Below are 72,089 nucleotides of genomic sequence, written 5' to 3'. Positions count from 1 at the left end.
TGTTCTGTTGGCGTGGCGGTGTCGGCGGAGCTGCCCCCATGGCTCCCGTCCCCTCCCGGAGGATCGACGGAACAGGTAAGTCGATCATCCGTCAGGGGAAGGGGGTGGGGGGGTTTTGTGTGTTGTGTGGGTGCATGGGGGTGTGCGTGGGTGTATGTAGAGGGGTTGTGTGAGTGCGTGTATGCTTGCGGGGGTGGTGTGTGTTTTGGGAATGAGTGCATGTATGTCTGTAGGTATGTCGGCATGGTTGTATGCGTGTATGTTTGAATGTGGGTGTGCGTGTCTGACTGTGTGTGTGGATGTTGGCATGTGTGTCGGTGTGTGTGCGTGTATGTATGTTGGTGGTGCCTGCGTGCGTGTCGGGTGTGTATGTGTAAGGTAATGACGGGGGTCGGGGTGGGGAGGGGGGTCCCGCCACCCTTGGGGGGTGGCAGGGGTGGTGGGGGGAGTAGGGGAGGGAGTCAGGGTGGGGGTGGGGGTGGGAGGTGGGGGAGACCCCTATCAGTGCCAGGGAAGGAATTCCCTGGCACTGATAGTGCTTACCGCCATGGATTTCATGGCGGTTCCTACCTCTGGAAATACACGGCGGTAAGCCGGGTCAGAATACCGGCGGCGGTATTGTCACGGCCGCCGGCCTGGAGACCCAGGTCTCCAGCCCAGCGGTCGTCTCCGCCCTGGCGGGCGGAACGGAGAAGCAGCAGATGACCATGGCGGTAACCGCCATGGTCGAAATTCCAAAAAAAAGACCGCCAGCCTGTTGGCGGTCTTACCGCCGCTTTACCACCGTCCGCCAGGGTTGTAATGACCCCCATAGTATTGACTTATTCTGCACAAGGGGAGACAGACTTGCAGGAACGCCCCAAAAAGAGAGGACAATATATTTGTACCCACCCGCTGACTGACATTCACACCCGGGTGGTTTTCCAGTAAAAACAATCATTGCACGGGACCAAGGAGCATGAGTATGATGGCAAAAGAAAAGAACGCTAAATGAGATCTGTTCTGCAACAAACACTCATGAATAATTAAGACTGAAAGTTCACACACTGGCTCAGCACAGTCGCAAAACCAGTGATATCACCTAACAATACAACTAAGTTTTTAAAAAGAAAATGGATTACCAGTAGGCAGTGCTTTAAATGGAAAAATAGAAGTGCAGGTACTCTGTAATAGAGTACCTGCTTGTTTCTGAGAAGTGCCGGTACTCTCCAATTAAAAGTATTACGTTTTTCCTGAGATATGCCGGTACTCTCCCTCTCAAAATAAAGAAGTGCCGGTACTCAGTACCGGAGAGTACCGGCCCATTTAAAGCACTGCCAGTAGGAAGAGAAGACAAGGTCTCAGTCTTTGAGAGGAAAACAAGGATTTGGGTGCATTTCTATTTCCAGCTGTTCTACGGAGAAGAGGGGTTGGGTTGATACTTTAACAATTAAAAGACTAGGAATTCGAATTTGGTAGTACAGAATACAGACCACGTGACGAAAGGACTGGGCTAAAGAAGGCAGACAAGGAGGTAATTTGGGGTATCACTCCAATGACTGTGCTGTGAGCTTCCATCGCCCCATGGTGATGCTGTGCGTTTCCACCACTCCACTTGAATGGTGAAGCTTTGTGCCGCAGCCATTCCGCTTCACTGATACTATATGCTGCTGGCGCTGGGACTCCAAGACTGGTGCTGATTTTTTATGGCACCTAAAACAGTGCCCTGCTTCCTCCATGACTCAGGGCTAGTGGTGTGTCCTTCCGCCACCATCCCTGCTCCGTATTAGAGTCGTGCTGTGACCTCTGCCTCAGTGGAGTGTGACATGCTGCTCAGTCAGTACCTCATAGCCAGTGCCGTCTGCTGCGCTAATTGTGCTTCTGCAGTAGTGCTGTATAATCTCACCCTGGGCTAATATTCTAATGCTGCTCCTCCTGTGCCGTGTGCTGTTTTTGCCGTGCCTCCGTGGTAATGGATGCTCTGTCTCTTTTATAGCGCTGTACTCTCTGTGAATCCATACCGATGCTGCTCAACCTCTACCTTGATGCAAGTGCTGCATGCTGCTCTCTCGGTTCTTCATGATACAGCCGACGTACCTTGGGCTTAGAAGTAGTGCAGTGTGTTGTACTTTTTACCTTGAGATGGAACGTATTGAGGCGCACTGATCACTCTGCCGAGCCCCCCACCCCCGTGGCTGATGGGCAGCAGCACGTGCTGCTGGCCGTCTGGTTCGATGACTGTGCTGCACGCTTCTGTCGCTAAACTGCTGACAGCAAATCAATTTCTCTGACACTGAAATGTGCTTTATCACGGCAGTGGGAGGACCTAAACTTAACAACTCTTATCAGAATGAGGGTTGTATTTACACATCCTTACGAATTTTGCTTAAGTAATGGGGCAATGAATGTGCTACGTGGGCCAGCTGAGTCTAAGGATCTGTATTCTGCTGTGTAGACGGGCTTGTAGGAAAGCCTTCCACAATTTCAGTTGTTACAGCTCTCCCGGAAGCACACAGGTCCTAATTTGTGGCAGGTAAGTGAATGGAGGCATGAAAAACAACCACTGGCGAAGCCAATAGGCTCCGCCTATGCAAGAGCTATTGACTTGGCAATGTGTTTTTATCTATGTCATATACCAGTGTGGCTGCTGTTCAACATGGCTAAAAGTTAGTGGCGTGGAGTGTTATACAGTGAAGTGGGGGAGTAGTGTTGTAGAGTGGATTTGTTGGAGTATAGTGAAGTAGAGGGAGTAGGGTGTCATTGAGTTGAGTAAAGAGGAGTAGAGATCAGTGGTGGAGAGTGTTGTAGAGTGGAGTAGGGTGGAGTGGGTTGGAGACGATTGAGGTAGTCTGGTGGAGTTAATTGGAGTAGGATGGATTGGACTGGACTGGGCTGAAGTAGGGTCGACTGAGTGTAGATTGGAGTGGGTGGACTGGATAGGGTGGATTAGAAAGGGGTGGATTGAAATAGCATAGGGTGAATTGGAATGAGGTAGATTGGATTGGAGTGGGTGGATTGAATTAGAGTGATAGGACTGAGGGCAGGACTGGATTAAGATAGGTGGACTGGATTAGAGTGGGTGGATTGGAATGGCATGGGTTGGATTCATTTGATTGGATTGGAGTGGATTGGACTAGAGTGGGGTGGGATGGATTAGAGAGGGTGGACTGGATTGGACTGGGGTGGGCTGGATGGATTGGACTGGGGTGGACTGAACTGGGGTGGATTGGGTTGTGGTAGAGTGGAGTGGACTCAAGTAGACTGGAGAGGAGCGGGTGGATTGGAGTGAAATCAGGTAGATTGGAGTGGGGTGGGGTGGATTGGAGCAGGGTAGACTGGATAGGGTGGATTGGATTAGAGTGGGGTGGATTGAAATAGGGTAAGGTGGAATGGATTTGGGTGGTGTGGACTGGGTTGGATTGGAGTGTGGTGGACTGAAGTGGGGTGGGGTGAATTGGGGTGGCTTGGATTGGGTTATAGTGGGGTGGATTGGAGTACGGTGGATTGGGGTGTGTAGATTGGAGTAAATTGGATTGTAGTGGGGTTGACTGATTTGAGTGTGGACAATTGGATTGAGTGGAGTGGATTGGATTGGATTGAGGTGGATTGGAGTGGGTGGATTGAATTTGTGTGAGATGGATTGGAGTGGGCTGGATCTTTTGAAGTGGAGTGGATTTTTTAAATGGGATGGATTGGAGTGGGGTGAATGGGATTGGTGTGGGGTGGACTAGAGGGCAGTGGGGTGGATTGGACTGGACTGGGATGGACTAAAGTGGTTTGGAGGGGTGGATTGGACTGGAGGGGGGTGGATTAAGGTGGACTGGATTAGACTGGAGTGGGCTAGATTAAGGTGAATTGTATTGGAGTGGGATGGACTGGAGTGGGGTGATTGGACTTAAGTGGGGTAAGTGGATTGGGTTGGACTGGATTGGAGTGGGTCGGATTTATGTGGGGTGGATTGGATTGGAGTTGGGTGGAGTGGATTGTGGTGGATTGGATTGGAGTGTGGTGGATTGGGATGGAGTGGGATGTGGTGGATTAGTGTGAGGTGGACTGGATTGGAGTGAGGTAGATTGGATTGGGCTGTATTGCATTGGTGTGAGGTGATTGGAGTGGGGTGGATTGTGGTGGATTGGGGTTGGGTGAAATGGGATGAAGTGGGGTGGATTGGATTAGATTGGGGTGAGGTGGATTGAACTGGAGTGGGCTAGCTTGGAGTGAGGCAGATTGGAGCGGGGCAGATTGTTTTGGAGTGAGTGGGCAGATTGGGGTGCAGAAGATTGTTTGGGATTGGAGTGGTGTGGATTTTTTTGGATTGGAGTTGGGAGGATTGTTTAGGATTGGAGAGGGGCAGACGTTTTGGGACTGGAGTGGGGGAGATTGTTTTGTAATGAAGTGGGCAGATTGTTTTGGACTGGAGTGGGATACATTGTTTTGGATTGGAGTGGTTCAGATTGGAGTGGGGCAGATTGTTTTGGACTGGGTGGGGTGGATAGTGGTGGATTGGATTGGGGTGGAGTGGTATGGATTGGGGTCAGGTGGATTGAATTGGATAGGGATAGATTGGACTACAGTGGATTGGAGTGGGGCAGACTGCGGTGGAGCAGAGTGTTTTGGATAGTTGTGGGGCTCATTGTAATAGAGCAGATAATAGTGGGGCGGATTGGAGTTGGACATACTGGAGTTGGGCATATTGGAGTGGGGCAGATTGGAGTGAAGCAGATTGCAGTGGGGCAGATTGGAGTGAAGCAGAGTGTTTTGGATTGGAATTTGGGAGATTGGAGTGTGGCACATTGTTTTGGATTGGAGTGGAGGAGACTGGAGCATGGCAGATAGGAGTGCACGGATTGGAGAGGGGCAGATTGTTTTGGATTGGAGTGGGGCAGATTGGAATAGGAAAGATTGGAGTCGGACAGATTGTTTTGGATTGGAGTGGAGCATTTTGTTTTTGACTGGAGTGGGACAAATTGGAGTGAGGCAGATTATTTTCTATTGGAGTGGGGCAGATTGTTTTTGATTTGAGTGTGGCAGATTTGTTTGGATTGGCCAGGGTACATTGTTTTAGATTAGAATGGGGCAGATTGGAGTAGGCAGATTGCTTTAGATTTGAGTGGGGCAGATTGTTTTTTTATTGGCGGGGACAGTTTGGAGTAGGGCAGATTGTTTTATATTTGACTGGGGCTGATTGTTTTGTATTGGTGTGGGGAAGATTGTTTTTATTGGTGTGGGGCAGATTGTGATTGGAGTGGGGTTGATTGGAGTGGGACAGATGGGGCAGACTGAATTGGGCTGGGTTGGGAGGACAGAACTATGGTGGATTGAAGTGGATTTGGGTGAGTGGTTTGCTTTGGTTTGGTTTGGAGTGGGGTGGACTGTATTGGACTGGGTTGGTCTGGCGTCAACTGGATTGAGTGGGGTGGATTGTTGTGGGGTGAGGTGGGGTGGGGTGGACTGGTTTGGATTGGAGTCAGGCTGATTGGAATGTACTGCACTATTATGTGTTAAAGAATACTTTCAGAAATTACACATCAGAAAAAAATAATGTTGCTTTGCGATATTTAGAACAATATAATTGTCATCTTTTGAGAACAGCACAGCAAAACATGAGTGCAAAGTGAGAAAAGAAGACTTGGCAAAATAAAAGAAAAGAGAACTATAGAAAATAAAACTTTGCAGTTTTGTTCGTCCTGCTGGTCATGTTTTTACCAGCCACGCGCCTTCTGTTTGCAGGGCCCTAGAAGTTAAAAAGAAGTACCTCGATCACATCGGGAGCAGCGGATGGGCACTGGTTAGGTTGAATCAATCAGTGCTTGGTCCCTGCTCCACAGACAGGAAAGGAAAAGATGCTTGGCCTGCAGTGATGAATTACAAAGCTGTAAAGAAGAGTGCCAGGCAAGCCAACATATGATAAAGAACAGGTGGGTTTTAAGCCCTTTTTAGAAAACAACAAAGTCTTGCCTGCGAGATGCAAGAGCTAGTGTATGCTCTCGCAGGCTCGACCATAAAAACAACTAAGTTACACAATATTCTCAGGTGCCAAAGTAGGGATTTGAACATATGTCACCTGGTTCCACATAATTTGGAACAACGTAGCATTGGGGCTTGAGTGTAATGCCTTTAAGATCTGTAAATGTTTATCAATTTTTAAGCCTGAGGGTATGGACTGAGAGGATTTGACTAATGCTAAAGGTCGGAATTAGGGGGTGCTCAAGCAGGGCTGTGTTTCCTATGCTAAACTTGGATGAGATAGTGTCCATACTGGGAAGAGTATCTGTACGGACTAATCATTTATTTACTTTTCTAATGCACTGTGTGTAGCAATCCTGTTACTTTAGAAATCCGAACAGGATAGCAACACTAGTCAATCTCTGGTTGAGAATGCATCCCAATCAGATAGGGAAGAACCTACAGCTAACGTCTGTGATTGCATCCCCATGAAGTTGCACGGCTACTTATAAGGTGAGTCTAAACAGTTCAGTTTTCAGCAATTTTTTTAAGCAAGGCTGATTTAAGTCTTGATCTTGGGGGAGGGCTGAGGTCGTACCACAGCCCTGGGCCCCTAGGATCTGCCTCTCTGCTTCATCCACTTGTAAATCCTTTTCTGGATCATGTTTGCAACTAGTGGTCAGAGGTTTCTCACTGGAGTGTAATGCGGGGGTAAGTTTTGTAACTGAATTGGCAGGGGCTTAGCTTTGTCAGTGAGATTCATGAGGGGGGTGTATCACAAATCTTCCAACTAAAAGACAGTGAAAAGCGCGACGGGTGCAACTGCACCCGTCGCACGGCCGCAACACAGACCCGGCTCCATTTGGAGCCGGCTCCCATGTTGCGGCCCACATCCCCACTGGGCACCGCGGGAGTGCGGCCGCATTGGCGGGCGCACAGCGGTTACAACTTGGCGGGCGGCGCTTGCCGCCCGCCAATGTTGGAATGAGGCCCTGTATGTCGAAGGGTGAAGGGATGAAGAGAAAAACCAACAAAGGCACATGAAACTCAACTCAGGGCCCCCCGACCCAATTCGGCTGAGAATGCATTTACTTGAGGTGTGTCAAAACCCAAACACCCCCTCTAAAGTTACGCCCCTGTGAATTGAGTCTTTTTGCAGTAGGCTTTGTAGAAAGTGCAGAGGACCTAAACAGTAGTTATGTCTGCTACTGAAAGCCAGTCGAGATCTTTCAGAGCAGGTTTGATGTTGTTCTGCATATACATTAAGGCTCATGCTGGCTACTTTTGTAGTCTTTGCAGTCTGACAATGAGTGCTTCGCAGAGGCCTAAGTAAATGGGTCTAGAGTAATCCAGACAGATCATAACAAGGGATTTGGTCCACCGATACCCAGTTTGGAGTAAAGGGAGTATTTTGCGGAGCAGGAAATAATGAAGACTGAATCCTTTAACCACTGTGTTGACATGTGGAATAAACAACATCTCTGATTCAAAGAGTATTCCCAAGTTTCAAGCTTGAGGGGTGGTGAGGAAGGGAGAATTCTTAGACCTGGCAGTGACTATGTTTGACCCTTCTATTAGGTGTACAGCTGTCATTATACATAAGAGTTTGTCCCAGTTTTGAATCATACTGTTAGGTTTGGTTAGTGCTCTAGCGGTTTTGTAAGGAGTGATGCACACCATGTTCAGAGGCTAGTAAGGAACACGAGCATTCAAAGATGATACATTGGTCTATGGTAAAGGGGAAGCAAATCATAAAAAATGTATATGCTGCATAAGCTGGAGAATTATGCCCAGGGTGACGTGGAATGCTTGGGGCACACGGTGTGTGGTACATATATTAAACAAAAGAAAATTATTGTTGAAGCTCGCCCAGACCACAAAATAGTGAACAGTTGGTTCCATTCCTCTGCCTTGCCTAGTACTACTCAGAGCGTGTGGGGAATCTTGCTGAAAATGTTATTTGAAAAAGGTGTAGTGTGTGTGGAGTGGTGGCTGTGACCAGGGCTTTAAGCAAATAAATGAAGAGATTATTGAAAGCTGCATGTTTACACCCTTTGATCATAGCAGCAGGTTTTAGTGATATTCAATGCCAGTGGCTATGGTATTGGAGGTTGGCTGTCGCAGGTGTTCCGGAGGTGAGGTATTTTATTGGGTTCCTGTGGCAGTGAATTGTTAGTGGGCAATTTCATGTGAGGTTACTGTTGTTTACATATTGGTGCCCCAAGGCCACAATACAGATATATCCCTACTGAATAGCTCTTTTTAGGAAATTGTCACTCTCATGGCAGTGTGGTTGAGCATTTAAGAGACGCTCACAAAGATTCATACAGATGCAAACAATAGCACTAAATAACATGAACTGCCAGTTAGTGCTTTGCTATGACAAATAAAAGTACTTTTTAGAGAAGTATATACAATAGAACAATTCAAACTTAGATAAATTAAAAACAAAAGGCAGTACCACCTTCCAGGCAACAGACAAGACCCCAAACATAACAGGTGGAAACCAATCTCTACTATGGTTGTTACTCGACCAGATAGTACAGATATATCCATGGAGCGAAAGGACAGGTGTTGATATCTCTTCCCTGGAGACGAGAGGAGTTTAAAATATATTCATCAATAAAGTTTATTGAAGAAGGAACAGAGGTCTAAGTTAATAAGTTTATTTGATCATTAAAAAAAATCATAAAAGTACACAATTATAAAAACCTAATAACAATAAACATATAAACCAATTCATCCTGCGTGTGACAAACTGCTAAAACGGGATAACAATACATGGATACCAGTACTCTCATATAGAAGTCACATAACACTTTAAAAGTAGCTTGTGGGGATTGACACTGACTTTTCCCTCAGATTCAAAAGAGCACCGATTTCCTACAGCCTACCTCAGGTTTGAAAAAGGAGGTAACGCTGATATAGACCTCTGGGGAATTACGTAATATTAAAAACCTAAATCAGGTCGAAATTTACTTCCCGTGAGCACTGGAATTTAAGTAGTAAATTGAGAGTAAAATTTAAAGAAAATCATAAAGTGAATCAGACTCTGTGAGGACGCTTCATCGCAGGGACAAACAAGGATGGAACTGGGGTCGTGTTGATCCAGAGGAAAACATCAATGTGATCTTATGGTACCTGTCGTAAATCTAGTCAAAAGCTTTCTATCCCATGTATTGCACACCCAACCATAGTAAGGCTCCAAGCTACTTTTGATCTGGATCAAAACGTATTCACGTTAACCCCTTCGTTTAGAGATGGGATTTCTTTATCTGTTTATGATGTTTTCCTTTGTTATGAGAATTTATGGAACTACTGAAGCACTGGAAAAGTAGCCCAAACGTTTCTGTTTATAAAAACATCTATCGCAACATGCGCTAACCCAGTGTGTTTTAGCTTATGAGGCAGCGAGGAAAAAAGGACGTTGTTTCACCCCCCATCCACAACATAAGTCAACATACACTAAAAGGTAGTGCATACCACAAGGTTTGCCGTTTCTCCCACCAGTCCCGGAACAACATTTGGCTATTGCACATGAGTAGGCCCCTGCTGCCTGTATTGCCATGGTATACGTTTCTTTTTAACCTTCATTTTTCCTCTAGCGTTTGGCTTACGTTATCATGCTCATGAGGCGCAGAATACGGTGGAGGTCACATCCTATTTTGGATCCACAGTGCAACAGGTTTTATCCAGAGGTGAGGAATCCCTGACTAGCCTTGGGGTTTTGGCTCTTGATAAAAGTTTAAGTATCCGTGTCGTTTAACCCCTTCGCTGCCAGGCCTTTTCCCCCTCAGGTGCCAAGCCTTTTTTTGGCTATTTGGGGCAGTTTGCGCTTAGGCCCTCATAACTTTTTGTCCACATAAGCTACCCATGCCAAATTTGTGTACTTTTTTTTCCAACATCCTAGGGATTCTAGAGGTACCCAGACTTTGTGGGTTCCACAGAAGGAGGCCAAGAAATTAGCCAAAATACAGTGAAAATTTCGTTTTTTTAAAAAAAATTGGAAAAAGGGGCTGCAGATGAAGGCTTGTGGTTTTTTCCCTGAAAATGGCATCAACAAAGGGTTTGCGGTGCTAAAATCACCAGCTTCCCAGCTTTCAGGAACAGGCAGACTTGAATCAGAAAACCCAATTTTTTAACACAGTGTTGGCATTTTACTGGGACATACCCCATTTTTACGATTTTTTGTGCTTTCAGCCTCCTTCCAGTCAGTGACAGAAATGGGCGTGAAACCAATGCTGGATCCCAGAAACCGAAACATTTCTGAAAAGTAGACAACATTCTGAATTCAGCAAGGGGTAATTTGTGTAGATCATACAAGGGTTTCCTACAGAAAATAACAACTGGAAAAAAGAAAATTGAAATTGAGGTGAAAAAATCTGTAATTTTTCTCTACGTTTTACTCTGTAACTTTTTCCTTCAATGTCAGATTGTTTAAAGGAATATACCGTTACGTCTGCTGGACTCTTCTGGTTGCGGGGATATATAGGGCTTGTAGGTTCATCAAGAACTCTAGGTACCCAGAGCCAATAAATGACCAGCACCCTGCAGTGGGTTTTCATTCTATACCGGGTATACAGCAATTCATTTGCTGAAATATAAAGAGTAAAAAATCGCCATCAAGAAAACCTTTGTATTTCCAAAATGGGCACAAGATAAGGTGTTGAGGAGCAGTGGTTATTTGCACATCTCTGAAGTCCGGGGTGCCCATACTAGCATGTGAATTACAGGGCATTTCTCAAATAGACGTCTTTTTTACACACTCTCTTATATTTGAAAGGAAAAAATGTAGAGAAAGGGGCAATAACACTTGTTTTGCTATTCTATGTTCCCCCAAGTCTCCTGATAAAAATGATACCTCACTTGTGTGGGTAGGCCTAGCACCCGCGACAAGAAATGCCCCAAAACACAACGTGGACACCTTCAATTTTTTGACAGAAAACAGAGGTGTTTTTTGCAAAGTGCCTACCTGTAGATTTTGGCCTCTAGCTCAGCCGGCACATAGGGAAACCTACCAAACCTGTGCATTTTTGAAAACTAGAGACCTAGGGGAATCCAAGATGGGGTGACTTGTGGGGCTTTGATCAGGTTCTGTTACCCACAATCCTTTGCAAATCTCAAAATTTGGCTAAAAAAACACATTTTCCTCACATTTCGGTGACAGAAAGTTCTGGAATCTGAGAGGAGACACAAATTTCCTTCCACCCAGCGTTCCCCCAAGTCTCCCAATAAAAATGGTACCTCACTTGTGTGGGAGGCCTAGCGCCCATGAAAGGAAATGGCCCAAAACACAACGTGGACACATCACTTTTTTTTTTACAGAACACAGAGGTGTTTTGTGCAAAGTGCCTACCTGTAGATTTTGGCCCCTAGCTCAGCCGGCACCTAGGGAAACCTACCAAACCTGTGCTTTTTTGAAAACTAGAGACCTAGGGGAATCCAAGATGGGGTGACTTGTAGGGCTCTGACCAGGTTCTGTTACCCAGAATCCTTTGCAAACCTCAACATTTGGCTAAAAAAACACATTTTTTTCACATTTCGGTGACAGAAAGTTCTGGAATCTGAGAGGAGCCACAAATTTCCTTCCACCCAGCGCTCCCCCAAGTCTCCCGATGAAAATGTTACCTCACTTGTGTGGGTAGGCCTAGTGCCCACGAAAGGAAATGGCCCAAAACACACTGTGGACACATCCCATTTTTTTTTTACAGAAAACAGAGGTGTTTTTTGCAAAGTGTCTACCTGTAGATTTTGGCCCCTAGCTCAGCCGGCACCTAGGGAGACCTACCAAACCTGCGCATTTATGAAAACTAGAGACCTAGGGGAATCCAAGATGGGGTGACTTGTGGGGCTCTGACCAGGTTCTGTTACCCAGAATCCTTTGCAAACCTCAACATTTGGCTAAAAAAACACATTTTCCTCACATTTCGGTGACAGAAAGTTCTGGAATCTGAGAGGAGCCACAAATTTCCTTCCACCGAGCGTTCCCCCAAGTCTCCCGATAAAAATGGTTCCTCACTTGTGTGGGTAGGCCTAGCGCCCACGAAAGGAAATGGCCCAAAACACAACGTGGACATATCCCATTTTTTTTACAGAAAACAGAGGTGTTTTTTGCAAAGTGCCTACCTGTAGATTTTGGCCCCTAGTTCAGCCGGCACCTAGGGAAACCTACCAAACCTGTGCAGTTTTGAAAACTAGAGACCTAGGGGAATCCAAGATGGGGTGACTTGTGGGGCTCTGACCAGGTTCTGTTACCCAGAATCCTCTGCAAACCTCAAAATTTGGATAAAAAAACACATTTTCCTCACATTTCGGTGACAGAAAGTTCCTTCCCCCAAGTCTCCTGATAAAAATGATACCTCACTTGTGTGGGTAGGCCTAGCGCCCGCGACAGGAAATGCCCCAAAACACAACGTGGACACATCCCATTTTTTGACAGAAAATAGAGGTGTTTTTTGCAAAGTGCCTACCTGTAGATTTTAGCCTCTAGAGCAGCCGGCACCTAGGGAAACCTACCAAACCTGTGCATTTGTGAAAACTAGAGACCTAGGGGAATCCAAGATGGGGTGTCTTGTGGGGCTTTGATCAGGTTCTGTTACCCACAATCGTTTGCAAACCTCAACATTTGGCTAAAAAAACACATTTTCTTCACATTTCGGTGACAGAAAGTTCTGGAATCTGAGAGGAGCCACAAATTTCCTTCCACCCAGCGTTCCCCCAAGTCTCCCGATGAAAATGTTACCTCACTTGTGTGGGTAGGCCTAGTGCCCACGAAAGGAAATGGCCCAAAACACACTGTGGACACATCCCCTTTTTTTTTTTTACAGAAAACAGAGATGTTTTTTGCAAAGTGCCTACCTGTAGATTTTGGCCCCTAGCTCAGCCGGCACCTAGGAAGACCTACCAAACCTGCGCATTTTTGAAAACTAGAGACCTAGGGGAATCCAAGACGGGGTTACTTGTGGGGCTCTGACCAGGTTCTGTTACCCACAATCCTTTGCAAACCTCAACATTTGGCTAAAAAAACACATTTTCCTCACATTTCGGTGACAGAAAGTTATGGAATCTGAGAGGAGCCACAAATATCCTTCCACCCAGCATTCCCCCAAGTCTCCATAAAAATGGTACCTCACTTGTGTGGGTGGGCCTAGCGCCAACGTGGACACATCACATTTTTTCACAGAAAAAGAGGTGTTTTTGCAAAGGGCCTACCTGTGGATTTTGGCCTCTAGCTCAGCTGTCCCCAGGGTGGGCAGAAATGGCCTAAAATAACATTGCCCCCCCACCCCCTCCCGGGGAGCGACCCTTACCTACAAGGTCGCTCCCCTTGCGTGACAGTGCAAAAAAAAAGATCCCTGGTGCCTAGTGGTTTGTGCCCCCTTTGGGGGCAGATTGACCTAAAATCGGCCGATCTGCCCCCAAAGCGGGCAGAAATGGCCTAAGTACAATTTGCCCCTCCAGGGGAGCGACCCTTGCCTAAGGGGTCGCTCCCCACCTCTAAAAAAACAAAAAACGAAAAATTTGCCCTGGCGCCTAGAGGTTTCTGCCCCCCCCCCGGGGGCAGATCGGCCTAATAACAATAGGTCGATCTGCCCCCAGGGGGGGCAGAAATGGCCTAAAATAAATTTGCACCCCCCCGGGGAGCGACCCTTGCCTACAAGGTTACTCCCCTTGCGTGACGGCGCAAAAATAAAAGATCCCTGGTGCCTAGTGGTTTGACCTAAAATCGGCCGATCTGCCCCCAAAGTGGGCAGAAATGGCCTAAATACAATTTGCCCCTCGAGGGGAGCGACCCTTGCCTAAGGGGTCGCTCCCCATCTCTAAAAAAACAAACAAAAAATAAATAAATAATAATTTGCCCTGGCGCCTAGGGGTTTCTGTCCCCCCTTGGGGGCAGATTGGCCTAATAACAATTGGCCGATCTGCCCCCAGGGGGGGCAGAAATGGCCTAAAATAAATGTGCCCCCCACCCCCCCCTCGGGGAGCGACCCTTGCCTACGGGGTCGCTCCCCTTGCATGAAGGCGCAAAAAAAAAATCCCTGGTGCCTAGTGGTTTCTGCCCCCCTGGGGGGCAGAAATGGCCTAAAATAAATTTGTCCACCAGGGAACGACCCTTGCCTAAGGGGTCGCTCCCCTTACGTGAAATTCATGAACAAATAAACAAAACTCCCTGGTGTCTAGTGGTTTCTGCCCCCCTTGGGGGCAGATTGGCCTCATAAAAATAGGCCAATCTGCCACCAAGGGGGGCAGAAATGGCCTAAATATAATTTCCTCCCTATGGGAGCGACCCTTGCCTAAGGGGTCGCTCCCCACCTCTAAAACAAAACACTAAACAAAAAAAACAAAAAAACAAAAAATTATCCCTGGTGCCTAGAGGTTTCTGCCCCCAGGGGGCAGAAAAGGCCTTAAAAAAAAATGCCCTCCCTGGGAGCGACCCTTGCCCAAGGGGTCGCTCCCCACCTCTAAAACAAAACACTAAACAAAAAAACAAAAAAAATGTATCCCTGGTGCCTAGAGGTTTCTGACCCCAGGGGGCAGATCGGCCTAATAATAGGCCGATCTGCACCCGGGGGGGCAGAAAAGGCCTTAAAAAAAATGCTCCCCCTGGGAGCGACACTTGCTCAAGGGATCACTCCCTTATGTCAGTTTCATAAAAAAAAAAAAAATAATCCCTGGTGTCTAGTGGGCGTTTTGACAGCCGGATTGCTTGCAATCCGGCTGCCAAAACGCAGAGAGAGACTTCAAAGGTAAGGAAATAACTTTCCTTCCCTTTGAAGCCTCTTTCGGCCTCCCCCACGTGATCGGAAGAGAAATGCAAAGCATTTCTCTTCCGATCGCACTGGAAGCTGAGCTTCCAGCGCAATGGGGGAGGCTTGGTGACAATCAGCGCGCGCTCGCGCGCTGATGTCACGGGGGGGCGGGGGTGGAAGGGGAAGGGATTCCCCTTTCAGCCCTGGCCTGGGGGATTGGGGGGGTGGCCCTTGTGGGGGAGCGCTAGCGCTTCCCCCGAGGGGCTGTACCAGGACGGAATGGTTACGTCCAAGGCGCCACATGGGCGCAGCCATGGACGTAACCATTACATCCCTGACGAGGAAGGGGTTAACGCACAATTATGCGCAGGACTTTTCAACATGTCGTAAACTTCAGTGCCACCTGATGGGCATATGATAAACTGACATACTTATTTCATAGGAGGAATTTCTCTCGCTCACTGTTACTTTTCTGTAACTTTTTTTGGCTTTTCAGTTGATTTCTTAATATGCATTTGCTCTTTTGTAAAGCATCACAATAATGGGCGATTTATAGCCTGAAAACTCATTTGGCTAGTGATTTTTTTTCTTAACTCACGATTTGGAAATAAATTGTTGTAAAATTTGTACTTACCTAGCCACGTTTGTTCTGCATGGCCAGATAAAGCGTGTGCGCCGTCACAAAAATGTGCTTGATTTCCGGAACAGGCTTTCGACCTTACTTAGAGTATGGTGGCTGGGATACTGCTTCAAATCATGGCAGATATTCCATCAGCCTTATTACAAGCGTCATAGGTATAAATGCATATACAACACAGCGGATGGGTTTACTGCCATGTTGGTGACAGACTATCCCATCTATCAAGCTCTAAATAAGGCCCTTATTTCATACCTGCTCATTTGAATTTAGGCCAGTCCATGTCCCTGTCCTATAATGACTGACCTTCCAAACTAAATACTACTGAGCACTTCTCATTAGACTCATTGACCCCGTCCAGATAAACATGCCCTTGAATATGTATAGCTCGTACCGCACTACTGTCATTAATATCACAGTGTACTAGGACAACCAAACAATAGAATAATATAGCCTTATAGCCCGCCGTAGCTAGTGACCAGAGCAAAAGGCAAAGGGCCTTTAACAAAGGAGTGGGACTTTAATGCCCGGAGTAGCCCATCTAGGAAGGGCTATAAGGCTATTAGAACATTCTGCCACTAGAGGGCAGAATGTTCTAATAAATAAAACAAAGGCCTCACGGAGGCCTCACAGATTGAAATCCCCTCGGGCTCCGTGAGTCCTTTGATCACAGCTGTTGCTGTGTGAAAAACATTGGCATATTGGTGCTCCGGGCTTTTATCAGCCATTAGAAGCTCAGAGCACTCCATTGTCTTCAATTCAGCATCCAACATTCCAGTGTTCTAATATAGCCTTAGAACCCGCTGTAGTGGTCTCTACCGGTTATTAAGGGCCCGCTCGCCTTTAACAATGGAGAGGGCCTTTAATAGCCAGTAGACACCGCAACCGCTGCTTCTAAGGCTATTTGAACATTCTGCCATTAGAGGGCAGAATATTCTTATAAATAAAACAAAGGCTTCACGGAACTGGAGGGGATTAAAAAAACCTCAGGCTCTGTGAGGCTTTGTTCACAGCTGTTGCTGTGAACAAAGAAAATTGGAATGTTGGCGCTCTGGACTTTTACTCTCTGGGCTTTTACCAGCCAGTAAAAGCCCAGAGCACTCCATTGTCTCCAATGGAGCGCAAACATTCCAATGTTCTAATAAACATTCTATATACTGCATGCCCAACATTCCCTTGAATAACAGACACACAACAAAGCAAATGCATAACTAAGGCTTTTGTATCTGTAGCAACCATCAACTAATTAATCGTATACCAACCCTAATAATGTTGCATAATATACAGCTGACTATAACAATTACAGCTAACACTAAAAACTAACTGTGGACTCCATGCTTGAAGAGTGCCTTGTTAGGGGTAGTAAGGATTGTATAAATCTACAAGACACTGGGGATCCTGAATTAGGAGCACCAATAATACGCAGTGAGTCGAATTTTCGCACCAATCCTGTTGTACTAAAACAAGAAGACCGAAGAGGCAATTCTTGAGTCAGGCCCTTATAAAGACCTGCTAACTGACACAGTGCCACTGTGTGACAGACAACATCTACTCATTTCCAATGCTCACCCAGTGAGGAGCCAATATCACACAGTGGCAAGGAATGCAAGCTGAAAACTACTGTAAACAGTTTTCAGAGGCTTTGGAAAGCTGATGTCAATTAAGGGGTGCAAAAACAACCCAGAACATCCGTACCAGCTTTAGCAAGAAATGTTTTTTTAGGCTCTGGGATTTGGGGATAGGGCTGGGGGAAAAGTGTCTCTCAGTACTTCTTGGCATGAAGCCTTAAACCCTCCTCTCCCCCCCACCCGCCTCCCGCCACAAGGCCCCACACCATTGTCACACTGTGAAGTTTTTGTTTCAGTTGGCAGGTCTGCTCGTGTAATCAATAACTAATTTGAGTCAGTGATCAATATGTTGGCACTCATTCCTAGGTACTGGAAGTCTTTCAACATAGCCCTATAGGAAGTAGTCCAGTTCCATGACTCAGACTATGTAAGTAAAAATGCCCTCGCTGATTTTCCTGTCCTGAGGACAGGCCTGTGGTGTACTCAGGACACATCACCGGACAACAACCTCTCCTACAGAGCAGTCCCCTGTGGTTCTGAGCCCCACTGGTAAATTAACTAATATTAACAGATTAATCAAGTGTACATAAATGAAGTAGCTAATTGTAGAATAGAAAATTTTAAAACGTACTGTAAATACTAATGAATTTGAAATTGGAGGCTAACAATTAAATTAGTATCCTCTGATTGATTTGTGGGAGCAGTGCAGGTGCATCAAACAGAATATAGTATGGACGATGTATGGCTTCAATTGAATTTAGAAAAGCTCCAACCTTCTTATTAAAATTATTATTTTTTATTTTATTTGTTTGCAAATTAAATAAAATGTGTCATCATTCATGTATGTGTTTGATGAAATGCTTGTTTCTGTATTATTGGGGTATTGTTTTTTTTCTTTTTATAACAACATTTTTATTGGTTTTCAACATTAGTGTGGTTCAACAAGCATTGTATATATCAAGTAGCTCGACATACATAACAATAATGGAAACAAGCGATCCAATCCTCAGACCGTTAGGTGTATCTAAGCATTCTTGTGTTATGTAACATGGTGAAGAACAACAAAGCCTCCCCAGGACCTCCCCCATCCCCAACCCGCTTCTATAATTAATTATGTGAGTAAAGCATTATGGGTCGCACGTACCATTGGGCCTCTCGGAAGTAGATCCCCTAGAAGGCAGAGGCCTATGTGCGTAGTCTTCTTGAGAACAATGCCACCATTTATGAGTCATATTGTAGAAAAGTACCATCTTTCTTGGCATGTTACCAACACTTTCTGCATGTTTGTCAGTGTGTTTTTACTGTGTCACTGGGATCCTGCTAGTCAGGACCCCAGTGCTCATAATTTGTGGCCTATATATGTTGTCAATATGCTTGACTGTGTCACTGGAGTTCTGCTAACCAGAACTCCAGTGCTTATGCTCTCTCTGTGTACCACATTTGTCACTATAGTTTGATGACTCCATATTCCAATTCTGATTGGCACACTGGACCCCCTTTATAAGTCCCTAGTATATGGTACCTAGGTACCCAGGGCATTGGGGTTCCAGGAGATCCTTATGGGCTGCAGCATTTCTTTTGCCACCCATAAGGAGCTCAGACAAACCTTTCTTCAGGACTGCCACTGCAGCCTGAGTGAAATAGTGCATACACTATTTCACAGCCATTTTTCACTGCACCAGGTAACTTATAAGTTACCTATATGTCTAACCTTGATTTACTGAAGGCTAAGTGGAATATTACTGTGTGTGAGGGCACCCTTGCAGTAGCAAACATGCCCCCACATTGTCCAGGGCCAATGAGTGCGGGGACACCATTATAAGCGTGCACTACATATATGTGAATACATATATGTAGCTTCACAATGGTAACTTCGAATATGGCCACGTGAGGTGTCTAAGATTGTGGAATTAAACCCCCAATCCAAATCTGGTATTAGGGGGGCAACTCCATGCACCCTGGGGCTCCACCTTCGACCCCCAGTACTGCCAAACCAGCTCTCTGAGGTTCCCACTGCAGCCCCAGCTGCAGACACCTCACAGACAGGTTTCTGCCTTTCTGGGGATTGAGCAGCTCAATCTCAGGAAGGCAGAACAATGCATTTCCTTTAGGAGAGGGGTGTTACACCCTCTCCCATTGGGAATAGGTCTTACAGGATCGGGAGGGGTATCCTCCCAGGGCCTTTAGAAATGCTTTGAAGGGCACAAACGGTGCCCTCTTTGCATAATACAGTCTACCCAGGTTCAGGAACCCCCAATACCTGCTCTGGCATGAAACTGGACAAAGGAAAGGGGTGTGACCACTCCCCTGTCCATCACCACCCCAGGGGGGGTGCCCAGAGCTCCTCCTGTTGTTAGCCATCTTGGATTTCAAGGTGTGGGGACCCTCTGGAGACCTCTGAGTGGCCAGTGCCAGCAGGTGACGTCAGAGACCCCTCCGGATTGGTACATACCTGGGTAGGTAACAAATCCCCCCCTCTCAGGGCTATTTAGGGTCTCTCCTCTGGGTGTTACCTCAGATTCGGTTTGGAAGATTCCTCCAGGAATCCTCTGCACCCTCTGCTTCAGCTTCTGGCCGTCGAATCAACTGCAGACTGCTTCAGGAACCGCTGTAACTGCAACAAAGTAGCCAGGACGTCTCCTGTGACCTGCAACTGCAGCGCCAGCCAGCAATTGCAACAGTTTCCAAGATGTGCATGCTCTGAGGACTGCCTGTCTTCACCCTGCACCAGAAGAACCGAAGGAATCTCCAGAGGAGTAACAGAGTCACTTCCCTGCTTCAGCAGGCACCTCTCTGCAGCAACAACAGTACTCTGGGTCTCCTCACCCGTCGACTAGTGTGATCCCTGGAGCACAGGTAGTGACCCAAAGTGACCCAGACTGTCCAAAGGTCCAACTGTCCGAATTTGGTGGAGGTAAGAGCTTGCCTCCCCGTGTAGTGACAGTACCCCTGTGCACTGCATCTTCTGCAGCTCCTTGGGCTTCTGTGCACTTCTTCCAAAAGTTCTTCATGCACAGGGTAGCCCAGGTCCCCAGTACTCCATCCTGCAATGCACAGCTCTCTGAGTTATTCTCTGGCGGCATGGGATCCTCCAGTGAAGTGCTGCGATGACTGCACTTTGCAACTCTTTTGTCCCGATGTTCTGGGATTCCCATGGGTGCTGCCTGGTCTTCTGAGGGCTCTCTGAAGTGCTGAGAGCCCCCTCTGTCCCCTCAGTCTGAGTTGAGACCCCCAGGTCCCTCCTGGGTCCAGGCAGCTCCTCTTTGATGCATACCAAGTACTTGCATGAACCAAGGCTTGTTGGCAGAATCCAGTGACGCAACCAGCCTGCATCCAACAACTCAACATGGGACATCTCTTGCACCAAGCAGGAACCCACAGCTATCTTCTTTGGTGCTTTAGTGTCCTTTTGTTCCAGCCGGAGAATCCTCTTTTGCACCTTCTTCTAGGTGAGCAGGGGCTCCTGTTCTTCCTGGACTCTTCTTTGACTTATGGACTTGGTCTCCTCTCTCCACAGGTCCTCAGGTCCAGGAATCCATCATTGATTGCTTGCAGTCTTGCTTGGTTCTTGCATAATTCTTCATTAGGACTTGTAGTGTGTTCTGAAGAAACTTGCTGTACTTTACTCCTGCTTTCCTGGGCTCTGAAGTGGGGTACTTTACTTACCTTTGGTGTTTTCTTACCCTACCAGCGCCCCTCTACACACTACACTTGCCTAGGGGGGAATTCAACATTTACGTTCCACTATTTTAGTATATGGTTTTTGTTCCCCCAAGGCCTATTGCAACCTATTGTATTTTCTACTGTTAGCACTATTCTATGACTGTTTACTTACCTGATTTTTACTAGTGTATATGTTGTGTATAATACTTACCTCCAGAAGGAGTATTGCCTCTAAGATATTTTTGGCCTTGTGTCACTAAAATAAAGTACCTTTATTTTTGGGAACACTGAGTATTGTCTTTTATTGTGTATAGGTACTGTGTAACTATAGTGGTATTGCAAGAGCTTTGCATGTCTATTAGTTCAGCCTTGGCTGCTCTGCTACAGCTACCCCTAGACAGTCTAAGCTGCTAGACACTGCCTACATTTCACTAATAAGGGATAACTGGACCTGGTATAAGGTGTAAGTACCTGAGGTACCCACTACAAACCAGGCCAGCCCCCTACACATATGTATATTTATGCGGAGCAAAAAGAAAAAGGGGGGGTAGGCGAGGATGAAAACATCTCAGGCCGCAATTTGTCTAAACCTCAGGATTCCAACTCCCTCTCTGCTCACAACATCTCTTTAGGGACGCTGCTAGTCTCAGTGCAGTAACTCTTATGTCTCATTCTGTGCCCTAAACATTTCTTCTCTCTTGCGAACCAAACTTTCAGCCTGGCTCCAGCACAGTATTTCCTCCCTTCATGAGAGAATAGATGTGGCAAGGGGAGACTTCAGCGTCTCGTCAGCTGCCGTTTTGCAAACAGCATAGCCAGCTCCATGAAGCGTGAAGTTACCTTACAGCCTCATATTTTAGGGTGTAGCCCCAGGAGGAAATAAGCGGGTGTCATTTTCACTGTCATGCTTGTGATCTCTATCAAAGTGGCTCTGATTGTGGCCCAGTACTGTGAGAGAGAGGGACACGTCCAGACGATATGGAGAAGATTGGCGTCAATAGTATGACACTGAGGACATTGCACCGTTTTCATGTGATAGATCATATTGAGTCTGTGCGGGTACGGTGCGCTCGATGAAAAAGGTAACATTGTATCAGTTTGAATCTAGCATTGCAGGACACTTTTTGGAGTGTGGAGATGTGCCGTGTCCCATTGTGTGAAGAGCTTGAAGGGCTATGTGTATTACTGGTTCAGTGCCCTTTGGTGCCCATTGATTGCGTACCTTGGTTAGTATTTTAGCATGGGTTAAAAAGAGAGTTTCAGACAGACCATGTACTTGCACAAAGTCCGGGTGCGGCATTAACATGCAGTCCTCAAACAAGTCTCCTAGTCTAAGGGATCCTTACTGTTCCCAAACTCAGAGCATAGCCATTGTGATAGTTCCTGAGGGGGAAGGGAGCCCGCACAGTGGTATATTGCTGTACGCAGTTGCAAGGTAGCCCCGGCAGGTAATTTTGGGGACCCAGGAAAGATCACACGCTGAATGAAGCCTTTCCTCCACATCGCAGCTGTACAATTGATCTCTTACAGATTTTGGCCAGCTAGCCAGTAGGACAACCATTGGAGTTGGCCTGCTATACAGTAGGCCTTGTAGTCTGGGGCTCCCAGGCCATCCAGGTCTGGGGGTAACTGTAGTTTCATCAGGCCAACGTGATGGCCACCCCTCCCCCATATTAAATCAATCAGTAAGGAGTTCAATGCTCAAAATATACAAGGTGGTATCATGAGCGGCAGGTTCACAAAATGATATAAGACACTGGGTAGCAGCACCATTTTTGCTAGTGCCACCCTCCCTGCCACCGAGAGGGGAAGAGTGATCCAGAAATCGACTTGGGACTGGAGCGATGTAATCGTCTGGCTTAAATTGCCCTCTAGCAAATCTTTTTGGTCCCGGTATATTCGAATACCAAGATAACAGAAGGATGCAGGTGTTATTGCAATGTGTCCAAATTGGATCGAAGATTCCAAATACGTGCTCTGGAAGGAGTATGCATAGGATTTATTGGGATTAATTTGAAGCCCTGAAAGAAGTGCGAATCGAGAAAAGACCTGCGCTGCCCTCCTCGTGCCCCATTACAGATCCCTATAATAGGGTATCATATCTTCTGCACCCGCCTTAGAACACCACCATACAAGAAAAAGACTATAGGTGGTACATCCTTCTCCGTTCAAGCAGCCAAACTATGGAATTCATTACCCCCAGCTATAAGAGCCACAGATAACTTTCTTGTCTTCAGAAAACTACTCAAGAGTTGGCTCTTTCCTTCATAACCACCATATTCAAACAACTATGGACTGCATATGCCTAAGTTGATAAATATTTTTTTCTGATTATGTGTATATTTCTAGTTATGTATAGTTCTTTAGAAAATATGTATCGCTACTATGTCATAACACTAAAATACACACACACTCTTTAAACCTGTTTGACTAAGTATATTTTACCCATGGTTCTAATTATGTATTGTATGTGCATATGTGTGTGTATTCATGTGTGTTTGTATGTGTGTGTGTATGTGTGTATGTATATATATATATATATATATATATATATATATATATATATATATAAAAATATGTATGTATGTATGTGTATATGTTGTTTCTGTGCTTGGCATGTTCGTGGGTCATTGCATGGCTCCTGGGTGGGTTGTTATACTAGATATCTATGAATTCCTGCTTTCATCTTATCACACTTATCTACCCATCATTATTTGTCATGTCTCTATCAATCTATCCTCCATTCCCACTCTGACTCATCCCAAATCCTTTCTACTACTTTCATCTCCTAAATAACTCTGCCTAAGCTCTTCCCTCCGCTTCCACATCTAACTCACCAAACCTCACTCTACTACAGTGACCTCCCAAACAACCCTACTAAATTCTCCCGCATTTATCTCACCCTGGTACTATGCTCTCCATAGCCCTTCCACATACTCTTCGCTCCTCCATCCCCCTTTACCCATCCCAAGCCTTTGGGTTGAGTAAATAAAGGATATACTCACAATTAACACTTCTGGATTTCTTTCCTCCTCCACCCCTCCATTACTCCAGTCAATCTAACTAACAAACTCTCATATCCACAGCTCAAATTAACTCATAATAATAATAAAACTGTACTCATTATTTCCCGATACTAATCCATCACTAATTCTTGTTGGGTTCCAGAGTAGCGTGCTACTCACCGAAAAGCGCTTTGACGCCTCGTCAGGGGTAGTAAGCGCTATATAAATACAATTACAATACAATATAATATAATGAACAAGCGTGTGTAGTGGGATTGAGCACAATTCCCCAATCACCTGCACGATGTCGAAGGTGTTGTGCAAGGGGTTCCAACGGCAATACAAATAAAAGGGGGGAGAGAGGACAGCCCTGCCTAGTTCCACGGTATATGGGGTAAGAGGCAGAAATATGTGCACCCATCTTGGCCCTAGCAGTAGGTGCCATGTATAGGAGCTTCACCCACTGTATAAAATCTGGGGGTATGCCATATGCCACCAGAGAGGCCAACATATAGTTTCAGCTTAGAGTATCAAATACTTGCTGCATATCCAAGGACATGCAGCCGGCATGTGGATAGTGGTGTTTCGTCTCATCTATCAACTGAAATGGTCGGCGGATATTCATCTTTGTACCGCGGTGCAGAACAAATCCACATTGGTCCGTATGTAGTAGAGATGGAAGAAGTGGGAGGAATTAGCATGCTAATACCTTATTGAGGAGCTTAAATTATGTATTTAAAATAGACAGGGGTCTATAACAGGACATCTGTGTAGGAGGCCTATCTGGTTTAAGAAGCAAAGTCACCACTGCTTCTCGAGTTGTGGCTGGAAACATTCCTTCTTCGAGAGACCTATTGTATAACTTCTCAAGGTTGGGGAGTAGGCGGTTGGCATATGTGGCATAAAATTCCACCTGTAATCCATCAGACCTGGGGGTCTTGTTAGGGGTCATCTCCTTCAGTGCTTTGCCATTCTCAGTGATCGCGATTGGAGCTCGCATCACCTCTCTCTGTACTGCTGTCACCTGCTGAAGTGGATGTTGGTGCAGAAACGTGTGCATGGTGTTTGCATCTACAGGCGGAGGTGTAACATAGAGGTCAGTATAGTATTGACGGAAGGTGTCATTGATGCAAGTTTGATTATTTACTATTCCCAACTGTGGAGAATGTATCATTAATATAGGCGTAGGAGATTGTTGTGGACTGATTAGTTTGGCAAGGAGGGTGCCAGGTTTGTCCGCCTCTGCATGTGCCTTTTGAGTTTAAGATCTGTAATCAACGACCCACAGGTGCTGTAGGAATTCCGCATGTCGGATCCGTGCTATTTGTAATTGTACTGCCTTGGTGTAGTCTAGTGTTGCCTCTTGTTCTAGGGCACCTAGATTGTATTCTAGGTATGTGAGGTCTTTCAGTATTTCCGCCCGTGTTCCCACACAACCATAGAAGTGGAAGACCTCCGTATTGCCACCTTAAAGGCATCCCACTCGATCAGTGGGGAGGAGGCAGTGTCTATGTTTTCTCAAAAGAATGTGTCTATAATAGTAGTTAGTGTTTCCTGATAGACTGTGTCTTCTAAGAGCGAGGGCTGTAGGCACCATGTTGGTATCAGAGTGGGTACCCGTCCCCAGGCTAGCTGGATTTTGAGAAGGTTATGGTCAGATAACGTTTTGCCTAAATATGTAGCATGGGCTATGTGGGACTGCAGGCTGGAAGTGCACAGGAATCGGTCTAAGCGGGAATGGAGCATATGCGGGCAGGAGTAAAAGGAATATTCCTTCGTGTCCCCATTACGGCTCTGCCATACATCCACCAGTTCCCAACCCTCAACCCATTGTCGCACTGCTCAAGCTTGGCGAACCAGTGCGGTGCTCGGGAGGGGTGGGTGTGAGCCTTCAAGGAGAATATCAAGTACCACATTTGAGTCCCCACATAGAACCCATGGAAGGTGAGCCCAATCTGATAGCACAGTGGATAGGCGTGCATAGAAAAGTCTTCTTCTTGGTTCGGTGCATAATAACAACCTATTACTACCTGCTCCCCATCCAGGAGTCCCCTGAGTAGTACATATCGGCCCTGTTGTCAATTTTTCTATCTTGGACTGAGAACGGAATCCCTGCCCGTATCCATATGGCTGTTTCCCAGGCATGCGCCAAGAAGGAGGTATGGAACAATTGTCCCCTCCATCTGAGTTGCAGTTTTAGAGCTTCTGGTGTACTAAGGTGGGTTTCCTGTAGGAAGGCTAGGTGAGCGTGGCGTCTGTGCCATTGTGCCAGTACCCTGTGCCGTTTATAGAGTGACCCCAATCCCCTAATATTCCAAGTAATTAAATTGTCTGATTTAGTGATTGTAGCCATTGCATTCAGTGTAGTGAATGTCGAGCAATTTCGTCCCTGTGGCACTAATGCGCTCCACCAGTGTTCTAGTGATGGCAGAAGCGTAACAATAACAAACAATACCCCTACCCAATACATGGTCCAGCGTGGAAAACTGTGCTCGACCAGTGAACTAAACATAACAGAACTGTATGAACATAGAGATAGTAAGGCTTACTGTGCAGTGTTCATGTGCCAAACTATATATCTGCACAGCAAACATATCACATAATAAAGGTCCGTACCCAGGTCGCATCTGTAATAAGTTGCACATATAGTAGTTCCCAACTTCAAACTAAGAATACATGGATATCACACGTAGATGGTGAAGTGCAAATGCAGTGCTGGTTAACAACCGTCTTGATATCAGAAAGAAATCAGTGTAGAGGTCTAGGTTACAGAGCGGTGAGATGGAGGTTCCCCCGGCATCTATTGCAAGATCCCTGAGTTGGAGACAAGCAAACGATAAGGGCAGCCATTCGGGCTTTCAGAGTTCATTGGCGGTCTGTGGCGTAATAGTCGGGAATAAGGCTACACTGCCCTCAGTTTCAGAGCCTGAGTCCCCAACCAGGGAGGACTCCATGCTGGACTTATGGCTAGAATCCAGTAGAGTAGTAGCAAGTTGAATGGCTTCCAGTCGACTTTCACGTGCCTCTTGTGGGGACGGAGCTCCCCCCGCCGATCGTGGTGTCTGGTTTACGGCGGGTATGCCGAGCCAGACTGCTCGATTTCTGGGATGCAAACTCATGATGTTGATCACTTTGTGTTCCCTGGAAATTTTTATCTAGCCATTCTCTGGCTGCCGTTGGAGAATCAAAGAAATGAGAATGTCATTCATGTATAACTTTCAACTTTACCGGGAAGATCAACGCGTATAGAAGGCCATATGTTCTGAGATGTCTTTTCACTTCTTGGAAAGAAGCCCGGTGGCTTTGTACTAACTTTGTGTAATCTGGTTAGAGAGATACCCTGGAGCTGTCAACATTGAGCGGCGTGCATTCTTACGCCGCCCGGTGTAGCATGTCTCTGTCGCTATAATTCAGTATATTTGCCACTATTGGCTGCTGCAGGACCCCCAGGATGTGTCTCTTGGCAGGCACATGGTGCGCCCGTTGTACAGTGAAGAGGGCAGGGAGGCCCGCAGGTGCCACCTTCGACTGCAGCCAGGTCTCGACTAACTGAGTGGGGCAATCTCCCTTGGTGTCCTACAGAAGGTCCACTATACGGATGTTATTTCTGTGTGCTCTGCCTTCAGCATCCTTGGATCGGGCCTGGAGTTGTTCCATTTGTTTGCGCAGTTGTGCCAACATAGAGTTGTGCTCTGCTGTGCCGATCTTAAGGTAGCTAGTGCTTGTTCCGTCGATTTGACTCTGTCCACCAATTTGTGCTGATCATCTTTCAGCAGATTAAGGTCTGTAGTAATAGCACCAAGTCGCTGTTCCATGATTACTCTGGAGTCGCAGATTTTCTGTAGGATAAGATCTAGCTTGTCCCCTGATGGCTCTGCTCTCGTGGGGGGGACACAATCGGATGGTGTGGAGGCAATCGAGTCTTCAGAGGGTGGGGAGCACAACTGTGCATATTCCTCCAGCCTAGGAGGCTTGGTTTTGTTGCACCCCATCTCATTGATAAATTGTCATTGTAAGGTTGGGGGCTGAACTTGCTGATTCAGATGCTCTCTCTGTAGGGATTCATGGGGGACGGATCACGACTGCCAGGCTCCCACTATCGTAGTGCGGTTTCCAGTGCACCCCTAGTCCCTTCAGGGGGTGGTCGGTCCAATTCGGCCAGTGTGTGGTGTGGTCCCTCCAGTACAGGCAGAATCAGCAGATGCCCGGATCTTGCTTCCCGCCACAGTCCACCGCCTCGTCTCAGTGGCCGATTGCAGACCAGTCCCCAATCCGCCCAGTCTCACCTGCCTCCAGTCATGACTACTGGTCTCTGCTGATGGTCCCCACTGTAGGACAGCACCTCATGACACTCCATAGGCCACCACACCGTGGGGTTACCCTGCGTGCCCTACCATACCAGTGCCGACCCTCGGCCTACAGGGCGTGGGTTCCGTGTTCGTTCCCGCTGCTTCTTGATGGGATTTTCCAGCTCTTGTCCAGCTCACCACTTAGTGCGCCTCTCCACCACCAGTTTGCATTCAGGCACCTCCTCAGCACCTGCCGTGACCGTAGCAAGCTGTGCAGGCAGCAGGCTCTCCACTAGCCCGCGGTTCATACCTCTCGCTGTCAGTCGATGCTGGTGCCAGGCCTCCTTCCAGGCTATCTCCGCAGGGCAGGCAGTCATTTGGAATCCTCAGGGGACATGTATATGCAGCAGCCCAGCATGCGAGAGACCCGTGCCACTCAGTGGGTCTCCTGCGCGTAAGGGACCATTGCCTCTCATTCCGGAGGCACGCGTCCCCTGTCCTCTACTGCCGCCATCCAAAAGCGGGCCCCCGAGCCCAGCCTCCACAAGGCCCGTCTACTCAGCGCCGGTCCCTGTCAGGGACCTCCTCTGGCTGTCATCGTCCACCCTCAGGGCCACCCCGCAGCAGGGGGGAAGAGGCGAGTATTGGTCGGGAGGCACCACAGCAGGCCGTAGCCACCCACCGCCGCTGTCACATGGGCGATGCTACACCGCAATCTGGGCGCTGTGTCAGGTCCAGCACTCCTCTGGTCATTGCTTGCCCTCTATGCTGTGTGGCTCGGCATCCCATGATGTTGGGGGCGGAGCCTGGACAGATTTTTCGAACCGGGTCTGGAGCCACGGAATTAGGCATCCTCCATGTTGGACGGTTGGCCACGCCCTGTTGTTTTGGGGGGTATTGTTTTGCAGTTCAAATCATCAAAATGTTTAGGCTTGTGTCCTCAGATTCCACTAATGACCATTTGGGGGGTCCCCAGATTCCAATAATGATTCAGTGAGGGTCCCTGGGTTCCAGTAATGATAAGGTAGGGTTCCACAGGAGTCAAAATGTTGGGAACCACTGCCCTACACTGTGCACAAGGAACCCCATACAGGTATCACCAGTCACATGAAAGGAAGCGTGGCCCAAGTGCTCTCACCCTAGTTATTACCAGCATTGTCTTTGCATTGTCTGCTACCCTAATGCATGCCTAGGGCCCACAATACTCCAGTGGTGATGAGGATCAGCAGATATCCCTGGGAAGGTGTTCGCACTTTAAGCACCTGCCTGAATGAAAAATCTAATCCTGCCTGCTATGATACCAGGTCTTTAACCACAAGAGGCACTCATGAAATCATTCAACACAATTTAAAAAAATGTTTTTGAAAAGAAAGTACTGTACAATCAGTATTCAATAATTCAAAACAAATTTCCATATATTTCTGGAAAATAAATGAATTTCAGTATACATTTCAATGTCCTATAATTCAAAATCAATAACCAAGTCCATTCCAATATAGATTGAAGAAGATTGTCCTGGGTTGCTCCAGTCTTATTGTCAAAAGTTAAAATCCAAATTTGTCCAATAGATATTCAATGATGTTCTCCATACATATCATATGATTATATCATCAATGCTACTTTAAGCCTGAGACCCAACCTTACAGCCAACACGTGTTTCTTCCGGGGATTTCCCAATGACTTTGTCAGGGCTGCAATAATATAAATGCCTGTTAATAAAATCTGAGTCTATTGACTCTGATTGGACAAAGATATATGAAGAACCACCACTGGTTTACCAAGAGGTGGTTTGGATAATCCAAAACATGCATCCTCAAGCATGTTAGTATCACAAGTGAAAAATATAACACTATTGATTTGTGAATTCTGTGCATCTTGGAGTAATCTGAGAGCATAATATCAGTGCACGAGCGTAGAAATCAGTGAATTATTATCAATGTGCAAGAATTAAATCTCACCACGTCACTCATCTACCACATTTATATGGTGACCCTAAGGCATAATAGCCCCCTTGCTGTCCCAATGTTTAGAAATGAGCCCATGATCTTCCCTAGATATTGCAAATACTGTGATTTTACGATGGCTTAGAAATATATAAGGGGAAATATTCCTCGTCGGTAAGCCCAAAAATATACCGCTTACCAAGCACGTCTATTCTGATGTTGAGCTCTTCTGTCAAGTAAGTATAAGAAATGCCTGCTAAGTAACTTCATCAATTATGAAACATCCCATTCACAACCATAACAAGTTACCTGAGACCACACACCTAATGGTCACTGAGCACTATACTGGTTTATGACACATGTCTGCAGACACGCCCTTTCAATGTAAATGTTAAGTGTACAATTATATTATCAAACATCATGCCTTATCTGCATATCTCACCCTTTTATAAACATACTAAGAAAATTCTTGTGTAAGATGGCGTATCGGAAGGCAGCTGAAACATATATTTGCAACGATTGTTAAATGTGTGAAAAGTTCTTATTATCGGCACCAACCACACAAACAATATTATTGCTGCAAAAAAAATCTAAACGCGTATCATGCTCAAAATGTAATCGCCTAAATAACTCACCCGAATTTAAAGACTTCCCCGAACACGAGTACGCGTCGAGTTTCCAGCTGGTTATGTTCGTCTCAAGTGGCGTCTCCCCACTTCAAACATAAAAGACGGGCTAAACGCTCGTTCATGCACTTAAAAATCACGTTGCTAAACACGAGATTAGCCATGCAAAATGAAACAGGACTGTATTTCTGGCGGCCATTTTAGAAGTAAAGGACATGGAATATCACTTATACAAAGATCCACTTAAAAGAAATGCTTAGCATATCTAAGCCAACTGCGCGATGGAAAGAGGAACCAGAATCCGTGTTATTTAATTAAATAGAAAATTGTGCAAAGGTTTAATGAATGATGTGAAAAAGACCCCGTTGGTAATTAATATTAAATGTTAGTTCCGGCATATTAAGAGTTAGTGATGTGCAGCAATAATTTCAAATGCAAGGTTTGAATAGATCACATATGTATGGAGCAAGAAAAGTTCTCATTATACAAAATAACAAGATCATACTGTAAATTTATCCATAATTATTATACATATTTGACGTATCATTTAACTTAAATTTTAAATGCCTTACATCTCCTATTCATGTGTATATTTCCCATGTAAAAAGTACACGTAAGTATGTGTCCTGTGCATTTATACATATCATATTCATATAATACATTTTGAGTCATCATACAAAGATGTCTGTAGCAAATGGACTTAAACCATCCAATCCATGCGATAAGGTTGAATATTTTGAAACACTAAAGGTGCTCCTATCCATCAAGGTGCTGTCCATATACATACTCATCCTAGTCACCAAGAAAATATTCAAGTTCCCTATCAGTATTGAGACCTGTTTCCACCGCTCTCAAACATTATATCCATAATGCCTCTTTTCTCCTTAAGGCCAACTCCCTATTACCTCCCCTTGGATCCAATTCTATATGATCAATACCAAAGAATTCAAAGAATTTGCGAGGTCCTTGCAACTCACAAGACATTATGGGCCTGATTACAACTTTGGAGGAGGTGTTAATCCGTCCCAAATGTGACGGATATACCACCAGCCATATTACGAGTTCCATAGGATATAATGGACTCGTAATACGGCTGGTGGTATATCCGTCACTTTACCGTCACTTTTGGGACGGATTAACACCTCCTGCAAAGTTGTAATCAGGCCCTATATGTGCAATTAATGGATATCTGTAATCTTCATGTGAAAGTGCCCTTGCATGCTCTCCTATCCTCATTCTTAATGGACGAATTGTGCTCCCAATATAATAACGTTTGCATTTGCATAAAACAACATATATCACAAAGGAGATGCCACAGTTTATGTGTGTTCTGATCCTGAATGTCGTACCCGTATTATCTGTGAATTCCATTTTCTTTCGGCTTTCCCATTTACAAAGGCCACAATGCCCACAGTTATGAAAACCTATTGTGCGGGCAGAGAGCCAATCCTCCTTAGTATGCTTTAAGGGATAGCTTGGACTTAACATACATCTCAAAGATTTACCTCTCCAGTATGTGATTTCCGGTTTGGTGCCAATGATATCTTTTAAAGTGTCATCTTGTGACAAAATGTGCCAATGTTTATGAATACACTTTTGCAACAATCTTGAGTTCTCTGTGTAGTCTGTTACCAATCTGACTTTTTAATGCCCACTCCGACTTACATATTTCTTAGGCTTCAATGTATCCTCCCTATGGATATGCCGAATTCTGTGTTTTGCATTACTAATAATATGTCTTTTATATCCCCTCTGTTCAAAACATTGACAAATGTCTTCAATGCATTTATCAAACTCTTCGTCCTTACTGCAATTACGTCGTGCCCATATCATTTTGCCATAAGGTATCGCAGAGATTTGATGATGTGGGTGGGCACTTGCCGCATGTAAGATAGAATTACAAGCAGTGGATTTTCTATGTAATCTACTATGGATGCTGTTATTTTCAAAGAATAATTGCACATCCAAAAAATCAATGCTATGATTGCTATACTGGTAAGTAAATTTCACATTCATGTTATTCAAGTTAAGATGTTTGCAAAACTCGGTTAGTTGCTCTACGCTTCCTGTCCAGATCATGAGACAATCATCGATATAACGACCCCAATATAAGATGTCTGTGTGCCATTTGGCGGCATCAGGGCTCCAGATCCACCTCTCCTCAAACCAACCCATAAATAGGTTGGTGTATGAAGGGGAAAATCTTGAGCCCATCGCCACACCCTGATTCTGTCTATACCAATCCCTTTTAAAAAGAAAAAAAATATTATTAAGTATTAACTCTATCATATCTAATGTCATCCTTGTATGTTCCCATAAGGTAACTGATTTCCTATTCAGAAACACTTCAACCGCCTTCAAGCCCAAATCATGTCTTATACATGTGTATAAGGAGACAACATCCAAAGTGACTAACAGCATATTAGTATCCCAATCAAAATCACTTAAGATACTTAAAATATGTGAAGTATTTTTAATATATGATGGAAGATTGTTAACCATAGGTTGAAGAAACACATCAACATACTCCGATATTTTTTCTGTGGGCCCTGAGATTCCCGAGATGATGGGTCTCCCTGGTGGGAATGGTAATTCCTTATGTATTTTCGGCAGGGTATAGAGACATGGATACCTAGGTCGATCCTCTAAAAGATAATGGTATTCATCTTTATGAAGTAATTTACGCTCAACATCAGAATAGACATGCTTGGTAAGCGGTATATTTTTGGGCTTACCGACGAGGAATATTTCCCCTTATATATTTCTAAGCCATCGTAAAATCACGGTATTTGCAATATCTAGGTAAGATCATGGGGTCATTTCTAAACACTGGGACAGCAAGGGGGCTATTATGCCTGAGGGTCACCATATGAATGTGGTAGATGAGTGACGTGGTGAGATTTAGTTCTTGCACATTGATAATAATTCACTGATTTCTACGCTCGTGCACTGATATTATGCTCTCAGATTACTCCAAGATGCACAGAATTCACAAATCAATAGTGTTATATTTTTCACTTGTGATACTAACATGCTTGAGGATGCATGTTTTGGATTATCCAACCCACCTCTCGGTGAACCAGTGGTGGTTCTTCATATATCTTTGTCCAATCAGAGTCAATAGACTCAGATTTTATTAACCAGCATTTATATTATTGCAGCCCTGACAAAGTCATTGGGAAATCCCCGGACGAAACACGTGTTGGCTGTAAGGTTGGATGTCAGGCTTAAAGTAGCATTGATGATATAATCATATGATATGTATGGAGAACATCATTGAATATCTATTGGACAAATTTGGATTTTGACTTTTGACAATAAGACTGGAGCAACCCAGGACAATCTTCTTCAATCTACATTGGAATGGACTTGGTTATTGATTTTGAATTGTAGGACATTGAAATGTATACTGAAATTCATTTATTTTCCAGAAATATATGGAAATTTGTTTTGAATTATTGAATATTGATTTTTTAGTACTTTCCTTTCAAAAACATTTTTTTTTAATTGTGTTCATTGATTTTATGAGTGCCTCTTGTGGTTAAAGTTTAGTAGTGGTGCTTTCAGCACTCATTCTAGGGCTCAGGGGTGGGGCCCTTCAAGGGTGCACCATTTAAGAAAATGTTCTTCATCAGATTATCACCTCATTACCCGGAGCGCCTTTATATCCCATTAGAGTACACCCGCACAAAGTTGGAATTATGATACCAGGTCACCTGGAAAAGAAAAAAGGTGAGGTACTTAGTGAGTTATTCCACCCTGGGGCCCCATGTGCTACACTGATTAAGACAATTAGGCTCTGGGTCACTATTGGCCCTGTCTAGCCTCACAGCAAGACCTCTGCACAAGGCCTGCCCTCACCTTTGAGTTCCCTGCACTAACACCATTATGAGCCCAGAGGAAGGCTAAGTGAGCCCTAGCATTGCCGGAGCGAAGAGGGCCATGACCCCAGCCACCACCACTTACTCTTTCAAGCGCCAGACAGGTGAAATATCATCCCCAATATTGGTGATCCCAAAAGGCGCCCAAGAGGTACTAACTACTGAAAAACACTTCCCGCTGCCAACCCTCACACTACTTTTCACTCTCTGTGACCACAGCCTCAGTTCTGCAAGGACTCCATGCACCTGCTCCATCAGCCTGTGAAGGTGCTGCCTCATCTTTTGCATTGCACTTACTGCCATGAGAGCTGTCATTCCTGTGCTGTAGTTACCAACCAGTCCCAACCTTCGGCCAATGGATCAGCTCTGAGGACCTCCCACAGCCTCACTGATGTTCTGCAAAGGGATATATGGATGGCCCAAACATGCCCAACTTTGACTTAACTTACCTGCTTCCTGCACTAAGTGTGAAGGTAACCTCCAGATTGTTCTTCAGAATTGTCATCAGGAGAGTATGTCAGCACATTTATTTTGTCGAAAGCGGAAGAAGGGGCTATGGCTCATGCCCGACAAGAAAAGGACATGTATACCCTTTGATTGTTCTCACACCGTTTGTTGCATTCGAACATTGAGCAAATGTCCAGCCAAGGCAAATAGTAGTGCCAGGGAGACGGGCTAATGCGGGCGCCTAGGTGCATGCTCAGCGCTCTCCACAAACTATACTTGCCTCCTCCTGAATACAATCATGCTAGCAATGGGAAATGACAGTACGCCGCTCTGCCACTAATGAGGGAACCAATTACACCTGCGGCCTCATCCCTGCTAGCAGTCAGGCACTTCATAAACATGATCCAACCTCTCAATGAAGTAAACAATACAGCCTGAAAGGAAGGGACACATAGAAAAGGCCATCTCCCATCTTAGAGTAACAACCCTACACAGTACATGCCACAGACCCTAGAGGCAAGTCCCACTTCTGCTATGTCACGTCTTTCAAAAGGAGGTGCCAATGCCCTTAGTGACCAGGCCTCATTCTAGTGCAGCACAAGGCCACGAGCTTTGAAGAAAGAATAGTGCCCAAAGCCAGGCTCAAGCGCTACAGCTGCACACAGCCACATAATGAAAGCTTCCTGAAGAGGCAGAACTTGTGCAGGATGTCAGACAAGACTCGTTTTCCCCGGAGAAAGGGAAAATGACTGGCACGTGCTCACAAGGCGCTGTATCTAATAGTTTAAAGACACTCAACCACCTGCTTGCCTACCGAAAGGAAGATGACAGCATGCTGAAGCCCTATGGAGAAAGAGAATGAAGTGACTTGTGAGTCTGCACTGGCAAACCAGTAGACCACCTCCAGTGCAAAAGAAGAAGAAGCATGCCATGGTCTCTGTACAGGTTTGGTCATGCCTGAAGACATCATAAAGGAATCATACCGCTGCCTGTGAAAGCGATCGTCTATCCATCCATGAAAGACATGTCGCCAGTGTAGCAAAGACTTGGCAAAGGACTAGCGAAGAACTGGGAATACGTCTACCCCTAGCTTCTCACACCAACACTTCAGACACTGTCACTCTTTGCCCTGCAAACAGTGCCATCCGTGATGAAGAATCGCCAGAGCATTGCACCGGCCAAAGACATTCAGCACCAGCAATTCACAGATCAACTGGGATATGAAGGCAATCCGGCTACCATCACACAAACCTTCGATGCACTATGGAAGAGACTCTGTGGATCCATTGGTAAGCTGTTTAAGAACAAAGGAGAAGTTACTATGATTAACGAACAAGTTACTTACCTTCGGTAACGATTTATCTGGTCGAGACATTTTCTAGTTGCTGATTCCTTACCTTAGAATTTCCCCAGGCGTCAGACTGGATCTGGAGATATTTTCTTCGAACAGTACACTTGCGTGCCATCAGGTGGCATCAGTCGACTCCGCGTCCATCATTGCCATCATGGTCGCTGTGATGACGTCGGGGTCGAATACAGGTGCCGCCTTGGCATGGTGACATCAGTTTCTTTTCATGACTTTCCACGCCAAAGCATTGAGCCATGAAGAACACTGAAGTGGTGCACCAGAGCTAAGGCCCTTAAAGGGTAATCCCTGTCCCTAGAAATCAGCTTGCAAGCGAGGAAGATGGGTGGGTCGGTAAGGAATCTGTAACTAGAATATGTCTCTAACATATAAATCTTTAACGATGGTAAGTAACTTGTTCACCTGATTGAGACTTATAGTTGCAGATTCCTTACCTTAGAATAGATACCCAAACAATGCCATCCTTGGAGGTGGGCTGAGAACCAAAATCATACAAAAAAGTCCTGAAGGACTGACCGACCAAAGTAGTCGTCTCTGCGGACCTGACTGTCCAGGCAATAATGTTAAGAAAATGTGTGCAATGATGCCCACATTGCTGCCTGGCAGATGTCCAGGACAGGAACTACGCATGCTAACGCTGTGGTAGCAGAAGTTGCTCTAGTTGAATGAGCACGCAAACCCTCTGGAGGTTGCTTCTTCACCAAAGCGTAGCACATTTTAATGCAGAGAAGCACCCATTTTGATGCAGAGAAGCACCCATGGTACGCTTCTGCACCGCCTTCCCTTTCTTCGCACCCACACACCCAACAAAGAGTTGACCGTCCACCTGGAAATCTTTAGTGCGATTAAGGTAGAACACCAATGCTCTTTTTGGATCCAGACGGTGCAGTCTCTCCTCCTCATGAGAAGGATGTGAGGGTGCAAATATAGTAGGCAAAGTGATGGATTGGCCTACATGAGAAGGCGTACCAATCTTGGGAAGAAAGGAGGCCCTTGTGCGTAGCGCTACATTGTCCGGCTGTACAGCCAAGATTGGAGGCTTGGAAATAAGAGCCTGAAGCTCACTCGCTCTGTGAGCAGAAGTGATAGCCACCAGGAAGACAGTCAGGAGGGTAAGGAGACACAAGGGACAGTTTTGTAATGGCTCAAAGGGAGCACACATTGTAGGAAAGTACCCTCTTTCTTGGCATGGTTACCCCCATTTTCTGCCTGTTGTCAGTATGTTTGACTGTGTCTACTGGGTTCCTGCTAACCAGGACCACAGTAGTTTTGCTCTCTCCTCTAAATTGTACCTTTTTCTTCCCACAATTGGCATACTGGTCCCCACAGGTAAGTCCCTAGTATATGGTACCTAGGTACCCAGGGCATTGGGGTTCCAGGGGATCCCTATGGGATGCAGCAGTTATTCTGCCACCCATAGGGAGCCCATGCAAAGGATTCTGCAGGCCTGCCATTGCAGCCTGCGTGAAACGGGTGCATGCATCCGTTTACACTACAGGTCACTACACCAGGTCACTATAAGTCACCCCTATGGTAGGCCCTCTCAGCCCAGAGGGCAGGGTGCAGATACCTGTGTGTGAGGGCACCCCTGCACTAGCAGAGGTGCCCCCACAAACTCCAGATCCATTTTCCTAGACTTTGTGAGTGCAGGGACGCTATTTTACACGTGTACTGGACATAGGTCACTATCTATGTCCAGCTACATAATGGTAACTCCAAACATGGGCATGTTTGGTATCAGACATGTCAGAATCATAATCCAATACTGTTACAAGTATTGGAAGTATGATTCCATGCACTCTGGGGGCTCCTTAGAGGACACCCTCTCCCTTTGGAAATACCTGTGACTGGCTTGGGAGGGGTAGGCTCCCCAAGCCACTGGTTTGCTGTGAAGGGCACATTTGGTGCCCTCCGTGCATAAACCACTCCACACCAGTTCAGGGACCCTCAGTCCCTGCTCTGGCACGAAACTGGACAATGGAAAGGGGAGTGATCACTCCTGTGTCCATTACCACCTCGGGGTGGTTCCCAGAGCTCCTCCAGCGGGTCGCTGGGTTCTGCCATCTTGTTTCCAAGGTTGGTTTGTAGGGAACTCTGGGAGCATCTGAGTGGCCAGACCAGGCAGGTGACATCAGAGCCCCCTCCTGATAGGTGCTTACCTGGTTAGGTGACCAAGCCCCCTTTCAGGGCTATTTAGGGTCTCTCTCTCTTGAGCAATCTAAGAAAAGCAGAGATAGCTGATAAGTAGCCTTTAAGAGTGCCCAAAGCAGAACCCTGACAGGCTAGTGAAAGAATGAATAAGGGAACCTCAGAAAGCAGGACAAAGAGAGGATCAACAGATTTATCTGTGCACCATGCTACAAATTTGTGCCAACTACAGACGTGTGCCATTTTGGTGGAGGGACACCTGGCTGCCAAGATAACATCACATACTTTGAGCGGAAGTTCAAAAGCCATTAACAGCCGCCACTCAATCTCCACGCAAGAAGGAGGAGACTGGATAGGTTCGGGTGAAGAACTGTCCTTTGCTGCTGCGACAGAAGATCCTCCCGAAGCGGTAATCTAATTGGAGGATCCGTGGCCATGTTCAGTAGCTCTGTTTACCAAACTCTTCGTGCCCAGTCCGGAGCCAAAAGAATGACTTGGATCCATTCGTTCATGATCTTTTTGAGAACTCTGGGAAGAAGTGGTATCGGCGGGAAGGCTTACAGGAGGCCTGAGTTCCACTCAAGACGAAAGGTGTCACTGAGCGAGAAGCACCTTGGAAACTCCAACATGCAAAACTGCAGACATTGAGCATTCTCTTCAGAGGCGAAAATATCTGCCTTCAACAGCCACTCGTCAAGGTAGAGAAAAGTCTGAAATCCCCAACCTGAGCAGATGAGCTGCGAAAACCGCCATCACTTTTGTGAACACCCGAGGGGCGCTGGTAAGGACGAAGGGAAGCACGGTAAACTGAAAGTGCTCATGACCTACCACGAATCGTAGGTAACGTCTGTGGGTAGGCAAGACGGGGATATGAAACTAAGCATCTTGCAAGTCCAACGACACCATCCAGTCTCCTGAGTTCAAGGCAGAAAGGGTCTGAGCTAAGGTGAGCATTCTGAACTTCTCCTGCCACAGGAAGGTCATGGTCGCACTCCAGACACCACAAACAGACCCAATGTGGATCCGTCACCGACATCATTCAGTGACAATCCTCGCAAGGATTGAACCTGGTCTTCGGGGACATCCTAGAGGCACCAAAAGTCACCAGAAAATTTTACAAAAGTGTTGAGGCCGGTCACAAAGTGACCAGGGTAGCTCTTCTCCAGATGAGCATGTGGCGCAGAAAGAAAAGAACTGATGTCACTGCGCTGAGGCGGTGTGTATATGTGACCCCAACATCATCACAGCGACGACGGTCGCTGAGTTGACCAACGCCACCTGATGGCGCACGAGGATACTGCTCGAAGAAAAAATCTCCAGATCCAGTCTGACGCCATGGGAAATTCTAAGGTAAGGAATCTGCAACTAGAAGTCTCTATCAGATAAAGTTTTATTATAGGAATATTCCACCTGCAACATCACCATCCTAGGTATATCATGACAAACTGATCCTGTTGATATCAAATAAGGACAGTTCAGACATCCATCATTTCAGAATGACTCAATAGGTAGCACTGTCTTGCCAAATCCTTCAAAAGTGCATCACTGCTCACATCAGTAAAGAGTTTCCCAGCCTTCCTAGAGTTCATCAATATCTCATCTAAGGTCAAAACTCTTCCTTAATACTTCACTGGCTCCCCATCCATAAGTGCAGCCAATTCTAACTTCTCATGCATACATACAAAGCCTTACACAACACAGGACCAGAATACCTGAACAGCCGTATACATTTTCACCAACCCATCAGAACCTACGCTCTGCCTCAATCTCACTCACATATATTCCCAGCATCCACAAAACCAAAACTGGAGATCACTCATTCTTTTACATCGCACCCAAGACATGGTATGACCTCCCTCTACACATCAGAGCCTCCTTCTCACTAGACACATCCCCAAGCGCCTGGATACCATCTTGAGTGATTAGTGTGCTATAGAAATGAATAAAACACAACATAGAAGAAGTGCAGCTAAAACTGTGAACTCCTAAAAGTGCTTAAGCAGTGTCCACGTCAGCTGAGCCTTTGTTGAGTTTATTGGAAAAGAGAGGAAAGATCAGTAGCAATACGTATGAGATGTTGATTTAAAAATTCCATAAAATAATTTGTGGACTTCACAAATAAAGAGAAAATGTATTGCTATGCATGGCATTATTATACACACATTTGTTGGATGGCAGTAATGCTTCCCAATTAGTCTAGGCAGAATTAACAAAAAGCTGCAAGCACTTCTCAAGAATCTTAATAAAATGTTGTTACCCATGAAACTGAAAAATATTATGCTACAAAACTTGTGCCATTTTGGAGAAGGATAGAGTATCCATATAAGGCTGAAGTGTGCCATTTTTCTCTATGGGTGTGAAGTTAACTTATGTATGAACCAACTGTTATATCAGACAGGTCTACTATGAAATCAGCAAAGATTATACACCTTGTTAGAAATAGGGTCTGTAGTTGGCAGTCGGTTTGAACCCTGCCCAAGTAGGGACCCTCCCTCTAGTCAGAATAAGGGAGATAACCGCTCAGATAACCCCTGTTCACACTCTTGGTAGCTTGGCACGAGCAGTCAGGCTCACCTCAGAAGCAATGTGTAAATCATTTGCACATAACACACAGTAATAAGTGAAAACACTACAAAAGGACACCACACCAGTTTTAGTACAATAGCCAATATTTATCTGTGTAAAACAAGACCAAAACGAGAAAAATCTGACATACATTCATAAAGATATGAATTATGCAAGATTTAACTCAAAAATACAGTTCCTTGAAGTCAATAGCTCCACCTGGGGCTATCACGGCGTTGTGATCAACAAAACCAACAGTTCAGGCCAGCTGCAGCATTGCGGGCCAGCTACGGTATCAGTAAGACCCACAAATAGTACCTTGGATGTGCAGGGCGTCATGATCCTAACGGTGAGCTTCGGACAGCAGCGTTGCTGGCATTGCGGTGTCAGTTCCAGAGTCGGTGCAGGGATCGTTAGGCCCTTGAAGTCACATGTGTTGCGGATCGAACTCCGGGCTGATGAAGTCAGGAGCGCTGGTGTGGATGGCGTGGGGCTACAATGAGAAGCAGGATGATGCGACGTGCAGTGCCCACAGATTACGGTGCAGGCAGCAACTCGGTGACGGCTTCCAGCAGCGTTGGTGAGACCAGGGCTGCGGTGTGAAGCGGGGCAGTGTGACGTGTGCTGTCACCAGGTCACGGTGCAGGCAACGGCGTCGTTGTTGCTGAAGCGCTGCCTTCAGTAGGCCCAACTCGGCGGTGCGGAACAGGATGGGCTCATTGCGGCATCCACGGGTCGCGGTGCAGACAGGCACGTCTGTTGACGACACTGGAGTCAACGGTGCTGGCGTCTGTGGACCAGAGTTGCGGTGCAGGAGGGGACAGTGCTTAGTGCTCCTCATGAGCGGAGTCCACATGTCACAGTGCAGGCAGCGGCGTCGGTGTCAGCAGGAGCATTGTTGTTGGGGATGCCCAGGCTGCGGTTTGAACAGGCGATGCTTGGCCCACAGGTCAGGGAGCGAGTAGCAGCTCAGTGAAGTCGTCAGATGATGGCGTTGGTGAGACCAGGGTCACGGTGCAAAGCAAGGTAGTGTGGATCTGTGCAGCGTTGACAGGTCACTGTGCAGGCCAGCAGCTTTGTTGACAGTGTTGCAATGGTTTTTATTCTTTTTCATCCCAGAACACACAGTTCTCAGTGCTGCAGGTTGAGGAAACTGAAGTCTTTGTTGTCCCTGAGACTTCCAACAGAAGGCAAGCTCTACTCCCAGCCCTTGGAGAACTTTCTTAAGCAGGATATACAGCAAAGTTCATCCTTTCTCTCTTTTAAGGTAGAAGCAGCAACTGCTGGCCAATCCAGCAAAGCAATACAGCAAAGGGACAATACTCCTCCTCCAGCTCTTCTCCTTGGCAGAGGTTCCTCTTGATTCCAGAAAGATTCTAAAAGTCTGGGGTTTTGAGTGCAATACTTATACCCCTTTCTGCCCTTGAAGTTGGCAAACTTCAAAGTAAAGTCTCAATTGTTTGTAAGATCCTTCCTTGTCCAGGCCAGGCCCCAGCCACCCACCAGGAGGTTGGAGAATGCATTAGGTGAGGGCAGGCACAGTCCATCCAGGAGTGAGTGACCACTCCTCCCTCCAATCTAGCTCAGATAGCTCATCAGGATATGCAGGCTACACCCCAGATCCCTTTGTGTCACTGTCTACAGGAGAGGTGTGAACAGCCCAACTGTCAAACTGACCCGGACAGGGAATCCACAAACAGGCAGAGTCACAGAATAGTTTAAGCACGAAAGGGCAACCTTTCTAAAAGTGGCATTTCCAAATTAACAACATAAAAACCAACTTCACTAAAAGATGTATTTTTAAGTTGTGAGTTCAGAGACGCCAAACTCCATATTTCAATCTGTCCTCAAAGGGAATCTACACTTTAAAGTTATTTAAAGGCAGTCCCCATGTAATGTTAACCTATGAGAGGGATAGGCCTTGCAACACTGAAAACCGAATTTGGCAGTATTTCACCGTTAGGACATATAAAACACACCAGTACATGTCCTACCTTTTAAATACACTGCACCCTGCCCATGGGGCTGACTAGGGCCTACCTTAGGGGTGCCTGACGTGTATAAAAAGGGAAGGTTTGGGCCTGGCATGGGGGTAAAACTGACAGGTCGAATTGGCAGTTTAAAACTGCACACATAGACACTGTAGTGGCAGGTCTGAGCCATGTTTAGAGGGGTACTAATGTGGCTGGCACAACCAGTGCTGCAGGCCCACTAGTAGTATGTGATTTACAGGCCCTGGGTACCGCCAGTGCACTCTACTACGGACTTACCAGTAAATCAAATATGCCAATCACGGATAAACCAATTACTAATACAATTTACACAGGAAACACTTGCACTTTAGCACTGATCAGCAGTGGTAAAGTGCTCAGAGACAATAAACCAACAAAAACAGAGTCCAGCATAAAATAAAAACAGGAGGTCAGAAGGCAAAAAGACAGGGGAGACACGCCAAAAAGCTGCCAGGTCTAACATACCTGTAGTCGGTTGTGTGCTCCAAATGTCTCAACAGGCCTATAGGACACTTGCTGATATTCTTTGCTTGACCACCTAATATAAATTATAAGATTTGTTGCATCACACCTATTTGAGAACAGGCCACAAGAAATATATTGAGACCCATTCTTACATAGCAGAATGGCAATACCTTCATGCTGTAGTACGTAGCTGTGGTGAAATCTTTGTGAGACAAAGATACATTTTTTACACCTACAATATATAAGAAAAATGTTTCAGGGCCACTTAAGTGAAAAATACCTTCTACCTTTTCACCTGTAGATATCATAAAAAGACAAACCATGTTCTGTGGAAAAAGCATACATGATAAGAGGTACTCAAAAAAGAGATTCAGCATTTAAAATTCACAGTGCCCGATGTACTATGAGCAGTTCGCAAACAAGGATGTACAGATTGCATACTGCATAATTTACAAACTGCTCTTCATTTTGGAATGCGACTGATGCACTAATCAACGGCATCATGGAATGTCTATTCATAGAGGGTGGCAAAACCTCCAGCCTCATGAATATTAATAGTGCAAGTTACCTTTTGTGAATCTCTATTAATGCTGCAACCCCAGGGAAAATGGACCGTGTGGGGCAGCTGACCTAAACTCTTGCATTCGCATTCACAGCATGTCAACATTTTTGTTAAAAGCGGCTGCTGCTACATTTTTGTTTTTAAATGACATGTTGGGAAGACAGAGGGAAAGGGGCATGCAGTGCCCCACTGACCTGTGTCGGCTCCCCATGAGGCTGCCTCACACAACCCCAGAGGGGAAGTTGTCCACAGGGGACAGATCCACCTTTGCAATTCATGTATCACACAAACTCATTGGTCAATAACAGATATTTGGGTTTTAATCACAACTGCAGTCAAAAGCCATTAATAACATTAATGGCTTTTGAAACTAAAAACTGTGACTCACAAATATGAGGGGCATCACTTTAATTCCCTTCTCTGATTAGCGATAGAGAAAGGGTTGCAAATATGTTTTTGGCAAGTTAGATGATTTTCACACCTCGCAAAAGGAGTTTTGCACACATCAAATACTTATTCTGTGGTGGACAGCCTTTGTGTTTTTGTGATTTGCAGGCGGTGCAACTGCAATATACTTTTGTACATCAGGTCCACAGTGTATTACTTTTGATAAATATCAATGTCTAGGTTCTGCTGAAAAAAACACCCAAAATCTGAAAATAAAAGGAATGCTCCAAGCACAAAATCCGGGATTTTTCTTTTTTGCTTGGCTTGGTGGGTATAGTCACTTACAGTCGTCTTCATATTTTGTTTAGTTACCCTATACCCCAAAACGACCACAATGCTGACATTTCCTAAAAAAGTTTTGTGATGGAAAACAGTAGGTGAATAATTCCAGCATGTGGGGAAGACTTTGACCAAGTGGGGGAGGCACGTGTGGGAAAATGAGCAATCACAAATATCAAAGGTCACTGTTTTAAGAAAACCAAAAACAATGGGAGAAAAGCAAAAACAGTTAAATACATCACAAAAGGTAAAAAGAAAAAACACACGAACCATCTTGTTTAAATTCTAATTTGTTTTATAATGTTGGGTGGTTCTGAGAGCCTTGAGCTACACTAACATGACAGCAGGTAGTCAAAAGTAAAGTTTACCACTTGTAAACTAAAAGCACATACAACTCTAAGCACATGAAATACTGTTTATCACATATTCAACTCAGAACCAATAACTAATTCTCTTACAAGTAACATCTTTTAAAGCCGCAGTATTATGTCCAGAAAAGAAGATGGATCAGTGATATAACTTCAGGTTCTATCAACTTTAATATGATATACGGTGTAAATCCGCAGAGTCAAACATATGCACTTAAAGCAACATCAGAATGCACAAATAAAATTGGGAGGTGGGTTATCACCCTTTGAAGAGATTCTAACCAAGCAACGTCTGCACTCTTGTATAATCCGAATTTACATGAAACAAAATGTCTTGTGGGCTGTAAGCATGTTCTTTGTCCCAACCACATCTGAGGGGTGAGCACTTCTCCCTAAACTAAACTGACCTTTAAACTCGGAATAGAAAAATAAAATGCAATGTTAATTGTAAAGTGAAGACGAGCTTTATTTTTAATGTTAGATGTATAAGAGGCAAGCGATCCATGGAATGATAAACATACAATAGCTGAAATGTACAAATTCTCCCATCAGCATTCATTGACCCTTATGCTCAACATGTTTTTTAAGTCAAGGGATTACCTCACAAAGAGATCACAAACATTGCATGGTGCAGAGAACACACTACCCAATACTTTTGATATTACTGCATTACATAAACGGCTACACATCCTGGACATAACCTGCATAAAGACCAGATGCCTTTGGTCTGAAAATACAAGGTTTGAGTTCAAAAGTATCATGATATGTTAATCATTACAACCATCCAGGTGCAGGGCAAGTCAGTGCAAGCTTCCTTCAAAGATATGGAACAAGTGTGACACTGCAGGGCGAGTGCAAGCTGCCTTCAAACACGTGGAACAAGTGCGGTACTCAGGGTTAGACAATCTTGCTTCAGAGACATGGAACAAGGGTGGTACTGCAAGGACTTTACAAGCTTCATTCAAAGACATTGGGCAGGTGTGGTATTGTAAGGCCAGTGCAAACTTCCTTTAAAGACATGTAACAAGTGTGGCTCTAAGCAGCACCATTTAACTCATTCCTTAGGTATACAAACAAGAAGCATTTCAGATTTGGTTCAAGTATAAGGAATAGCCCTGGGCTGTATGAATGCTAGCCTGACTCACATGCATAGAAGAATTTACACACACAAAAAAGGTGCAGTATCAAACAAAAGTACACTCTTTCCTTACATCCATAGAACACAAACCGATCTGGTCAGAAATAATGCAAGCTTACTTCACATGCACAGAACACGGACAGTATCTTCACCAGCCACTAAGACTATAAGCAGAAACACACACTCAAAATGTGCAGCATCTGGTAGCAGTGTAAATCCCCCTCACATAATAGGTGCAAGTTGTTCATTAGCAGCGTAAGCTAATATATCCCAACATACAAAACATGTGTCACATTGACAGCAGCATCTAAGCTTCTTTCGGGGACAGAATACCCCAATGTTAGACCTGACAGCCTTAGGGAGGTCACCCCTACCTTTTTGCATGCCTCCCTCCACTTTTTAGACACTGTTTTTGCTGTTTTTAGGACTCTGCGCACTTTACCACTGCTAACCAGTGCTAAAGTGCATATGCTCTCCCCTGTTAAACATGGTAACATTGGATCATACCCAATTGGACAATTTAATTTACTTATAAGTCCCTACTAGAGTGAACTATGTGTGCCCAGGGCCTGTAGATTAAATGCTACTAGTGGGCCTGCAGCACTGATTGTGCCACCCACTTAAGTAGCCCCTTAACCTTGTCTCAGGCTTGCCATTGCAAGGCCTGTGTGTGCAGCTTCACTGCCAATTCGACTTGGCATTTAAAAGTACTTGCCAAGCCCAAAACTCCCCTTTTTCTACATATAAGATACCCCTAACGTATGCCCTAGGTAACGCATAGGGCAGGGTGCTGTGTAGGCAAAAGGCAGGACATGTACCTATGTAGTTTACCTGTCCTGGTAGTGTAAAACTGCTAAATTTGTTTTTACACTACTGTGAGGCCTGCTCCCTTCATAGGCTAACATTGGGGCTGCCCTCATACATGGTTTGAGTGGTAGCTGCTGATCTGAAAGGAGTAGGAAGGTCCTATTTAGTATGGCCAGAATGATGACATTAAGTTCTGCTGACTGATGAAGTTGGATTTAATATTACTATTTTAGAAATGCCACTTTTAGAAAGTGAGCATTTCTCTTCACTTAAATCTTTCTGTGCCTTACAATCCACATGTGGCTGGGTTTAGTTGACAGCTCCTTGTGCATTCACTCAGACACACCACAAACACAGGATACTCAGCCTCACTTGCATACATCTGCATTTTGAATGGGTCTTCCTGGGCTGGGAGGGTAGAGGGCCTGCTCTCACACAAAGGACTGCCACACCCCCTACTGGGACCCTGGCAGACAGGATTGAATTGAAAGGGGATCCGGTGCACTTCTAAGCCACTCTTTGAAGTCTCCCCCACTTCAAAGGCACATTTGGGAATATAAACAGGGCCTCTGCCCCTACCACCTCAGACACTTCCTGGAGAAGAAACTTGTAACCCGAACCTGCATCCTGCCAAGAGGAACTGCCTGGCTGCCCAAAGGACTCACATGTCTGCTTTCTGTGAAGGCCTGCTGCCTTGCTGTTGCCTTGCTGCCTTGTTGATTTCTGGCTGAGGTGAAGAAGTGCTCTCCAAGGGCTTGGATAGAGCTTGCCTCCTATTCCGTGAAGTCTCAGGACCAAAAAGACTTAGGGGGTCATTCCGACCCCGGCGGGCGGCAGAAGCCGCCCGCCTGGCGGGAACCGCCAAAAGACCGTACCGCGGTCAAATGACCGCGGCGGTCATTCTGACTTTCCCGCTGGGCCGGCGGGCGACCGGCCGAAGGCCGCCCGCCGGCCCAGCGGGAAAGCCCCTTCAACAATGAAGCCCGCTCCGAATGGAGCCGGCGGAGTTGAAGGGGTGCGACGGGTGCAGTGGCACCCGTCGCGATTTTCAGTGCCTGCACAGCAGACACTGAAAATCTTTATGGGGTCCTGTTAGGTGGCCCCTGCACTGCCCATGCCTGTGGCATGGGCAGTGCAGGGGCCCCCAGGGGCCCCACGACACCCGTTCCCGCCATCCTGTTCCTGGCGGTATTTACCGCCAGGACCAGGATGGCGGGAAGGGGGTCGGAATCCCCATGGCGGTGCTGCAAGCAGCGCCGCCATGGCGGATTCCTTGGGCCAGGGGTAAACCGGCGGGAAACCGCCGGTTGCCCTTTTCTGACCACGGCTTTACCGCCGCGGTCAGAATGGCCCTGGAAGCACCGCCAGCCTGTTGGCAGTGCTTCCGCGGTCCCCGGCCCTGGCGGTCATGGACCGCCAGGGTCGGAATGACCCCCTTAATCTCTTCAAGAAGGACTCCTTTTGCAGTGAAATTCGACGCACAGCCTGCCAGAAACGACGCACAGTCTGCACGTGGTGAAAATGTCACTGCACGGCGAACCGAAACAACGCAGCCTGACTTCGGAATGAGAAGATCGATGCAGCGTCAGCGTAGCGACCGGAAATTCGACGCACGCCCCACTGGATCGATGCACAGCTGAGCCGGAACGACGCAGCCTGACTTCCAGAGAGGAATCGACGCAACGTCTGCCGTGCGGTAGAAAATTCGACGCAACACCCACCGGATCGACGCAGCTCCTGTGACTTCGTCCTGCCAGCACAGGAAATCCATGCACCGTGCCCGGGGCATCTGAAAACCCCACAACCCGAAGAGGATCCACGACCGAGCGCCGGAAATCGACGCACAGACGTACCTGTGTGGAAACTAAACGATGCATCGCCGTGTGCGGCCCGAGAAATCGACGCACATCCCTTTGTTTCTGCGCTTCTCCTCCTCTGCGGCCCTTTGCGGAGATTTTTAACGCGAACCAGGTACTTTGTGCTTGAAAGAGACTTTGCTTGCTTTTAAAATACTTAAGACACTTTATATAATTTTTCAGTGATATCCCTAAATTTACTTATTGCATCTGTGATCGTTTTGACGTGCATTTAACCAGATAAATATTATATATTTTTCTAAACACTGTGTGGTGTATTTTTGTGGTGCTATATGGTGGTTTTGTATGATTTAATGCAAATACTTTACACATTGCCTTCTAAGTTACGCCTGACTGCTCAGTACCAAGCTACCAGAGGATGGGCACAGGATAATTTGGATTGTGTGTGACTTACTCTGACTAGAGTGAGGGTCCTTGCTTGGACAGGGGGTAACCTGACTGCCAACCAAAGACCCCATTTCTAACATTGGTGATCAGCGGTGAGGATAGGACTTATATTTGTGCAGTGACATACAGTAGCTAAGTATTTCACTACCTGCCCACAGTTGAAGGTCAACTTGATTTTTATCTTTTCTGAAATTTTGTTTTCCTGCCAATATTTTGACCAAATCCCTCACTCAACATGTCTCAGACTGGGTTTCAACTGGAGATTTTGACCTGGCCCTGTTGGAGATACTGTCAAACAGCTGAAAGGGTTCTGCAGGGATATGGGAGTACCCACCCAAGGTGCCTCCAGAAAGGAGGAATTTCAAATGACGCTGAATGCCTGGGCAGAGGCCCATTCAGGGGAGGATGCTGAGGAGGAGGAGCAAGAAGATGGCTCCTCAGAGGATTTTTTGCCATCAGTGGATGATGTTACCACTGCCATTGTGCCCCCTGCCAAACCAGGGAGCAGTGTCTCTGATCAAGGCCTGACCGCAGAGGAAATAAGAGAGGAAAGGGAATTTTAATTGCAAATGGCAAGGCTGAAAATTGAGGCTCAACAGGAGGAAAGGAGGGTAGAGAGAGAAGCAAAAGCAGCTGAGAGAGCCTTAGCTGAGAAAAAAAACATTTGTTGGCTCATGAACTGAGTCTCAAGGAGCTGGAGATCAAGGCGAGACAGTCTGAGCCCAGCAGTGATGGTGGCAGCATACTTGCAGGACCTGTTGTATACCCAAGAATGTGGTGCCAAGCTTTGTGGTGGGAGATGACATTGACAAGTGGCTGGCTGCCTATGAAGTTTCACTAAGTGCCCATGGGACCTCTGAGGAGCAATGGGGGGTGGCTTTGTGGTTTTATGTACCAGCAGTGGGGAGAGACACACTTCATACACTAGCTCCACAAGATAGATATGTCTATGCATCCATAAAAGCCGCTTTACTGGCCAAGTTTAGGCTGACCCCTGAGAAATACCGTCAGAGGTTCAAGGTCAGCACCAAACTTTCAACACAAACTTGGGTAGATTGTTATGATTTCTCTAATAAGGCACTGGATGGATGGGTGCAGGGCAGCAAAGTAGATGATTACAAAGGGTTAAATGACTTGATTCAGAGAGAGCATATGCTCAGTATTTCTTTTACAGAGTTGCGCCAGCATTTAGTAGATAGCGAGCTAACTGATCCCAGAAAGCTTGCTGAGGAGGCAGACCTCTGGGTTAGCACCAGAGTGTCCAAGAAGGCATCTGGGGGGGACACCCACAAAGGTGGTCAGGGTTCCCAACAGAAGAAAGAGGGAGGAGAAACACTTAAAGATAAGGAGTTCTCAAAAGGTCCCCAAAAGAATTCCCAAGGGGTGGGGGGTGGTAGCCATTCCTCTTCTAGATTTGGTAAGAAGCCTCAAGCCAGATGCTAAATGTGGTTCAGCTTGAGGTTCTTTGAGCCCTCAAGCCCAAAATGAGCTGAGCTTTCTTGTGGCTTCTGCCTGCCTCCCATGCTCTAACCTCATGCACTAAGAATGAAAGTCAAAGTATTAAACTTTGATGTCAAATAGGAGCGCGAAAGGGATACCAATCTAGTGGCTGAATTACACAATGTGAGACCAGAAAACCTGGGGTCAAACCCGGCTTGGCCACTAGACCAACTTGTGTGATCCTAGGCAATTACTTTATTTAACATTGCTTCCTATTTTGTCATTATTACATATGAGAAACCTTAAAATAAGTGAGGAAGTGTGATGTACAGAAATCTATCGTGTTTAACCTAATAGACTTTGAATGTAACATAAGAATATAGAATACGTATAAGGTGAACATGACAACTGACTTGTCTCAGAGTTCACTAATGGTATTGTTATCTGAATGGGGATGTGGGGACATGACGGTTTTAATAAATGCCTCTTATTGCAGTGATATAACCTGATGTACTAAGGTGAAACAGGTATCAAAGAAATATACTTTATTTAATCTTGAAGATACTTTATCTTATTTCTACATAATATATGTTGCAGGATTTCCATCGCAAACGTTCCCATGGCTCAGCTTGTGTCTGGACTGTTAGAGCCAAGACAGGTTTTTAGGACAAAGACAGATCCTTAACTCAGCTCTCCCTATTAATTTGTTAGCTTTCCCACCTCTACTACAGTACTGTGCATAACAGTTACTTGAGGTCCACTTCTCTCAGTATCTCACTCAAAGCAACAACATCTTGTTTTCTCAAGATTCTGGTCGGTCTTAAGTAAGTCTTTGTTCTTTTACTAACAGCTATTGTCTGCCCTCTACTCATCAGGCAGAACACAGTGATCACTGTAACTGTCTTGCCTTCAGAAGCCACCCAACAGCATGAGCATAATGTCTTCTCAGATCTCTGCTCGTGTCAGGCAGTCAGAGATGAAAGGTGCACTCAGCATTTACAAAAGTGAGCATTCGCACTGCTCAGCTATTCGGTATCCAATACGCACACAAAATGAGGTCTTTGCAGTGTTCCCTGCAGGTGCATCAGTAGGTTCTGCTGCTCTGAGTAGGACTCCAGCAGCTGAGGGAATCGGACAGAGCTAACAGTAAGCTCCCAGTGTTGTAAGAACTCCCACAGCCCTAGCAGGCAGTGATTCTTAAATATTTTTCAGACTAATGGTGTTTCCACCAGTGTTACATCAATTAATGTATAGGAATTCTGAAAAATTCAAGCAGAAAACACAGAATAAGTGTCGCAAACGAGCCACACCCATTCAGCAGAAGAGTGCTAACGGTGTATTTTGCAGCTGGTGTTGCCCTAGGATCACACTGTCACTAAAGGATACTAGTGAAATATTCAAATACATTGAAGTCACTAATAGTACGTTATCATCTGAAAGCGAGAAAGCAGATAGGAAACTGAGTAACGATCCTCCAGTCATAAAACAGGCAGGTGTGTCAGGTGTTAATCATTTCTTTGTTGTATATCTCATGCACATTCGATCGTGTGGTTTGAAGTTCACCAGGTTTTTAACAGAAAACGTGCAGCCAAAGCTCATGTGATACAGACCAATTTACTAGGACAAACATGAACATGTAAGATGACAAAAACATGCACAGATTAAGATAGGAACAAACTGTTTTATACTGGAGTTGCATTTATGTAGAACTTCAAACTCCTGATGAAATACAGAAATGTGTTTGCAGACCCGCAGCACACTACACCTCAGGAGTGGTAGGGCTGGGAAAGTGTGTGTCTGTTGTCTGGAGTGCAGTGTGGATCATGGGTAATATTTTATGGTGTGTGTGAGGAGTTGAGCTCTTATAGTGATTTGTCGATCAGTAGACATGAAGATTAGGTGAACATGCTCGAGGGATAAGCCACTCTTGTTTTCAGGTGATGCATGTGTAGATGAGAAATCTCAGCTCATGTCGCTTTTAGCGTGATGCAGCCCATTTGCAAATGTTTTAGGAAAAGTGTGAGACTATACTTGTCCAAACAAGCATGCAGATATCCTTCAGCTGAGTGTTCTGCAGCATAGAGTTTAAATCATATTGAGGGTAAACGGCCCCTTAGAGGTCTGTGCCTCCATTGACTACGGTACAGCTCCAGTGTTCCCACAGCGGCGGCACAGGAGCAACCCACGTGAATTGCCTTGGTAGAGCCAATCACAATATGTGCCCTGTAGGGTCTGGTTAAGAAGCTGCATTAGGGCATTCCATGTTTGAGGGTTGATGCTGCCATGTGCACTATATTCTCTGGGATCTGCCCACGAGTGGCAGATGGAGCCCACAATGAATAGAGATTTAGCCACTCTGGGGTCAGCGCAAGAGTAGAAGGGAAGAAGTCAATTTAAATGGGCATTATACGATCATGGGTTGTACATGCTCTAAAAGGTGAAAACTCCTTATACGCCCGTGATATATGACTTCTAGGCAACAACTAATTCAGGAAATTGTAATACTCTTTCTAGCAATTACTATATACAGCAAATCACAGAAGGGGTGTTCCTAAGAACGAGGGTACAACCGGAGTACATTTCTTTTTTGGTCAGTCACACTGTTGAGAGACAGCTCAAGCCATAATAATGGGCATTATGTAATAATGTTCATGGGGTGTAATGAAGGCTAGTCTAGAAGGGGCATATGATCATTCTGAAATTGATTGGGAGTAGTAAGTCCGAGGGTGTGTGGCCTACTGACACCAGTGGAGGAACTGGAACTGCTGGTTATACTTCATTAAAGTTGCACAGTTCACACCGCCCACGGATAATTTAAGAATGCATTTTAATCCAGGTAAGGTTTAAATCAGTTAAATGGTCTAGAAGTAGTATTATATCTAATTCATCTTCATGGCATTGGAACTATCAATATAAACATGTGACTTTGGGTGTGCTCCAAGCAGGCTTGTATACTTGTGTACATCACATAACATTTTGTTGGCACTGTTTATACAGCTCCCGCATTCTTCCTCCATTGGAGACATGATTTCAGTCGGTTTCGGTTTCATCAGAAGACAGGCGTGGAGCCTACCATCTAGTGTGCAAAATTTAATTCTACCAATGTGTTTCTTCATATGAATGGACAAGGTCTAGTCTAGTGCCATCCTGCAGCAAAGTGCCCACTAGTGTGAAACCAAGTCCACCAATAATGACTACTACCACCGGCGGCGTCGGTGCTGAGGAATGAGTGCCGGTTCCATTAAATATCGCAATACTGCTCCACTCGGGAAGAAAAGCACTTGCATTAAGAGGTTGTAACAATTATTCTTTATTTCATTGGTGATGCGTTTCAGCCAAAGTCTTTCTCGAACCAACAAAATGCCCATTTCATTTCAAAATAACTGTACAAACGTATAAACAAGGAATAAAAACTATGCGTAACATGAAATTACTCTTTCTTCGCAGTTTGTGTTCATATACACATATTTTCATTTTTTAAATGCAGAATAATTATAATAATTTTTTTTAAAACACAATGCTATAAGCAAACATAAATGAGATATTTAAGGACATTTTATTACATGTTCAGCATAGACATAACAGAAATACTACAAAATTAATTAACCGATTGGACATCGATCTTTAAGCTGTTTTTATATCCAGACAAATATACTTATGATTTATGTCATATTATGGATGACAGACTTACATGATTGCTTTGTGGAACAAATTCCAAAATCGTAAACATAAAATCGGAGAAACTAAAACTGGTTGTAAACTGCATACGTTTTCAAGATCCAGTGATAATCATTCGGGTAGCCACTTACATTAAGGTATGCCTTTTGACAATGGAAGATAAAAAAAATATTTGAAATTGTCCCTGAATGCATAAGATCAAAGGATGTTCAAATTGACATTCAATTAAAAAATGAAATATGTGTTTTGATTAGGTTCCAATGGGCAACCCAAATAATTTCATAACATATCTAAGGCATAGCTCGTCAGCAATGTTTCACATGCATGCATACCAATATTTGAATCGATGGATGTGGACCATGGTCCTAGAGTGCTTCAAATGACTCAAATAAAAATCTCTTGCAAAAAAATATGTTCCTCTCCAAGAATACCCAGGGGAAAGGTTCATTAGAAGAAGAGCTAGAAAAAGCACCAAGAAGAACTGGAATGTAGATACCCAGCTAAGGCTAGGTAATGGTTGGAAAAAACAATACTAGACCTTCCAACTCGCAGTGTGCCACCGTATGTCACACGATATTGGCTCCCATCACACGGTCACCCAGTGAGGGGCTGATATCACATGGTGAGCATATAATTTACGGGAAACCCATTCAGAGAACAGGTTTCCAGCTATTTGTTTGGAGGTTCTGCTCAACCGATGTCCATTACAAGGTGTGAAGCATCCCAAGGACATCAGCAGCAGCCTCAAAAGCTTTGTTTTTGGCTTTGGGGTGTGGGGAGGGGAAGGCTTTGGACAAATGAATTTAAAAGTGTCTCAGGCTGCGTTTGGCACAAAACTCCACACCACTTCACATGGTGAAACCATTTCACAAGATGGTATGCTTGCAAACAGCAAGCAAATTAATGTGTAAGAACATGATTGGGCCCATAAGCTGACAAGATATCAAACTACTGACGCTAAAAACTAAATAAAATCAGTTTCTATCACTGTGAACTAAAAATATTGTTGGATAGCGGACTGTCATTTGCTGACAGCAAATTTTCTATTGAAATGGCTACTAACTTTTTACAGACACAAAGTTTACTGATAAAGCTATAGAGCATATAATACTGAAATAATAATCACACAATCTTTCTGATAAAGCTATAGAGCATATAACACTGAAATAATATCTGTGGAAATCGATTTTCTGTGACTAGTTATCATTTGTACATCACCAAGTAAAGTGTTCTGGTTTACTTTGTTCCCATTCGCGCCTCTGTTCCAGCACTCTTAAAGATAAAAAAAAAATGTGCTTAATTTTTGCTTTCTTAACTGCTGAATGCCTCCAGGTCATTTAAACGTATTCATATTTTGTTGTAAAAACACGACATCCTTCATTTCAAACTCCCTGTACTACAGCTAGATTGTCACATAATTAATAAAAATAAAAAAACTCCTCTCACTTGCAGTTTACGAAGGTAAAGTAAACAATAATGGCATGTTAAAAGAATAAGCAGCAATTTGTCAGAAGACACACTGTGAAATTTAACCTCTGGCTTTGAAACAGGCAAATGTGACAAGATTAATACAGAATTTAAAGGCATCTTTATTTATTGCTGGATTTTCCCAACTCAACAAAATCGGGCTGCAATCCACCCTTTGGGAAATACTGCACTAGAGGGTTTGTACAAACAAAACTTTTTGCGGCTCCTAGAACTTCCATCAACTCTTTTCCTCACCAGGAATCTTGGAGAAGGACACTTCGGATTATAGATACAGTAATAATATGCATATGTCAAATGTTTACCAATCATTCTTTTCTGACCTTGTGGCAGAGCCTCCTCCTTATCATCTCTACTTTTTCCATATGCCCTAAAGTGGCCATAAATAAAAAAGCCTGTTATGGACCTAGCCAGTTACCATCAGTAGTGTGTCTAGGATAACTATACACTAACAGATCTCTCAATGATTTGGGTTTGCAATAAGTGATGGAAATATTTGACATGAGATCCCTGCCAATTACATTATCAGATAAAATGACCTTTCAATGTCTAGACATGATCGTTCTCACTTTAAATGAATTGCAATTATAGGTTGTAATAAATCTTAACATAACATTGGATTTTGGTGCCCCAGAGTCAGATGTGTGTTCCAATGCCCCCCTTCTCTTAATTTTGGCTTTCTTGACAGCTTGAGTGAGAACCTTACAGGGGTACCCTGTGTGTTTCACATAACAAATGATGGACATGTCTTCTTTTTTGCATATATTCATTGTGGTGCAGTTTAGTTGAGCCCTTATCCACTTACTGCTTCATTTTAATTTGGGAGAATGTTGGCTTTGGACATTGCCCATGCTATAACCTTGCAGTTTTTGTGCAAGAAAGTTTGGTCCTCCAAACACCATGCATTACTGCTACATGAATGTTTAAAAATTAACTCTCATACTTACTCGTGTGAAATTAAAAAAGATGTAAAGAGACACTTAGATTTGCCAAATATCAGAATTCCTGTTTTTCAAATACATTCTTAATTTATTTGTGCTACTGGATCCCAAAGTGAATCCATCAAATACTGGGGTCCATTTTGCATTCTGTTCATTAATAATATATCATTGGTGTAAGCTATTGTAGATGTACTACTAGCCCTATCTAAAGAGAGAAAGTGGACTTTTTGCAAAAGAGGGAAAAGATAGACTAGATAATGATAAAATAAATGGCGGCTAATATTCATCCTTGTTTATGAGCACTTGTATTGGCAAATCTACTTGTAAAATAGGATTTGCACCCTGTTTGGCACAGAACAAGGTACTAGAATAAAAGTGCTTTAAATACCCAATATCCATAGGTCTAAATCCAAAATCTTCAATCAGATCATAATTTATCTCCATCCAAGGGTACACATATAGGTTGTTGTGTTTTCAGCCTTTTTTACTGCAAATATATCTATGTAAAAATTGGATGAACTTGATGGATATATGTTCAGAATAAAAGAAGAAGTATTGATTTACTGTGTTATATAAGTACAAAGAGTGTGTTGATGATAAATGCAAAATTAAAAAAGAAATAATATGTATACTAATGCTCAGAGTAAAAAATAATAAACAATACAAAGATGTAAACATAAAGTTAAATTGTATGGTTTGGTTCTGGATCTAGCACTTGTGACAAATACAGAAGAAATGCAGGTCGTGTGGGATTTCAAATTTTTTATGTGGTAAGTTCCCCCCTGATCACCATCCTCAAATCAATTAACAAGGGGATCCCTTTCTCTCTACTTGGTGACCTAGATTTTTTTACTGACAATATTTTTTATAGTGTTTGCTTCCATTATCTTATTTGAGACATCATCCCATGACTAAGCTGAAGCCCTCTCTGGCTTCATGTCCCTACCCTTTAATCCTTTAATTAACCAAGCTCAAGACTCATCATCTATATGTCTGCTTTTTAAGGATCAAGTTGAGTTATCTACCATTTTCCAAAAAACCTTTTACAACTTTCAAAACTCTCAGAACAAGAACAAACTACTTACTTTCGGTAACACTTTTTCTGGTGGATACAGTAGCTACCTGTGGATTCCTCATCTTATGAATTCTCCCAATGCGCCAGCATTCAACAGACATTTTTCCTAGCTCTCCACGTCGACGCGGACGTCACAATTGCACAGCTCCATACGTGACTCTGTCTGACATCATCAGAGCCGTATGAAGTCCTCGCTGGCGTGCTGACGTCTGTTTCACCATTTTTTACCGTGCCTCTGAGGCGAAAAGGTGAATACCAACATCACAAGCGCAACACGTGCCAACTCAATAAATACATATACACATATATATATATAAACACCTGTTTATACAAATAAACAATACCTGTTTATACAAATAAATATATAAATTCAAATATATATGCAAAATATACATACTATCTATAATAACATTAATAGAACTCTTGGTATGACCAGAGAGGCAACGGGAGGCGGGTGGGACTGTGAGGAATCCACAGGTATCTACTGTATCCACCAGAAAAGGCGTTACCAAAGGTAAGTAACTTGTTCTTCTGATGGATACAACTACCTGTGGATTCCTCACCTTATGAATAGAATCCCAAAGCAGTCCTGCATTCCGAGGTGGGTGCCCGACTGGTCAAACAGAAGTCCTGCAAAACAGAACAGGCAAAATGGCCATCCCTCCTAACTGCAGAGTCTAAACAATAATGCTATGCGAAAGTGTGGAGGGAAGCCCAAGTTGCTGCCTTACAAATATCAGCAATCGGCACACCTCTAGCTAAAGCTGAAGTGGCAGACTTAGCCCTGGTGGAATAGGACCTAATGTCCTCAGAGGGAACTTTCTTTGCAAGTGAATAACAAATCTTAATGCAAAGAATGACCCACCTTGAAAGAGTCCTCTTGTGGACAGCTTTGCCCTTCATTTTGCCCACATGTCCAATGAAGAGCTCATCATCAATTCTGAAGTCTCTTGTCCTTTCTATGTAGACCCTCAGGGCCCTTCTCAGATCCAAGCGATGCAGTCTTTCCTCCTCCTTTGATGGATTGGGAGGAGGGTAAAAGGACGAGAGCATAATAGATTGTCCCAGATGGAAGGGAGTAACTACCTGAGGAAAGAAAGCCACCCTGGTTCTCATCACCACCTTGTCAGCATGAAAGGTTGTAAAAGGAGGTTTCACACTAAGAGCCTGAAGGTCACTCACATGTCTAGCTGACGTGATGGCTGTTAGGAAAACTGTCACTAAAACTAAAAGCCTCAACAGGCAAGCATGCATAGGCTCAAACGGTGAACCCATAAAAAAAGACTGAAATAAATTCAAATCCCACTGAGGCATTACAAATGGAGTGTGAGGAAACTTGTTAGTTAACCCTTTAAGGAACCTAAGAACTATAGGGGACTTAAATAAGGAAGGCTGACCAGGAAGGCAAAGAAAAGCCAACAGCGCTGATTAATAGCCTTTCACTGTCGCAACTGCACAACCCTTCTGTGCTAAGGATAGTGCAAAAAGCAAAATATCAGATAAATGGGCCTTTAAGGGATCAATTTGTCTCTCTCCACACCAAGTAACAAATTTCGCCCATCTACCAGCATGGACAGTCTTGATGGAGTGTCGCCTGGCCAATAAGATAACAACCACCACTTCTGGAGGGAGAGAAAAAGAACTTAGATTGCCACGTTCAATCTCCAGGCACGTGGGTGCAGGCTCTTGGGGTGGGGGTGTAGAACCGGCCCCTGCAAAAGGAGGTCTACCCTGTGAGGGAGACGGAGCAGAGTGCACAGTGAAAGTTGAAGGAGGTTTGTGTACCACACCCTTCTTGGCCAATCTGGGGTTATTAATATGACTTGAGACTGATCTTGGCAAATCTTCCTCAGAACTCAAGGAATCAAGGGTGTTGGAGGAAACGCATAAAGCAGTTGGTCACACCATGACATCTGAAACGTGTCCCCCAATGCCCCCTGCACCGGATACTGGAGGTTGCAGAATGATAGGCTGTGTGCATTCTCGCGAGTGGCAAACAGGTCTATCTGAGGAGCTCCCCACATCCGGAAGACGTGAAGAACCACGTCCGGATGGTGACGCTACTCATGATCCGTGGAGAAGTGCTGACTGAGACTGTCCGCACATACATTGAGAACTCCGGCCAGATGGTTTGCTGCTATGCAAATCCGATGGTCCTGTGCTAAGGACCAGAGTCGCAGAGCCTCTCTGCAGAGAAGGTACGACCCTACCCCTCCCTGCTTGTTGATGTACCACATCGCAGTAGGGTTAGCTGTCAAGACTTGTACTGACTTGACCGAAAATGGACGGGAGGAAGGCCTTGAGAACCAGACATAACTCCTGCAGTTCTAACAGATTAATGTGAAACATCTGTTTTACTGGACACCAAAGGCCTTTGATCGCTAGGTCCCCCAGATGAGCTCCCCACCCTAGAGTGGAAGCATCCGTTATGACTGTGGTCCCCAAGGTGGAAGACAAAACGGCCTTCCTTGAGAGAGGTTGCCATCCATAGTCCACCATCGCAGATCCACCGCAGCATCTCTGGAGATCGTTATTGACTCCTTGAGATCACTTTGTGTTGAAACCCCTGCTTGCGGTGGCACCACCGGAGAGCCCTCATGTGCCAACGTGCATGAGTGACCAACATAATGCAGGAGGCAAACAGACTGAGCAGAGGTAGGACCATGAGGACTGGAACAGCCGCTCCCTTTTGAAACACTGGAGTCATCTTCTGAATATCCTGAATCCTCTGTGGAGGAGGGTGGGCCTGATTCAATGTTATGTCCAGTACTGCCCCTATGAGCAGGAGGCGCTAAGAGGGCTCCAGGTGAGACTTGGATACATTTAACGTAAAGCCCAGGTTGAACAACAACTGGGTTGTCAACTGCAAATGATGCAGCACGAGCTCACGAGTCTTTGATCAGCCAATCGTCCAGGTAAGGGAATACAGATATTCCCTTCCTTCTGAGGTCCGCTGCAACCACTGCCATCACCTTTGTGAAAACTCAAGCTGCGGAAGTAAGGCCAAAAGGAAGGACCGCAAACTGGTAGTGTTGCGACAGTCCATGAACCGGAGATACTTCCTGTGCGACTTCAGAATATGGATATGAAAATAAGCATCCGGTAAGTTGATAGACACCATCCAGTCTTCCTTGTTCAATGCAAGAAGAACCTGTGCTAGGGCCAGCATTTTTTAACTTCTCTTGTATGAGGAACCAATTCAAAATCCTCAGATCCAGGATAGGCCTCAAATGACCATCCTTCCTGGGAATCAGGAGATACTTTGAATAACATCCCTCGCCCTTTTCCTGCTCCAGAACCAACTCCACTGCACCTTTTAACAAAAGGGCATGCACCTCCTGCTGAAGCAACAGGAGATGCTCTTCCGTATAAAATGAATGAGGGGGAGGGAAGGGGGGAGGAAACTCCTGAAAAGGACGGGCATAACCTTTTCCCACTATGCTCAGCACCCAAGAGTCTGATGTGACTAATTCCTACTAGTGGAGAAAATGTAACAGTCTTCCCCCTACGGGTAGAACATGCTGGTATATGGAGTAAAAACTAGGGCTGCTTTCCTAGGATGGACTCCCCCAGAGGATGAGGATGAAGCGGAAAGCTGCTGTGTGGCTCTTCGCATCCTAACTCTCCCTCTGCCCCTATAGGACCTGTAGAGAGGGTTGGCAGGCTGCTGGACATTGGATTGTAGCCTTCCACAAAAGGATGACCCACGGCCAAACCCTCTGAATCTCCAGAAAGATCTGAAGGGCGTAGAAGATGAAGCCTGAAGACCCAAAGATTTTGCAGTCACCCTGCTGTCTTTGAATCTTTTCAAGGCTTTGTCCACCTTAGCCCCAAACAGTCTCGCACCATCAAAAGGGAGGTCCATCAAAGTAGCCTAAACATCGGAGGAAAAACCAGAACCTCTGAGCCAAGCATGCCTCCTAGTCACAACAGAAGTGCCCATAGCCCTAGCAACTGAGTCTGCAGTATCCAGACCTGATTGAATGACCTGCTTTGCTGGTGCTTGACTGTCCTACAACAGTTCACTAAAGTGCCCCAGCACATTCTGTGGCAATTTTGGAACAACTGCTTTTGCTGTATCCATTAAGGCATAGATATATCTCCCCAGTACACAAGTAGCATTCAAAGATTTTAAGGCCATGATGCCTGAGGAGAAGTACTTCTTAGCAGACTGCTCCATACGCTTGGACTCGCTATCAGATGGTGTTGTAGGGAACGATGCTGGAGCCGACCATGCAGAACAAGAAGCTTGCACGACCAAGCTTTCAGGTGTTGGGTGCTGAGACAGGAACTGTGGATCACCTGGAGCAACCATGTACCTTCTGGCTACCGTCTTAGAAACCGCCAGTGTTGTAACTGGTTTCCACCATATCTCCAACATGGGTTCTGTGAGGGCATCATTGAAAGGGAGGAGAGGCTCAGAAGAAGAAGCTGATGGATGCAAAACTTCAGTCAAAATATTGGTTTTCAACTCTGATGCAGGAAGTGGTAAGTTAAAAAATGTAGCCGCCTTCCCTATCAACCCATGGTAGTTAGTTGCTTCTGCCGTAAGTTCACCTCCAGGGGATAAAAGCTCTCACTCAGGGGATGTAACCAACCCACTAGCAGAGTCTAAGCCCTGGAAATCACCGAAGGCCCTGGAATTTCTCCTTCCTCCAACAGCTGTTCCTGATATTCTTGCTCCTCCAAAAGTCTCAAAGCCCTCCTTCTTGACGTCAGCCTGGACTCCAAACGCGGCGTCAATAGAGAGTTAACCGACGTCTAGGATGCAGGCTTCAAAGTAGAAGGTAACACTGGCGGAAGAGGAGACGGAGGCAAATCCACACTCTGCGCTGATCGGGATCCACCCGGTGCCGGTATCGACTCCATTGGAGCCGCTGGAGCCATCATTCAGGGTTGAGGTGGTGACATCATCGGTGCCGAGCCAGTACCCTCACAAGGGTAGAAAGGGCACAAATGGGGCTTGCTTATACGACGCTGGCAACCGAAGCGTGAAAGCCAATGGACCCGTGGGAAAAACAGGTGCACCAGAAGGGAGCAATCGCCCTATTAAAAATGCTAAACATAGCATTGAGAAACAATGATGGATCTGCTCCTGGAGCTGGGAAGGCAGGATACTCTTGTATTGTATTGTATTGTATTGGGCATTTCTAAAGCGCATTCCGGCCCTCGGGCATCGAAGCGCTAGCTGGGTGAGGCAATAAAGAGCTAAACAGAGACGCTCCCAGACGTATTGAGAAAACAGCCAAGTTTTGACCAGTTTCCTGAAAGTTAGATGATTATGTTCTTGCCTTATGCTCAGTGGAAGAGAGTTCCAAATTTTAGCAGCTGCGATGGTAAAAGCTCTGTCTCCCCATTTCACTTTTCTAGTGCGGGTTATTTGGATTTGATAGGCACCGGCTGAACGCAACACGCGATTAGGCTTATGCCATTTCAGCTTGGTAGTTAGTGTTACAGGCCCAATCCCATGAGCCGCTTTGTGAGTGATGCAGAGAGCCTTAAAAGAAAGCCAATGGATGATTGGGAGCCAGTGTAGATCTTTAAGGCCCCTCTTGACAGAGGCCCCCCGAGGTATTTTTAGCAGCAGCCTGGCAGCCGTATTCTGCATCAACTGAAGCCTATTCAGAGCGTCCTTATTCAAATTTAGTAGAAGCGCATTCCCATAATCCAATCTGGAAATGACCAGGGCCAAAACGACAGTAATTCTACTGGTCTGAGGAATAAACGGGAGGATTTTTCTTAATTTCTTCATTGTCCACACACAGGACTTAATTATCTGATTAACCTGAGGTTTAAATGACAATTGTTCATCAAATACTACTCCTAAGTTTCTCGAGTAAGACCGCGGAACAGGAAGTGACCCACATTCTTCCGGCCACCAGCTAGAGGTCCAATGTACCTTGTCAATTCCGAAACACAAAATCTCGGTTTTATCGCAGTTAAGTTTCAACCAGTTGGACTTCATCCAGTGACTGACTGCCACCATACAGGCATTGAAGCGAATAGCCACTTCTTCAAGATCATTATCGATAGGGATAATGATTTGAGTATCGTCAGCATAGGAAGTAGGAATGAAGCCAAAGGAACGAACCAGCTCCGCCAGTGGTGCCACATACACATTAAATAACGTCGGGCTCAAAGAAGAGCCCTGGGGGACCCCACACGGCAAAAGATAGGGAAGAGACCTAAAATCGCCACAGCTAACTGTGGCCCACCTATCAGATAAAAAAGATCCGATCAGTTTGAGAGCCTGGTCTCTAATGCCTGTCTGGTATAGTCGGTCTAGCAAAATATGAGGAGCAATAGTGTCAAAAGCTGCCGACAAGTCCAATAGCACCAGAAATGCCCCCTGCCCCTTATCCACCAATCTACGTATAGTATCAGATGATGCAATAAGAGCAGATTCAGTACTGTGGGCTTTCCGGAAACCATGTTGCGAGTTGTCCAAGCCCTTAGAACTTGACAGGAAATCTACCAGTTCCTTATTTAGGTGCTTTTCCAAAATTTTAGCCGCGTAGGGGAGAAGGGCTATAGGACGTAAGTTCGTTAGGTCATCCGGTTTACCCGCTGCTTTCTTTTTCAGCGGAATGATAGTAGCTTCTTTCCAAGCCCTTGGGTAGAGACCCGATGCTAGCACTTCCTGAAAAATAGGGGCCAACCTAGAAACCACTAACTCTGGTACTAGTTGGAGAATGGCCGGGGGGCAGGGATCCATGGGGGGGTGATTAATAGCCTTTCACTGTCGCAACTGCACAACCCTTCTGTGCTAAGGATAGTGCAAAAAGCAAAATATCAGATAAATGGGCCTTTAAGGGATCAATTTGTCTCTCTCCACACCAAGTAACAAATTTCGCCCATCTACCAGCATGGACAGTCTTGATGGAGTGTCGCCTGGCCAATAAGATAACAACCACCACTTCTGGAGGGAGAGAAAAAGAACTTAGATTGCCACGTTCAATCTCCAGGCACGTGGGCTTTCCGGAAACCATGTTGCGAGTTGTCCAAGCCCTTAGAACTTGACAGGAAATCTACCAGTTCCTTATTTAGGTGCTTTTCCAAAATTTTAGCCGCGTAGGGGAGAAGGGCTATAGGACGTAAGTTCGTTAGGTCATCCGGTTTACCCGCTGCTTTCTTTTTCAGCGGAATGATAGTAGCTTCTTTCCAAGCCCTTGGGTAGAGACCCGATGCTAGCACTTCCTGAAAAATAGGGGCCAACCTAGAAACCACTAACTCTGGTACTAGTTGGAGAATGGCCGGGGGGCAGGGATCCATGGGGGAGCCCGATTTGCATTCCCGGAGCAATTTACACAGAGCCTCCAAAGTCGGCATCTTAAAATTAGATAGTAAAAGTGGGTCGTCTGATGTCCCGTTGGTTGTCCCCTCGGGGTACGGGCGAGCAGTCAGTCGTGGAGATGTGCTAGTTAAAGTCTCCTCCAGCCTAAAACTGGAGTAAATGTCTAGCACCTTGCATTCAAAAAATTTAGCTACTTTGTTACAGAAATCTTGGGAATTTTCTACTCTGGGTAAACCTGATGGAGTAGTAAGAATGTTGACCGTTTTAAATAACTCTCTAGAAGAGTTAGCTGCTTCATTAATTTTACATGTAAAAAAAGCCGATTTGGCTACCTGACAGGCTTTTTTGTAGTTGTAGAGTGCAAGCTTAAGATTCGCCCTCTCAACTTCACCAGGGCTGAGTTTCCAGCACCTCTCTTTCTGCCTGTATGTCCTCTGCAAAGATTTAAGGGTTTGGGAAAACCAAGGTTGATTAAATTTCTTCTTGATGTGAGAAGAAAAGATTCTTACGGGTGCTAGCATGTCCATAGCTTGTTCAATCCCTAGATTAAATCTAGCAAGTGGAGACAGCCTGGACAGCTTAGGCTCATTACAATTAAATAGAAGTGCCATTGTCAGTGGTTCAACTTCAATTTTTTTCCAGGATCTAATCCGTTTTTCATGGGGAGTAACTTTTGAGAGCTGCTGTTTGGCCAAAAATTTAAATGTCAAGAGGGCGTGATCTGTCCATTCTAATGGGGTAGTGGAAAGATAAAGTGATTCATCAGAACGAGTGAAAATCCCATCAAGGGTATGCCCAGCTCTGTGCGTGGCCATTCCATCCTTTAGAACCCAATCTAGTGCCCCCATCAGGTTGAGGAATTCCACAGCCAATAAATCACGGGTATTATCAAAATGAATGTTAAAATCTCCCAGTATCTTGATCCACTTGCAGTAGCTGAGCTGAATCCATCGCTCGAACACCAGACTCCTGACCATGAGAGGATGCAGGAGAAAAATGGCCTATTGGACTTGCTGGAGACTCAGAGATCTCTATCAAGGTCGGCGCCGGAGAAGCCTGCGGGCTCTGAGGAGACACTGTAGGGCTGACCTCCCATGTCGTGCGGCATTGTCTCGGAGGAGACTGAGACCGATCTCAGGGACGAACGGAGTCATGACTCATGCCGTCGGCGTCGCTTCTTATGAGACCTCGAAGATCTATGCGCCGAAGTATCCCTTGTCTTTGATTTTCGACGACCTCTCTCCTCTTTCTTAGCTTTTGCTAAGAAAAGCTTAGCTTCTCTTTCCTTCAAACCTTTCGGGTTCATACGCTAACAGGACGACTAACATCTTATGTCGTGATCAGAGCTGAGGCACCAAAGGCAGTTTTCGTGTGGATTCATCACCGACATGTGGTCTCTGCACTCGCTACAAGGTTTAAATCCCGATTTTTTTCGGTGAAGACGTAGCACTACAAGACAATTCCCTCAATACAGTTTACTACGGAGAGGTAGAAAAACCTTTAGCATCGAAGGCACAGTAACAAGGGATCTGATGTTAGCACGCTGGCGAGAACTTCTTATGGCTCCAATGACATCAGACGGAGTCATGTACGGAACCGTGCAATTGTGACGTCCTCGTCGACGTGGAGAGCTAGGAAAAGTTTACGTCAAATGCTGGTGCTTTGGGAGGATTCAGAAGGTGAGGAATCCACAGGTAGTTGTATCCATCAGAAAAGTATATTTTGTCTACATTAGACCCTTTTTGGCTTGTGTACTGGCCACAATTACATTTAATGACCTATTCTTGCTGAAACTGTTGTATTAAGCTGCTGAACTACATTGGATAAAGCATTCCTATGAGATATACACTCGGTATTAATCCAAGGATGGTTTCTCTTTTATAGACCTTGTCCCTTAAAGCAATGTGACAGATTTTGAAGAGAGAGAACTATGTCACTTACTCTGTTGTAGGTTTGACTGAATCCTTCATTATACTTGTACCAATATTTTAAATGGTTCTAGATTAGCTGATGATCAATTCATTATTTTATTTTGTCTTATCTCGGACTAAACACATACACATTTATTAAAATTGATTGATGCTACATTTGTGAAGTATTTTAAAATCATTACACTTGCTCAGAAACCAAACATTTGTCTGCTTGAAACTAAGAGTAGCATTCCAGTCCTTCGGGGGCGATATGTGTAACAGTAACAGCTTAATCATTAATACATCAACTATTTAAAATGTAACTGATAAAACGTTACGTGCATAAATACCCAATATCCTCTGGACTTATTATTTTCACTGTTGAGTATGAAGCAGTTAACATATTCCATAGTTTATTTACATATGTTAATCACTCAGCGCTGTGCTCTTGACCAAAACGTTGATACTTAAAGACCCATGTAATTATTCTTGCATCTGGCCTATAGCCTCCATAAGCTTGGATGTCAACTCCACCAAAGTGCCAGAGATTGGATCTCTTTACGTTTTTAAGCATGATAAACATTTAATACCACAATTCCTATTACGCCTTGCTTACATTTTGAGATATTAGCAATACATCACTATAATTCACTATTAACATATCAGAATAGTCATTTGCTATTTTACAGAGAGTATTTAGACCTCTACCACTTGCTGATCTCAAGTATACGGTTCCTGAGGTTTCATCCATGAATGTTCTAAAGGATTCTTATTTACTGATTGAGAGAAAGAACCCTACAATGGGGGAAAGAACCTCTGTGGAGAGGCACTCATTAAAGGGTAATGATGATGTGCCTTGCATGAATTATGCCTCGCCTATTTTAACTTTTGAATCCACCCCTGTACCACAGGAAATTGCTCTTCAAGCAAGCATAGAAGACCCATCGCACTCCGCAATGATTGTAAAACTGCTTGATAAAGTTAGCAACACATGGCCACTCAATGAAGGTTCTAGTATCAATACTACAGGTGCTAACTACTGCGCCCCAAGGCAGCAAAATATTTTCGGTGGGAACGGTGATAACCTCATTCCAATTAATGAGAATACTGAGGGCTTTAGAGATATGAATATAGATGATGAAAAATCTAACAGTGTTTTAAAGGTCTGAACTGCCCTATGAATCCGTAAATTGAATGAGACGTAATAGTTCTGTCCTCCAAATGAGATGTAAGGGTATATTTTTAAATAGATATAAAAGTAGTAAACACTTCAAGTATTTCCTAGAAGACCATGTCAGTGTGCTCAAGGGTTAATATATATTTTGGCATATTGTAAATTTTAATTTGCCCTTCAACAAGACGAAGTACAATTTGTGACCACATTCAGTATCACCAAAACTTGAGATTACATTGTAATTATTATTAAGGATGATTTTTAGAAGAGTTATGCCTTATAAATCAACAAGGAGTTCCAAGTAGTTGGTGTTGTCTGGGGCAGACGGGTCATCAGAGAGTGCTTTGGATGATTATTCACTGAACAATGAATTTTGATTTATAGTTTAGTCCTACAGTAGAATAGGTGTGAGAGCCCAAGAAAGGGTGCTACTCTGGGCATAACCAGGCAGGTGAAGATTAGTGACTAGATGCAGGAATTTCTTAAACATGGGGACAGTTCAGCTCATCTAGTGTAAATAAGAGGGAGAGGGGAGATCATTGAAGACAAAAGCTCCCATTAGGCATTTTGTGGGTAAACCATAGCTCTTGTAAAGAAATTATGGATACTACAGGTATCCGCTATTATAGTAGTTGACTGAGGGTGATCATTTTACTGGTGTATGCAGGGTTGGAAAGCATTGTAGAGTGAATTGCGTGGGTATTCCAATGTGGCAGTTCAGAAAGGTGTTGGGAGTTTGTTTTAATTGTGCGGACTGCAACTACTCAGGGTTGGAAAAATAGGATCCATAAACTACAGCTGATGGAGATGTCATAGTTATGATGTTATGGGTGATTATAATTATTTCTAAAGATAAATACAATGCGTTAAGGGGGGGAAAGCCATTGGTGCCTCTCGCACTGCACATTCAATGGATCTACAATAGATATGACTCGGTACTTTTGAATACAGCCACTATAAAATGGGAGCTCAAATTGGTGTAAATTGTATGAAACCAGCAGGGAAAGTGTCATTCTGGGATTCTGAACCCAATGTGACTCAATGATGGCGGACAAACCTGGCATGTTACAATTTGGAGGAAATTAAGCATTCACACGTTTTATTTTCCAAACTGAGTAAAGTGAAGCATGCTTAGCACGCCATAACGTGAAGAGAGGCACCAGGTAGTGAAATATCATTTAACAAATGCTCCTTTCATAGAGAGGGATAGGGTGGCCAGGTAGGCTGGAGTCAATGGCAAAGAAGGTAAAAGAGACCCTCGTAAGTATTTTTAGTTGTCTTTACTGACTACCAAATCCTGCAAGAAATAAACCGGATGGCTTTGCCACACACCACTTTCAGTGGACTGTTATTGCTCTGTCGATCATCAATAAGCTGACTGTGATGCTTGCAGCTGTGACTGTATTTCTAAGATGGAGCTTGGGCAGTTAACATGAAGTGTCATGGAGAGGCTATTAGGCCACATTAGCTGCCCAATTGTATCCAATCTGAAGGTGTATTTCAATTCTGTAGGAGTCACATTAAACTTACATCACATTCAAGGAATAATTTAATTACGAAGAAACATCTATGAATACCATTTTGAATAATCTACAATGAAAAGAAAAATAGTTATAATAAATAGTTTTTATGCCAATCTGACAACAAAAACTGAATCGCGTTATTTTTATAAGTATAAAGGTGGCATGACAAAAATAATAGTGTAAGCATGTAACAAAAGTAAGCAAGCTAATATTAGGATGGCGTGCACTGATAGATTTAGGAGAAGGATAAGGGTTGCACTAGGGTTAAATTTAACTGGAGTGTACAATTAAGGATACATTTAGGTTTTGGGTCATGGTTAGCATTAGATTTAGTACAGATGATGGTAGCTGAAGTGACTTTTCATCATAAATTCATGGTTACATTTATTTTTATTGCAGTCCATCTAATGTTAACAGCATTTTATGTGCTTGAGGATTATTCATAGAGAGGTCATCTTTTTTTTTAATTGCTCTTTATTGTTTTTTCAAGTATTATACCAGAAAGTCATCACTACATGCTATATGTAGCAGTCCAAGTCTATCTGTACAGATACGTTTGGTACTTCAGAGCGTTTTACATTATAAATAACATAAATAAACAGCTATAAACTTATCCTGGTTCTTACTCAGGGTCCATCTTCATAATATTACTTCATATTAGGATCCTTCATTCCAGCACACATTCCTATTCCAGCACATTATGTTACATCTCTTCAAGGTTATCAAAGGGATCATCCCTTACGATGACATTATTTTTTTTTTAAATACTGAAGATAAGCACGTCATCATAATCATAATCTTGCATAACATGGAAGTAAAAAATAATGACTATTAGGAACGATATGCATTTATTCCAGAAGAGGATACAGAGTATCTGGGCTCGCAATAAGAAAAGTGGGAATCAAACTATGCGCTTGTTTGGAGTAAGCAAATGACTGGACTCCGCCACCTCAGGAAAAAGAACAGTTTTTAATGTTTTCATAGCAATGAAAATCCTATACAAAAAGTAATGAAACAAACAGGTAAAATGTTTCAGAGAACCAAAAGGGAGCTAAATGTACCTGGTCTGAGGAAACACTCAATCAAAAATATTTTTTTAATTTAACAGCTATGCAGCTGTTTAGTGCTAAACCTATGCAATAGGAGCTCTTATGGGCTAGGTGCTGGTATTTTGCAAAGGGTTACAAGGCACGCCCACCTGGTTTAACATCTTTACTATTGCATCCGGGACAATACTTAAACAATAATTCCATTTGAAAACAAAACACAGAGGTACTACGATGCAGTTTGCCTGTGCTATTCTTCATTCACAGCCCTTCTATATAGTACTCTCTTTAACAATCTCTTGGGCGATGAAATTCTCTAGAGAAAAAAAAACATATTAAGACTTGAAACAAATACCCTAGATGTCAAGAAGACCTTCTACAATTTTGGACACTAATTCCACCTGTGATAGTGTGAAAATATTTAGTGAAGGTGGATCATCAAAGGCATTTGGGAGTAACCAAAACTGACACAGAGTGAATAACTAGGGGCCACCATTAAATAAAAAAAAAATAGGAAGAACTGTGAGGAATTGTTTAGATTGTGCTAAAAGTGACAGGATAGAGACCATAAATCAATGTAAAATGTGAAGATCTGAATGCAGGGGAGGAGATTATTTGATGTTTCTTTGTCAGGTAAGGGCAGGTTCAAGCCACAGCAGTCACTTGTAATGCCAGTCTGCAGACTGGATAGTGAATTGAGTCGAACATCACTCGTCAAATAAGAGTATAGCGATTCCATTCTGGTCAATTGTTGATTTGTGGTCACCTATAAAGGCAGTTAGCTATAATTCTGTACCTATCCCAGCTTAGAATGTGGTTGCTAGGCAGGTAAAATGGTATTTTATTGAGCAAGGTGGACAGTTCCCTCAAGGCGCTTGACTACTCAGCTTGTCTATGGAAAATTCCCTGTCAATTGATAAGACGTTAGCTTACTCATGTGAGTAAGTGTTTCTTGTAGGACATCTTCTCATCGTATTTAAAATGTCTCCAGCTGGGGAAGTAGCTGTCATGAGAATGAAAATGTTCTTGAAAGTGGCCAGACTTATGCAAATCACTACTGACCCTGCTCCTTGTGAAAACATCCCATCTTGAACCACCAGGCAAAGGCCATACCGAAGAGAACATAAGCAACCCCACACCAGTCTTAGCATTATTAGGCCTTGGCCGTGAGGAATAGCTTAGATCCTGTGGCACAGAGAGCAAGGGTCCCATGTCTGGACATAACCTTAGCAACTTAGGGCCAGATGCATCCAAATGCAATTTTGCATTTCCTGAAACTCAAAAATTGCTATTTAGGAAGTGCAAAATTATATGATTGAAATGACTGATTTCCCAATAGCAATTCCTATGGAGTAGGAATTGCTACCA

The sequence above is a fragment of the Pleurodeles waltl genome, chromosome 10, assembly GCF_031143425.1.
Source record: "Pleurodeles waltl isolate 20211129_DDA chromosome 10, aPleWal1.hap1.20221129, whole genome shotgun sequence".
Taxonomy (NCBI): domain Eukaryota; kingdom Metazoa; phylum Chordata; class Amphibia; order Caudata; family Salamandridae; genus Pleurodeles; species Pleurodeles waltl.
The sequence above is the reverse complement of the archived record's forward strand: the minus strand, read 5'-3'. Positions refer to the sequence as shown.